The 69,266-nt window shown below is 50.3% G+C and overlaps 2 protein-coding genes across 6 annotated transcripts; both read right to left on the bottom strand.

The window, feature by feature from the left end:
• Positions 1-16,332: 16,332 nt before the first annotated feature.
• On the bottom strand, positions 16,333-34,248 carry TNFAIP2 (TNF alpha induced protein 2). Of its 3 annotated transcripts, none has more exons than XM_013198302.3 (12): positions 33,939-34,248; positions 28,499-28,850; positions 25,739-26,366; positions 24,134-24,248; positions 22,737-22,862; positions 22,160-22,260; positions 21,974-22,072; positions 21,664-21,787; positions 20,172-20,294; positions 19,261-19,416; positions 18,544-18,665; positions 16,333-18,038 (listed from the first exon to the last, which is right to left on the bottom strand). In XM_013198302.3, exons 1-12 carry the CDS (start codon positions 34,218-34,220, stop codon positions 17,897-17,899), a joined length of 2,370 nt encoding a protein of 789 aa, XP_013053756.3. In that variant the 5' UTR covers positions 34,221-34,248; the 3' UTR covers positions 16,333-17,896. The 3 variants fall into 3 exon arrangements, with proteins under 3 accessions (XP_013053756.3, XP_066854491.1, XP_047925839.2); XM_066998390.1 differs by having other exon boundaries at positions 16,333-18,035; XM_048069882.2 differs by having other exon boundaries at positions 28,499-28,809; positions 33,939-34,037.
• A 3,892-nt stretch (positions 34,249-38,140) lies between these two features.
• Positions 38,141-67,968, bottom strand: EXOC3L4 (exocyst complex component 3 like 4). 3 transcript variants are annotated; one of them, XM_066998392.1, is made up of 12 exons: positions 67,641-67,968; positions 65,775-66,176; positions 61,553-62,198; positions 58,994-59,111; positions 57,555-57,680; positions 56,382-56,482; positions 54,698-54,793; positions 52,419-52,533; positions 50,973-51,095; positions 50,197-50,349; positions 49,480-49,601; positions 38,141-38,262 (listed from the first exon to the last, which is right to left on the bottom strand). In XM_066998392.1, exons 2-12 carry the CDS (start codon positions 66,130-66,132, stop codon positions 38,211-38,213), a joined length of 2,010 nt encoding a protein of 669 aa, XP_066854493.1. In that variant the 5' UTR covers positions 66,133-66,176; positions 67,641-67,968; the 3' UTR covers positions 38,141-38,210. The 3 variants fall into 3 exon arrangements, with proteins under 3 accessions (XP_066854493.1, XP_066854492.1, XP_047925818.1); XM_066998391.1 differs by lacking the exon at positions 38,141-38,262 and adding an exon at positions 44,919-45,090; XM_048069861.2 differs by lacking the exon at positions 38,141-38,262 and adding an exon at positions 44,919-47,787 and having other exon boundaries at positions 67,641-67,962.
• Between the last annotated feature and the right edge of the window lie 1,298 nt (positions 67,969-69,266).

The following is a 69,266-nucleotide window of genomic DNA, read 5'->3' as shown; positions in this document are numbered from 1 at the left end:
GAGAGGCTGGAGGCTGCAGATGAGGTGAGGTGTGGGCAGCACGGGGCTGTTTTGGGAATGGGAGCCACCCTGAGCGGGTGAACTTCAGATAAATCCCTTTGGCGGCTGAGCTTTGGGTTGGGAAGTCTGCAGGATGTTCGAGGAGGCTGGTGGCTGGCTTGGCACGCGTGGCCCTGGGAAGAACTGCTGGAGGGCAGCACTACTGCAGCTTCCATCTTACAGCTGTGGCCCTGCTGCTCCCTGCCCTGCCACATCTTGTCCTGCTTGTCCAAGCAGTAGAAAGCTGCAGGGGTGGGGTCTGTGCTGCCTTGCTGTAAGGCCTTGCAGGTAAACCCAAATTGCTGTCTAGCCTGGTCTTCAGTGGAGGCTGAGCTGCCAGACCCATTTGGGCTGAGGTGTGTGCTTAGGGCTTTCCTTCTCCAGCCCCAGCAGAAAGACCGAAGATGGATTTAAGGGCTGCTGGGGCTGGAAGGCTACAGGAAAAGCAGCAATTCTGGGAAACCACGTGGTCCCCTCACGCTTTTGGAAACAATCAACGCTGCCAGCCATGATGCAACCTCAGATTTCTGCATGCTTTAGGGGACCGTGTGAAGGCTGTAGCTACTGCAGAAGGCAGATTATGTCAGAGTCATTTGTTTGGAAAAGACGTGCCCTTCCCCAGGGAGAGCCTCCATCCACGGAGAAATGACAGACAGCTGCCTGGGGGGAACAGCGCTCTGGTTTCACTCAGACACTGCCTGATTTTCCTTCTGTGTAAATGCAGAGATGTTTATGTTAGCCTCTGATGTTTTGCACAATACTGGATTCCTAAGGTTTCAGCATCGCTGAAATTCTCTTTTCAACCCAGAAATGCTTCAGCTGGCTACTTCTTGGCCAGAAGTGAGACTGAGGATGAGCTCCGTGGCTGGCCCAGGTTCCCTGGGGCTGCTACACCTCTGAGCTGCTGAGCTCCTTGTGCTGTGCAGAGGGAATTTCTCACCAAACGAAGCAGCCAGAAGGGATTGCCCAGTCCTTTTCTGTTGTCTGTTTTTGTGTAGCTCAGCTCTCAGCGTTGCAGAAGAAGCTTCATCTCCTGCAGGGCAACCAGTGGTGGCGTGGCTGTGCCTTGCCCTTCAGCATCAGGATCCTCACGTGTGAGCCTGGCAGCCCTTGGAGATCTTCCAGCAGGATTTTCGGCACTTTTTCCAGGTATGGCCACCATGCAGGAGCCACCCACCTTATTCTTCTGCGGAGGAGGCAGCTGGAGAGCAAGCTCACAGCTGGCCTCTTGGCTCGGACAAGGCTGCACATCTGCAGGGTTGACTGAGGAGCAGCTGCAGGCCAAAGCCAGCCCCATGCGTGTGAGTAAGGGGCACAAGCACTTTCGGTCACATGTGGCTTGCCTTGAAGAGCAGCTGTTGTTTGAAGAAGACGGGCTCTGGCTGAGGCTGTGAGAACCTCTGTTTATAACTTTTCCTGTTAGTGAAGAGTCACTGCAGGTCAATGGCAGCAGTCTTCTTCTCCAAGTGTTACAACATCTCCTGCTGCACCATGATGCAGCTCCCTTTTGCTTCTGAGAGGCGAAGGGCTCTCTAAAAACACCCAGAGCAAAGGCTGTCCTCTACCCTGGACTGATGCCTCCAGCATCTCCCCCAGGCTGTGCTGCGAGCTGTCAGGGGGCTTGGAGGCAGGGGCAGCAGCCTGTCCTCTTGGAAAACCACAGCTGCTGGCCAGAAGGATCCCCACCAAAGTCCTTCATGTCTCATTTGCTGACAACATATGCAGGAGAGAATTGTCCCAATAATGAACACATTGCCAGCGAGATGGTCCCGTGGAGGGGTCCGGAGCATATGGCGATGAACAGAGGTTGCAGAAGCTGGGCTTGCTTATCCTGGCAGAGGAGGATAAAGGACAACTTGACAGCAACTTGTGTGGAGAGTGCTTGCAATGGTGACAGAGCTAAACACTCCTCAGTAGCAGCAGGCGGTATACCTAGGGGGAATGGGCACAGGTTAGGTGGAAAGTTCACATTCAACATTAGGGAAAAAAATCTTCCCAAGGAGGTCACGCAGCCCAGAGAGGTGGGGGACTCTCCACTTGGAGGTTTTCAAAGTTTTGCTAGACGAAACCATGGGCTGACCTGAGCTTGTACTGCAGATGGTCCTGCACTAAATGTGAAGGGGGACTGGAAGGCCCCAGAGCTACCTTCCAGTGGTGCCATCATCCTGCAAACTCTTTGGCCAGACAGAGCTCACTTACAGCTTGTCTGAGGGCTGATGTGTAACGTACCATCACTTCTCACCCACCTGGAAAGAAGCGGGAGGGGAAGGCTCTATGGCCTTTGTCTGAAGCGTTGCTTTCCCAAGCATGAAGCAACAGGGGGGTTGATGGAGCTGAGACGGGGTCAAAAACACTCATCCTTCCGTACATTGTAAACATTGACCTATTGCACTAAGAGAAAGGGCAAAGAGAGGGAAAACATAAATAATAGTAGACCAGAGAGGTTTGCAACTCCTCACAGTCACGATTTGGTTTTCTTCACCACACACCATGGTGGGATGGGACCAGAAGGGACAGCCAAAGTCACAGCCAGGGACCAGAGAAGAGCATGATGGAAGGACAGGAATTTCCTTGTGCCACTGGATGGCCCTTCCCGCTCTGAAGCCTGTTGGTGTCAAGGACCCACATTTTTGTATGACTTAGTGGGAAGCGAGGCCTCCCAAGAGCCTGTGGCAAGGGTGGAATTTCCCACAAGGCCCTGGTTTCTGAGGGCATCGAACCAAGAAGAGATGCTTGCTCGGGATGTTTGTTTTTGTTGATAAGGCTGGAGCATAAACACATGTCCTAGCTGCAAACAGGGACATGAGGCAGGGCTCCAGGCTCGCATGAAACCAGAACGCCACAGGCAAAAGATTTGAGTGAGCTATAGTTGACTTGAATGTGTAGAAGTTCCTTTCTTGTAAATATTTTCTATATTTAATATAGTATCAGCCATGTTTTGTTTTTCCACGGGGTGACAAGAAGAAAGAGCACAGGAGATAATTTTTGGGAAGAGCTATGAAGGGACTGATTTACCAATCTGACTTCCCAGACTTCTTTTGAGCTCGCAGCTGAGTGTAATTGAGGTTTGGCAGGGTCTGTATTTAAATAGCGGTGTCTGTATTTAAAAGCACTTGATGTTGTTTTGTTCCTGTTGCTCCCTCTCCATCGCTGTCTGGTTGCTTTCTGAGTATAGCTCAGCTTTTAGCAACCACAGCATCCTACACTGGGGAGCTGCTGCAGTCTAATTACACACTCTGTGAGAAAACACTTCATTTTTTCTGGCTTTGGGTCTTGCGCCTACTACCTTCATCTGATACTTCGTGTGTAGGAAGAGACAGTTTTTCTCTTTCCACCCTCTCTAGTCCTCAGTTATTTTGCAGACCTCCATTCTCATTTGTCCCATTTCTAGCCTAGAGGATCCTGTCCAGAGCTCTGCCATCCCTCTGCTAACCCCACGCCTCTGCTCTGGACCTTTTCCACTTCTGCTGCCACCTCTTTGAGTCAGAGGGACCCAAACTGCACACAGCCCTTGAGCTGGGGCTGCCCTGACTTTGTGTTGTGCCACAATTTCTTGTTCCTGATATGTTCACTTTTTCCTCTGTTAGTAACTCCTACCATTTAATTTAAGGTTTCTGCTCACTTCCTTGCGTTAGGTATCATTTCCACAGAGCTGTCTGCTGAGGATGTCATTCAGCTGCCCTGTTTTGTATGTAAAATAAGGATTTTGCATCCCGTTGCCTGGATCTCCTCTGTCACCTGCCATTTGAACACCTGCTCACTCAGGCTCATAAGGCCACCTGCCAAGATTCAGCTGGTATCACCTGCGGTGCTGTCACCTGCCTGTCCGTCCCGTACAGGTTCCTGCAGAGATCCCAGCACAACCCCAGTGTGAAAATGCTCCTTATTTCCTCTCTTTGCTCTGTTGCTTGTCCCTGTGAGGATCTGCTGCTCCCTACGAAGCAGGGCTGACTTTTCTTGGTGCATCACTGCTATCTCTATGTCCACTATCTCCATCTCTGGTGTTCATTCCCTGGGTGCATGAGCAAGAGCAGAGGAGGCAGCCTGGGACAAAGGCTCCTGCCAGGTGCCAGCACCACCCAAGGGAGAGGACATGGCCCCAGCTGATGTGCATTGACAAGGGCAGTCAGCGTGGGGACAGACAAGGCTCCTGAAACCTCTGGGAGGTCTGTCTGTGCACGTCCCATTCACAAGTCTTCTCATCTCCTTGTTTTTCAGCATGAATGGTATTTCTAGGCCATGACATTCATGTGGCAGAAGTGGTTGGAGGCTGTTCTTCATGTCCGGCGTGTCAGACACTGCAGTCATTGTCCCTCCAGCACCAGCCTCACCAGAGGACACAGGGGGCTTTCTCCATTCCCACACTACACTGGACCATCGGATCTCAGGGTGTGGGGATCCTCCTTGTTTTCTCCAAGGGTATGAGTTTTGCTTCACAAGAAACCAAGGCAGTCAGGAGGCACGTCTGCGGATGGGACACATAAACGGCAACCAAGCAAAAAACTCAGATGCTCTTCTGGAGTTGCTTCATGGTGAAAACTGTTGTTCTGGTTTCTATGGGGAAATGGCCCAACTGTGAGTGGGAGGAGGTGCACGTGGCCGGGGATGCCACTCATATGGCAGTCAGCCTCTGCTGCTGTGCCCCACGTGAGGATGACCTCTGGGAGCTGCTGCTCACAGCACGGCAGAGCCCACAGGCCTGGGGGACCCTGCAGGACAAGGCGTGGTCAGCTTTGGTCCAGGAAAGTGATTTAAAATGTCAGATTGCCTTAAGCCCCTAGAGGCAAAATTGCCCCCAAATGGTAGAGTTTCTTCAGCTGGGTCCCTGGGGCCTGGGTAGATGTGGGGTGCAGCTCGGGCTCTTCCCCTCAGGCTGCCCATCACGACTTGGCTGATGTGTTTTCCTTGGCTGAGGAGACACTGACTTTTTTCTGCCCTTTCCTTGCTATCCAATCCTCAACCACAGTGACCCCTTACTAGAATACACCAAAGTGCTCCAGAAGGAAAATTCTGCCCCGAAACACATTAACTGGCTGATGCCAACTTTCTGAGGAAAAAGAGTGTTTTGAGACCCAATGGCCTACAGACAGAAGCACCTTTTCTGCCTCATCCTCGGGCCAGCTGCCATGACCCTCCAGCCTGGTGGCACAGGGACGCCGGCACCAAAGGCTCTGCTGGGGGAAGACCTTCATGCCGAGCTCCAGAAAGCACCCAAAGGGCCGAAGTGCCAGCTCTTCTCCATTTAGAAGTTACTTTGCACTCTGGCCCATATGGGTTCTCTGGTGTTTGAGCATTTGGGGACCTGGGTATTTGGCGAAGGAGTACTGAATTCTTTCATGGGCTTCCTGGTCTTCTGTGTTTCAGTCTCAAAAGGGAATCAGAGGACAAATCCTCTTTGGTACCTGCTTGTGCATATATGTACCGACAAAGTTTGAAAACCCAGCCCTCAGGAACCTATATTTCTGCAAAATCAGTGAGACTGAGACTCTGGAGAGACAGAACATGCGAGGGGAACCAGTCTGAGCTGAGATGGGTGTGTGTGTTGCAGACATCCTTGCTCAATGTGAGGAGCAAGGGGAAGAACATACATGGCTAGGGAAAATAGGAAACTTGCTGTTAAATGCTGTGATATTAGCTCACTGGTTTTGTTCAAGATTTCAGATAAAGAAGTGAAAAAAGTGAAATGGGTCAAGGCAGAAAATAGGGAAACGCAGATCTGCCATGCAGTCAGTGACAGTGACACAGGGAAAGTACCAGGGAAGTGAGCCATTGCGGCAGAGCTACGGACCCGCTGCAGGAACACGATATTACAAGATCTCTGCGTGCCCTCTGATGTCTGTGTCCCTAGTTTCCATTACTCCCTGGACATGGCTGTTTCCAAAGGTGAAGCATGGCTCTTCAGGAGCCTGCAGGCAGGGAGCCTGCAGGAGGGCCAGGGGTGAAGGGCAGCAAGTGCAGGAGGAGACTGCTGTATGTGGGCCCTTCTGCAAGGCAAGTGGGGTGTAGCTGACCATGCTAGAGCATGGGCTGTGCCTTCAGGTTGGCTCTCCATTTTGCATGCAGACCCCAATACGCATCTGGTCACAGACGATGATAGAGGTGGTGCCACTGGATCCATCCCTGAAGTCTGTGAATAAACAAGTTCGTATCATTCAGGAGGGATCCATTCCGCATGCACACTGATATTTTTGCAGGCAAGTTTTGCAGCAGGTAAAGAAAGAAAAAAAGCCAACCACTGCTGCAAACAAATTTTCCATTTCCAATCCCCCTGCCTTAGCCTGGTTGAAAATCAAGGCTGATCCGGTGGCTGAAATATGCTCAGTGTCCTTTGGGGCTGGGCTCATCACTGTCCTGCTGCAAGCTCACCATGTGTGCCCAGGGACAGGTCACATCTGCTCTGTAAACGGCAGCACAGCTCTTTTCCCTGGCATGCAGAGGGAATAAATACTCAGCACTGGGCTGCGATCCTGGACACAAGGGGCCATCCAAATAGACGTCTGTTCCAAGGAGGAACAAGGCCAAATACCTCTTCCCCCAGTGAAGCATAATGGGATATCTACAGTGGTATTGCTAAGCATCTGGCCTGGCCTGAAAAAAAACACTGCAAACCATTTATTTCTTCAAGAATTTTTTGGCTTGGCTCAATTCCACATACATTTTGAACTGAAGCACACTTTAATGGCTGCAGGGAAGTGCCTTGTGCTGGCGATATAAAGCAGACTCTGTGCTGTAGGAAAGACTTCTAGTCCCAGTCCCATCCAGTTTATCTATATGCTTAAATCCATGCAGAAGAACACAACCCAAAAATCACTTCTACGGTTACAGCTCGGTGTAGGTGTAGCAATGTGGACTGTGTTATTTTGACCGAACTATGCAGGCTGTTCGGGGCTGATTTCTCTCAGCCGCTGTTTGCCCAATGAGACTTGAGATGGCCGAAAGTTCTCTTGCCAATACTTTCCTGTAATGAGGGAGAAATTAAAGCAAACAAACACAAAACAAAGCAAACATAATTCAACTGCGTGGAGGAGGGCCAATAAAAATAACTCCTCATGCCCTTATTTTTTTGCTCAAAGCAGGCTGACCCTGTGGACGCACACTGTGGCTGTGTTAGCGGGACAGTGGCATGGTGAAGTCTGTGTGCACGGCTCTGCTGTGCTGCTGGAGACACTTGCCTGCTCCACTTATACTTGAAAAGTGGGTCTCACTAGGCACCCAGCCAGCCTTGCACACCGTCATCTCTTCCCCAAAGAGTTACAGGCTAAAACCTGTGTTGGACAGGGAAGAGAAGAGAGCAGAGGGCAGAGGAAATATGAGACTGAGGGCACAGGCTATGCACATTCCTGGGCTGATGAAATTGCCATCTGTCTGGCGTCTGTACTGCTGCAGTTTTTATATTGCTGGTGGCAGAGGTGGCTGCAGTCAGCCCTCAGCACCCAGAGACAAAACGCTGGCTTGGTTTCCCATCAAATTCCCGGCACTCCTTCAGGAATAACAGGGCAGTGTCGCACAGCAGCGGCTGGATCTGCTGCAGTGCAGAGGCTTGCGCTGTGGCGGGTTAAGAGCCAAAGGTGTGACCTGGCATACAGCCACAGGGGTTTCCTCCTCTTCACAGCGAGCAGCCACACTGGGGATGTCAAAAGCTCACATGCTGCTGATAAATTACCTGTCCCCTCCAGGTGATAAGCGAGAAAAGACCAGTCTGCTTTCCAGACCTACCACATCCCCTCTGAGCCTGATGCCATTTCCTTGATGCCTGGCTTCAGCAGACAGCTTTGTGCAAATGTCTTCTTCTTGCTAAATGCAAATATCTTCTTTATGTAGCGAGGCCTTCAGCGTCATCTCAAATCTTGGTGAGAAGAACCCTGAGCTCCCCATGGGCAGCTTGCCATGCCCATTTTCTTTTCCTTCCTGGCTCAGCAGGTATTTGCTTGAGGTAAGGGACACAGCTGTGTCCACCAGGGCTGGGTGGGGATAAAAGTAGCTGCCCGTGGCTCCATCAGCTGGTGCTGCACATGCCTGATGGCCAGTCCACGGATCAACGCCCAGCTGGCCCCAGCTCAGCACGTTCCTGGCCTGGTGCAAGTCAGGGGCACTTCTGTCCCTTGGCTCCAGCATTGTGCAATGCGTGTGAGTGCTCTTGTGTTTTGTGGTCAGCTCCCCCTCCTCCCTGCCCTGCCCTTAACTGATCTGTGCGATACTCAGTATTTAGCCTGTCTACAGAAGACAACGAGTGATGTTTGATGACATTCATTAATGGCATTTCTTGAGTTCAGCCGGATGAAGGAGGGACAGTTAAGGGAGAGCAGACACAAGCTAAGCAGCACACTCCTCTGCAAAACAACAGTGCCTCGATCTGGGCAGCTGGCAGCTGAAATCAGGGCTAGGAAAGAGCTCTGGCCATGCAGCTCAGGAAGGGCTTCTGTTTCCTGGAAGCTGTGTCTGAATACAGGGTTGAGTTTAGGACAAGTTGCTGGTGCGTGTGAGACTGGTCTTAGAGATTGGTCAAGGTGCATCTGCAGGGCTGTGGTCCCTGATGCTCTGGGGCAGGAGAGGGCAGGGTACCCCCCCTGCCAGGGTTGCATGGCTGTTTATCTAAATTTTGGTTTGACATAGTCCACTGCTGAAAGCTTCACTCCTGAAGGTGTTTTGGCCTCAGACAGCACCAAATCTTCACAGATTGAGAAAGAAATTATAGCTGGAAAGAGTGCTTTTTTTTTCTCTGTGGTGCTTTTTTTTTTTTTTTTTTTTCTTCCCTCAAGTGGTGGAAATACCGAAACATTCCTTGGCATGCTTGGTACTATACAGTGAAAGGGAAATTATCCATTCTCTGCTCATTTTTTTTTCCCAAGTGAGAAGTGAAACTGCATTAAGAACTGTTGACTATGCGGAAACACGGGAGATTCAGATGGTTGAAGCTCCACAACATATCATTTATCATTGACGGTGCTAATGTTACCTTTGGCAACGGTTGCCCTGCCTACAGATCAATGGAAAATGAGTATTTGCCTCTAGCTAATTGTGTCACTGACGAATACAGAGACAGATGTACAAAGCCAGTCGTCATCTGACCTTGAAGGCTGTGTCTCATGGGCTTTCAGTTGCAGCTGTGATGTCCATCCTGTGTCCAAGTGCTTGCACCAGGCTTGTGCTATGAACTAGAGAGCCCTTGAGGCCACTGGGTCCCTGGAAGATGCCTCTGCTGTCCTTGCCTGTGAGTGCTTGTGGCTGGAATTGTTTGGGGGAGCCCTGTTATGGTGTCTTAGCCCCGGTTTGTGGAATTGCCGTTTTTGGAGGAGGAGTGCTGTGGTCTGTCAGGGTGACCAATTGCTGCCCAGTCACCTCACACAGCAGTTACCCTAGGCCAGGTTAAAGTAAGAGCACAAGCACGATGAAAGATGTGTAAGAGTCTCTGCTTGCACTAACGCAACACCAGCACCGCTCCCTGCCTCTTCCCACTCCTGTGCTCCGTTGGGAGCCTCCAGCAGAGACTCATCTGCAGGAACATTTGAAGAGCTTTGCTTAGAGACCAGGTTGGGGTCCCTCCTTCTGGTGCTGATATCAGACCACCCTCCCCTCCCACAGTACAACTATCGTCCTCTGACATCGTCTCAAGACATGTAGGCAGGTGTCGTCTTCCTCCTGGGAACCACAAGGTAGACCATCCGCTTGACTGCAACAACAAATGTTCCCCATCCTTACATACGAAGGCAAAGATTCACCTCCTGCAGCAACTGCCTGATAGATGGCACAGGGCTGCCAGGAGAGGTGAAACCCTAGTGAAACACCGAAACCCAACAGCTGCATATAGCTTGTCACTGGCCCTGAGACCAACCATAGCAACCCCTGGGGGCTGATGACCACCCTTGTCCTTTTGGGCATACGCCTTGTCTAACAAAAGTTTCAGAATTCAGGGAATTCAGAATTTTGGGACTCCAAAATTCCAGTCCTGAATGGTGGAAATAGAGGTAAGATTGTAAAATTACACTTCATTTTGTGGTTATTAAATTATTTTGTACATTAGGTGAGAATTGCATGACTGAAGTCTCACAAACCTGCAGAAGATTAAGAAGTCCTCCAGATATTATTTGTGTTTGTTTCGTAACATGTCAATGCTCCTACAGCACTATCAACATGAATGGCCTGAAATTTCTGATGTTTTAATTAAATAGAAAGTTACCAGAAGGAACAATGACCAAAACCCGTACTGACACTCATCTAAGCACACGCAGTGGCAGAACATGGAAAGAGGAAGGAGGTTTTACACTTCAGTATGACCAATTCTCAGATCCCGCAAGCTGTGACTTTGCCAAACTAAATACCCTGATTTGGCCCCTTTCCATAGAGAAAAAATGTTGAATTTCCAGAAGACAGTGTGCTTTGAAGGGCTGAAACCATGCAAAAGGCTGGATACCGAGTGTCTGTAAGAACAGCTGTTGTGGTAGTAGCACGTGTGGGGGCACTGTGTGAAGAACCTTTCCTAACCCCCCGCCTGACCCTCCCCTGTCCCAGCTCCATGCCGTTCCCTCGGGTCCTGTCGCTGTCCCCAGAGAGCAGAGCTCAGCACCTGCCCCTCCGCTCCCCTCGTGAGGGAGCTGCAGGCCGCCATGAGGCCTCCCCTCAGCCTGCTCTGCTTGGGGCTGAACAACCGAGGGACCTCAGCCACTCCTCACACATCCTCATCTCCAGACCCTTCACTATCTCTGTAGCCCCCCTTTGGGCAATCTCTAATAGTTTTGTGTCTTATTTTATATTTTGTGGTGCCCCAGACTGCCCACAGTGCTGGAGGTGAGGCCTCACCAGCTCAGAGCAGGCCGATCCCTCCCCTCGCCCGGCCAGCAGTGCCGTGCCTGACGCACCCCAGGGTACAGTTGGCCCTTCTGGCTGCCAGGGCACGCTGCTGGCTCACGTTCAACTTGCTGTCGACCAGAACCCCCAGACCTCTTTTCATGGGGCTGCTCTCCAGCCGCTGGTACCCCTGTCTGTACAGATATCCAGGGGTGCCCCTTTCCAGGTGCAGAATCCAGCACTTGCTTTTGTTAAATATCATATTGTTGGTGATTGCCCAGCCCTCTAATTTTTAAGGTCTCTCTGCCAGGCCTCTGCACCGTTGAGATAGTCAACAGCTCTTCCCAGTTCAGTGTTCATATGAGTTAAGTTGTTCTTATGAGACAGCAGAAACTCACACTGGAAAGAAGAACATCATACCTGGACAGAAATAGTGCTATTTTATACAGAAGTAGTTTCTCTGGACAGAAATAGTGTTACACAGAGAGGTGAGCTATTGCCTGTTGCCCACAGTGGATGTGGACTGTGAGGTTTTGAGGTAGGTGGAAGAAGGGTGGAAAATTTTCTTTATTAAACAGCAGTTTCTACCCAAGAAATGGTGGTTTAAGAGTTTGTTCTGGATGACAGATGAATCTTGTCTGTCTTTAAAAGCTGCTATTGATTTCATGCTCTACATGCTGATCTGACAAAATGTTCCCCAAGTAAATGCAATCTGAGCTCCTCGAGAGAAGCTTTATAGAGAAATCAAATCAAACAAAACCGGGAACATGGGTAGTTCATGCATTCCACACTAATACTTTAGTCTTTATGATATTTTAATGGATCAGAAGGGGATCCTGAGCTGGACAGTTAAACAAAGGCCAACAAAAGACTTTTGAGCACAGCTAGAGGCATGGCAGGTACTTGAAGGCTCCTCTCCCATCTTCACGTTCTCTATTTCTGCAGCCTTGTTTCTCTAGGGCACCACCTATGTTTTCCTTACTGCTATGCAGAAAAGGTTATCTGGATTGCTGCTTGTGCTGGCTGTGTTTTGCCAGCTCCAGGATTAATGGATTTACCCATGAGATCTTTGAAAGCTGCCAAGGTTCCTCCAGGAGCAGGTCTAACCCTCCCAGAATATGCAAGAGTTACCCTAGTTCAGTTCCGCCCTATTTTCAATGACATTTATGCGTCTCTTTGCACCCATGAAATCTCAGGACCAGTCTGTGGGTCCTGCCTGCCTCTCTTGAGTTACCCTGAGCCCTCTGATCCCTTGGAGGTAGAGCGAGATGCCCCTTATTGAGCATCCTGGGCTGCCCAGATCTGTCTCTCTGTCGCTCCCCGCATGTTGAACACAGGGAATGGGAACCTGTAGCCGACCTTTGAGGGTCTGCATATTCCCACAAAGGTTACTGAAGGAGCTGTGTGGCAACACATAACGTTGGGGCTGGGACCTTGTCATGAACAAGAGGTGAGTGAAGGTGACAGTCCCTGTCCCACATTTCAGGGTGCTGTCACTGCTTCTTGTGGTCATGGTGTGGGGTGCCGGGTCCTGCACCTGGGGTGCAACAACCCCTAGCAGAGCTACAGGCTGGGAGATGAGTGGTTGGAAAGCTGCCTGGCAGAGAAGGACCTGGGAGTACTGGTTGATAGTCAGATGAATATGAGCCAGCAGTGTGCTCAGGTGGCCAAGAAGGCCAGCAGCATCCTGGCTTGTATAAGAAGCAGTGTGGCCAGCAGGTCTAGGGAAGTGATTGTGCCCCTGTACTCGGCTCTGGTGAGGCCGCACCTCGAGTACTGTATTCAGTTTCGGGCCCCTCGCTACAAGAAGGACATGGAGGTGCTTGAGAGAGTCCAGAGAAGGGCGACGAATCTGGTGAGGGGTCTGGAGAACAAGTCTTATGAGGAGCGGCTGAGGGAGCTGGGATTATTCAGCCTGGAGAAGAGGAGGCTCAGGGGCAACCTTATTGCTTTCTATAGGTACATTAAAGGAGGCTGTAGAGAGGTGGGGGTTGGTCTATTCTCCCACGTGCCTGGTGACAGGACGAGGGGGAATGGGCTAAAGTTGCGCCAGGGGAGGTTTAGGTTGGATATTAGGAAGAACTTCTTTACTGAAAGGGTTGTTAGGCATTGGAATGGGCTGCCCAGGGAAGTGGTTGAGTCACCATCCCTGGAGGTCTTTAAAAGACGTTTAGATGTAGAGCTTAGCAATATGGTTTAGTGGAGGACTTGTTAGTGTTAGGTCAGAGGTTGGACTAGGTGATCTTGGAGGTCTCTCCCAACCTAGATGATTCTGTGATTCTGTGTAGGGTAGAGGATGGTAACAAACCAAAGGGCAGAAACAACCCTACATTAACTAGGACATTGCACTGTTACCCTTATCCTGACAGTTTATCTAATCTGTACACATGGCTTAACTCTCAGGATGCACTGCCCTTGCCAGGGGGGCTTAGGGGTTGGCCTCCAGCCTTTGGGATAGGACTCAAAAGCTCTTGAAGACTCCAGGACCAATATTGTTGTACCCGAGAGTTTGTTATCACCTCCTCCCTTTCAGAGTTAATCTCTCCCCATCACAGCTGTTCCAACATTAATGAATACTTTTGAGGGCTCAGCTTTTCTGCTAAATTATAACTTTTCCTTTTTTATTAGTCCATTAGGAGAGTTATTACAGTTCAAGTGCTCTGTCCTGTTTGGATGAAAACTACTTAGATAAATAACAATGCATTCCTCCTTCTAAAATGATGGCCTTTCTGGGTGCTGTTACTTGACATGCCCTGCTGGGTCCCAGCTGCTGAATTAAGGGCTGAAATGTTAGGAGGACATGGTACCAGGCAGCATTTGGAAGGGAGCTGGGGTGAACATCTGAAACTCGTGGAGTGGTGAAAGAAGTAAATGAAAACCTCCAAGCGGACAAGACATGGAGCAGAGATGAAAAATGGTTTTGTTGTGAAGGCTTTAAGCTGGTCAGTTCAAAAGGAATTTTTAAACCCGATTTCTAGAGGAGGAAGACCTGGATAGCAAGCAGAAATAGCGTCCAGCAGGTGGGAACACTTTGCAGTAACATATTGCCTTAAAAATCTGCAATTAACCCTCCTCCAGTGAGGTGCACCTGGACAGCCTGATGTATGCAGCTGCTCCAGTGCATTTGCTCTGGTTCTCCTGCAGGTGAGATGTGCTGGTCTCTGAGGCCATGTGGGGTTGCACCTTTGCTAAAGGGGAAATCTGTGGCTGCTGCACTGTTGAGTAATTCATAAAATCCTCCTGACATAAGCTGCTCTCTATTCATGTGGCTATAGGAGAGCTATTTTGTGTTTTTAAGGTATCAGTGTGGGTGGTGTGGCCACATCCTCTTTTAAGTCATGCAGGAAGGCAGCAATTATTCTCATGGATTTCAGCTTACAGCGTGACAGTGCTTTATGCAGGCAGGGTTCTGCTAGTGTCACACCCAGGTTTACCAGCATCCAGCCTGCTCCTCAAATGTCCTTCCTCCTCGGTGCTTTCTGATACTGGTTCTTTCCCATTTGCTCCCCGGTACTAGCTTTCGACCCAAGCTGCATGAAGCAGAGACAGGGCGATGGGCAGCTGTGCTGGGACGTGCTGGAGTCTGCAGCCTATGTGCCCAAATTCACCCAGGGAAGGATGCTTGGCTGCTTACTGCAGCAGCTCCTTGTCTTCAGGAAGCTCTGTGCATTGCCAGCCTCCTCAGTCTATTCCCAGTGGATTGCCATTCCCAGTTTTACTCCAATTAAAGTTCAAACCCGCTAAACTAAACACAAGATTTTTAAATGGAGGTTGACAAATTGCTGCCAGATCCTTTGTAATTGCGCTTACTCCTCCTGTTTTATGGATTACGCTGTTACTCTGGCAATTACCAATTACCATCAGGCACTTGGGTCTAGTGTCTCTCTTCAGACCTGTGGGTCAGTGCATCCTACAGCCTTCAGTCCAGTGCTGTCACCTCTCAGGGGACCCTGGTGAGAAGATCCAGCTCTGACGGGAGGAATCGCAGGCTTTCTGGTTTCTTAACTCTCTCTCCGGGTCTGTAGCCCTCAAAGCTTCTTGGCTGGCTCTAGCAGGAGTTTTCTGCTTTTTTTCACTATGTCAGCACTGCCTGCTTTGTTGCACACTCCCACTCCTCTTTGCTTTCCCTTCGAGAAAGGTCAAGGCTGGCTGATGCCCTAACGGGGTCCCAGACAGCCCCTCAGTGCCAGGCTGGTGCTTGCTGCGGTGGTGGGTGATGCTGAGGGCTGAAGGAAGCTTTCCCCCACCCCATGCCAGAGGGGCAGGAGCTTTTTGGCTGTTTCAGCTTTCCTGCAGGACGGCTGATGGTTTCCCAAGTGCCATCGGGGACCTTGCATACTGCAGATGTAAAGGAGGAGCAATGACTTGGCCCACCCTTTGGTATGCTGTGGGGAGCATCCCTGGGTCTTTAGTGCTGCAAATTGCAAGCCTGCTGCCAGGTGATGGAAGTGCCTGCTGGGATGGAGGGGCAGGGAGCAAGGAGGCAGTGTGTGTCCCTGCCTGCTGCAGGAGCTGCTGCACGCTGCTGTCCTGCATGGCACTGATAACAACCGAGTCACTGAGCTGGGACTGCCGCAGCAACTCTGCCGAGGAACCAGCTGTTGTAGCTGTTTCATAAAGCTGATTTTATTTGTTTCGTCCTGCCTATTTGCTCTGCCTCTAAAGAAGGGCAGAACAACATCAGCAGAGGCTGCATGATAAAATCCAGCCACACTGACCACAGATAATTTTCATTATTCAGTTCACAGGAGTGCTAGTTATCAGTATTAACCTAGCACTGTCATCGGAAGACGTTCCTGCAACCCTCTGAAAGTACCTGGCTATGTGTAATATGCCGCATATGAATAAATGCCATTATAAATGTCGAGTCATACAGGAAGGTAAATAAATTGGCTTCCTGGGCTCATTAGAGCTGAAAGCTAAGGGTTTTGTAGCAGGATGAAGAGAATTGCACAACGTGGTTCCATATGGCTTATGAAATGTGTATGAAAACCGTTTTTCTCCTACCCATCCTAATTATGATATATAAATAGGTTTACTATTTTCCTTTGAGTACTTACTTAGTTGAATTTTTTTTTTAAAGGCCAATGTAATCACTTGTATGATGCGTTTCTCTAGGCCCTCAACAGTTCTCTAAATCAAAATGTAATTATTTATAGCAATAACATGACCTTTCACTAATTGGGAAAGAAAATGTTGCACAATGGGTGACAGTTGTCATGAGTGCTCAGCACTGTTAGAAGTTACTTTGGCATTGGCTTTAAGTTATAGCTGGGATAGGTGTTTAAGTAATGTGTAATAAACTTTGAGATTGTTGTGTACCACAACAGAAGGTCCGACAGCAGACTGAAACCCAAGTGCTGTTTTAAATGATATATAAATAGCAAGTGCTAAGAGAGCAGACGTGGGCCAGCAGTGCCAGCTGGGGCCAAACTCTGTCTTTCCTAAAGTCTCATGCCAACAGGAGGAGAAACAGAAATAGAGGAAGCAGTAAGGACAAGACACATCTCAAATACAAATCGTTTTATTATTCAACGTTGAGACCGTGGCAGCGCCTTAGGGCTGATGTTTTGGACCTTGTTGTACCAGCTACCACAGACGCAGCACATATGGCAGTCCTGGCTCCAGAGAGTAAGGAGAGACAGGCTACGGGACCAACAGGCACCACAGACACAGGGTGCCCCTGCCCTCCCGACCTGGCAGCAGCAGGCTCACTGGGAGCAGTGGAAGAGCTGGCCCTTTGGAGGAGTATGTAGCTCTATATGAGGCAACACGGTAAACAACAGCCAGAGACAGAATAAGTGAGTCACTCTCCTAGCGTATTTGAATACTGTTTAAATATAAACATTGCAAATGCATATCTCTAACTGAGAAAAAAATAAAATTGGTTGCAAAAATACACCAATGGTATACTGTATATGCATATAAATACATTGCATGGTTTGCACAGTCATTATGTGTCTTCCTTCCAGACTGACTTTCTACAGGCTGATACAGAAGTTGAAATAAAGAAAAACAGAAGGGAAAGGTCTTCAATGAAACACACGTTGTTTTGGCAAGTGATTCATTTCCCCCTAAAAAACGGGCTGTAAAAACAGAGCGTAGTTTCACAATAGACACACTTGTGTTTGCACATCTAACCTACCCTACAGCAAGAGGGGAAAGAGCAAGCGAGCACATGGTGATGCAGATGGGGACCTCAAGACATTTTGATGGCATTTGAGTCCAGATCCACCACCCACTCAAAGCTCACAATGTTAACAGGGTCTGGAAAAGTCCTTTCCTCCATAGGGAGGGCTAAAGCAATATCTGAAGTGCCTTGCTAGAAGGTGGGACTCAGCCTACAAGTTCTACTGCAATGCAGTTTGATCCCAAGCCTCTGTTAGGGGGGTGCCACCCCAGCGGAGATGTGCTGGATGGGGCCACTGGGTGGCTGCCAGAGGGTTCAGGTGCTCCCACCTCATGGAGGTGAACGAAGCCCGGGCCAGACTGCTGCTGTGGGGGCAGCTGGGGCTCCTGGGACTGGTTTGGAAACCCCAATGCTGCCAGGTAACACAGCTCCATGGGGCCAACCCAAACCTCTGGGGGTGCTGCAGCATGGTGGGACATCAGGAATCACAGACTGGGGGGAAGTGTGCTCTCTTGGGGCTTTTCCAACATCTCTGCATTTTAGCTTCAAATTTCATTTCCTTCCCTTTCTTTAGCAGACAAGAAGCTACATAGGAGGCGCCTGCTCAGTACGGGAAGTCAGCGACGTGGCCTTCACGGCGCCCGGTGAGGTAGGCAGAGGTCAGAGCACCAGGGCAGCGTCTGGGCAGAGAACGTGGTGACACCAAGGAGACCTCAGAGAATGTCCGTGGCTGGTGCGAGGAGCATCCCTGGTTTTTTTGGGGGCACTTTTCCTTCCATGGCCATGCATGGTGGATGGTGTTTCCCATGGAGACGCTGAGCACCAGACCAGGACAAAGTACTTGCCGTAGGAGAAGGCGGCGCCGTGCAGAGCACTGCTGCAAGGGGAAGTGCCTGACTTTGCCCACAGGTCGGCACACGGGGTGCTGAGGGGTGTCCCTGCCTAGGACAGGTTTATGCTGGAGAAGAGCGGGTTGCTGGGCGGTGTGGACACCGTGCTGTCTGCCAAGTAGCCCAGGATGCTTCTGAGTTCTCCACGTGATAAATTGGCCTTGATATACAGGAAAGCTTCCAGGTGCCTTCTGCTGTGGAAGAGAAACAGGCAGGTGTCATCTCTGCAGCTCTGCACCAGGATGCAGCCCCAGCCCACGGTCGGGCCCCCCTGGATGATGGCAGCTTGGATCCTACATGGGACCCAGCACCACCAGGGAGGTTTGGGAAATCTCCAAGGTAAAGGAGAAAATCACGCCAGAATTTGGAATATATAAATAGGCCTTTTTTAATAGATTACTTTTTTGTCTGATGGCACTGGGGTGGCCACAACCTGGCAGCAGCCTCCCACCCACTCTGCCCTGGGCAAGTTAAGGTTTTTGTAATTTCGGGCAAGGGATATCTAGGGAAAATGCAGTTCAGGCTAGGTTGAAAGGAGATGTATCCAGCTAACCAGGCACCATTTACCTGGATTATTTATCTGATAGGGGTCGATACAACCTGCGGAACATCAGCCTCACCCACGCTAACATTTGGCTGCTTCATGGCTCAATCAAAATTCCATGTGCACATCTGCAAATCTGTTTCAGCTTCTCTTACCGGATATCTGGGTATGCCGTGGCAAGCGTTGCAACTTCAATTTTAATAGCGCCTATATCCTGAAGCCGGATGATTTCAGCCAGTTTGGGGAGTGCCGAATTCAGCCAGGTGGCTTGAGACCCCTGCAGAGAGGGAAGCGGTCAGCAGTGTGTGGCTGATGGCAGACCCCAGCCCAGACCGTCCCACCGTGCCCCCGGTGAGCTGTGAGCAGCCTTGCCTCTAACTCCTCCAGGAACTGCCCAAATCCCTGCAAATGCAGAGATGTGAAAGGAGGGAGGTGACCCCAGAGGACGCAGAAGGGTGTTTCAGCCATGCAGAAATTTGGCTGTGAAAGCCTGAGCATCTCTCGGTGGGAGCCCTTGTGCACCAGACCCCCTGCCAGCCCCCGCCTCACCCGATGGCAGGGGAGTGAGGGAAATCAGACTCCACGCAAGCCGTACTGCAGCCAGAGAATCTCAGTGTTTAGCTCAATCTTTAGACCCTGTTGATATAAGTCTTCAAAAGGAAACCATTGCTTGCAGTACAAAGGAGGGTGAAATCAGCGTTCTCCATCTGGGAAGGGCAGGCTGGCACTTGGAAAGCTCTCCCTGCCTCAGGTCTTTCCAGAACACTAAGCTGCACTGGAAAGGCTGACAAGGGGCCGCAGGAAGGGCATGCTCCTGTTTCTCAGCGTGCCCGTGCTCTGTGCTGGCACAGATGCAGTGAGTGCTCACGTACATTTTTGGTGCAGAAGTCTTCCAGTTCGGCAGCGTTCTTGGAGATGCTCTGGGCCAGGTTTTGCTGTTGCGCTGCACTTTTCAGGCTGACCTTCCTCTTCAGCAGCCTCACGATGTAATCTCTCACCAAGCGGACATGGATCTTCTCAACGACGACCTGTTGGGAAGGAGAGGAGGCATCAGCCATCTGTCTTTTTCTTGGGGACACAACAAACCATGTATGTGGATGGGGGACAAACATTTCAGGTGCTACCAAGCATGCCCCACCACGTGCCTGCTGCTGCTCACACCCGAGGAGCCGTGCTGGCTGCCAACCTCCCCGCAGCCTGCAACGCCACATCCTAGATGCTGAGAATCCATTCGTACTTAAACTAATGAGGTGTGGGAATTTCCAAGTGTTCCTTCCTTCTGGGAAGAGTTCAATGCTTATAAAAGGTCTCTGTGCATTGGAGAAGAGAGAGCAGTGCTACAGAGAAACAGGAATTCACCCTGCTCCTCCTGTTCCTCTCTCGAATAAAAAAAACATCATAATTTTTTTAAACTACTAAAAAGACAAAGGCAGGAAATAAAATATTTTTTTTACATGGTGATGTTTCATATATACTCCAGCAGCACTGAGCACGTGGTTGTGGCTCTCACTTCTTTGGGATCTGCCCCATCTCCTCCAGTTCTCGGGGCGATCAAGGGAGCCAGGAGACAACACCGCGCATCGCAGCAGGGCTGATAAACAAAGCCCACCCATGACCAAAGCCATATTTTGGGTGGTCCCTAGAGCTGGCACTTCCTCCATCAGCCCTGTGCTGCTGATGCTGTGGCAGCTTGCCAGATCATGGCAGGTCAGGGCAGCTTGAATCACAGGCGAAGCCCAGCCTCGGCACCCCAGAACCCCTCTGCTTGTTCTCTTTGACTTACATTGTAAAAAGGGTCCTTCAGGGTCCGTAACTCTGAAATGTGGTTGCTGGCGGTTTTAATGATCTCATTCATAATTTTATTGCTGCAGTCCCACTTGTTTTCTGTAAACTTCTTATAAATTGGCTGAAAAAAAAGAAGGAAAATCTGCTTAGTTTCTATGCACATATATATTTAGCATTCCTATATGTACAGCATCCTATATAGTGACAGTGAGGTGTGTGGTCCTGTTCAGGGAAGTGTACAGATGACCGATGGGGAGAGGGGTGGAGGGGCTCTGTTGGGTCTGTGCCCACTTCTTGGTTCCTCATGATGAAGGAGACAGAGGGCTTGAGGGGCTTGCATCAAAGATGCTTTTTTTGTTTCCATATTTTCAGTGTATTGTCCATCACATCTTGGCTGATGAGAGAATGACGGCATCATCAGGGAAGGAAAGATGAATTGTTATGAGATGTTTTCAATCACATGTTGGCCAGAGTAAATCAATATGAAAATAGAGGCTCTGTCAGATAGCTTTCAAAAAGCAGGAGAGATTGTGGCTGACATTCCTGGCTGTTGTGCCTTCCCCTCCACCACACTTGCTTAATTTACAAAGCAGAACAGAACAGAAAAAAGAACAGAAAAGAACAGAAGAGGAAAGGAAAGGAAAAAAGGGAAAAAGAAAGAGAGAAAAGAGAAAAGGGAAAAAAAAGAGAGAAAAGAGAAAAGGGAAAAAGAAAGAGAGAAAAGAGAAAAGAGAGAAAAAAGAGAGAAAAGAGAAAAGAGAGAAAAAAGAGAGAAAAGAGAAAAGAGAGAAAAAAGAGAGAAAAGAGAAAAGAGAGAAAAAAGAGAGAAAAGAGAAAAGAGAGAAAAAAGAGAGAAAAGAGAAAAGAGAGAAAAAAGAGAGAGAAAAGAGAGAAAAGAGAGAAAAAAGAAAAGAGAAAAGAGAAAAGAGAGAAAAAAGAAAAGAAAAAGAGAAAAGAGAAAAGAGAAAAGAGAAAAGAGAAAAGAGAAAAGAGAGAAAAGAGAAAAGAGAAAAGAGAAAAAGAAAAGAGAAAAGAGAAAAGAGAAAAGAGAAAAGAGAAAAGAGAAAAGAGAAAAGAGAAAAGAGAAAAGAGAAAAGAGAAAAGAAACCAAAAGTGCTTTTCAGGACACCTTTATGGAGAAGCCAAAAGCTGTGCAATTGCAGTTCATGTCACCATTTGTGCTTGCTTCCTACCGCCTGCAGTGTAAACACGTGCAGGTTCAGACTCCCCCCTCTGCAGCACTTATCTCGGATGTGGTCAGCACTTTTCGTTTCCCTGCGCCCAGGCATGCCTGCGTGCTTTGCCTCGAGGACCCGCTCGTGGAGAGGTCACGATGGGTTTTCTGGCAGCAGCCCAAGTCAGGAGTGACGCTGAGGTGTGACCTGGCCCAGAGCCCTTCTGAACTTCACTGTGTCTGAGTCACAAATTCAGATGGCACAGGGACATGTCGCTGTTTCCCACCCAGTGAAACCAACCCGCTGGTGCCGTACCTTCAGCTGGACAAACAGCTGCTGAAGCAGGACGTCATAGCCGCTGGTCTCGATGTCCCCGAGGGTGCTCAGGATCCTGTCTTTGTTGTCGTCCTTTTCTGCCATGTTTTTCTCTGCGTAGTCTCTGAAAGGAAACATCGTCAAGGTCAGAACTTGTCCCCAAAAGAGAGAGGGGGAGAAGTTTGGAGGTCCCCAAGCCTTCCCCTGATGGCAGACAGACCTTCCTCTTTGGGGAAGACCTGACGTGTCTCACTATAGACCCTTACTATAGACCCTATTGCCCGCTGCTGGCAGAGGAAGGAACCCTTACCTGAAATTCCCGCAGTTGTTAATGTTTGCAATCAGAATCGGCCTGTAGTGTCTGTGCTTCTTGCCTTTCTCCTTAAAGTCTTCAAAAGCATCCTTGTAGCTGGAGGGGAGATGGGAAGAGAGGCAGATGAGTGGCTGCAGCAGGCTGCCCTGGAAGCATGTGCTGCCCGCCAGAGCCTTACCGCACCTTCTCAGGAGGGCAGCCAGCTCCCTCGACAGGCGAAGCGACAGCTCGTCACCCAGCGCCGCGCTGATCTCCTTGGCTCGCTTATGGCCATTATAGATGCTCTAGTAAAAAGAAAAAAAAAAAAAAGCAAAAAAAAACCTGGTTTTAAGCGCTGCTTGATCCAAAAAGGCCAGGTTCTCTGGTTAAAAAGCCAGCAACTCCTTCTTTGTGTTCTTTTGATTTTTGTTCGGTCAAAAGAATAAAGTGGCCACCTCTCCACTTTCAGATGAGGTGGAGAAGAAAGGAGCATTATAGACACAGCAAGCCTATAAAGTTGCTGAGAAAGTGGGAAAAGACTTTTTTTCTTGCCTTTTTTTTTTCCCCTTTTTTTGCTGAATGTGAGCAGGATTGTCCTCAGCACCTGCTGGACCACGACCACACCAGAGCATGGGTTTTGGCTCCCTTGTGCCACCCGCTTCTGCTACAGCCCTACACATGGGACTTGGCCTTTTGGCTTCCTGAACTAACTATAGCTGGTCTCAAGTCTTAAATATATGAAGGATGCTATTGTTTATTTTTAAACATGTATCTGCAGTACCTGGATTACAAATATTGCTAGTAGTTCACTCTGAAAATGCCCATTTAGTTTCTCTGGCTCTTTGTCTTCTTTCCATCTTTCGATTTCCTTTTCTAAACATTTGTTCAGCGAATTTTTGATGGTCGCCTGTAGGAAACAAAGAGCAACAGCATTCACCACAAAGCGTCTGTAACGTCTGCTGCCTTCCGCTGGTGCAGCTCTCCTCACCCACCTAGCCTTTGTCTGGCTCGGCAGACTTTGTCCTCTTCCCTGGCTGAGAAATAAAGGCTCTTTGTTACGAGACACCTCACACACCACTTCACAGCAGCAAGGACAACTCCCTCACAGCATCCACCTATTCAGTAGGGAGTGGAATATTCCAGGGAAGGAACTGGAGGCGCCAAGATCAGGACCCACCACCTCGATACGCCAGCAGTGACGTCTGGGGCGGGGGGACGGTAGCGGGGTGTAGGGAGGTCACAGGCACCTCCACACGCTGGAGCCCCGAGTCCCTGAGCCACGTGTTGTTGGCGTGTAACACTCAGTACCACCCGCGCTAGGGCCGTTTTGCAATCCTTTGTCATAAGCACTTCTGACGTCTTATGAGCTCTGGCGTGAATCAGGACGTTCCCAGCTTTTCCCTGCCCCGACCCCCCTCGGTGCGCGCTGTGCAGCAAGGCGTTTGAGATGGTCGGCACAGGGGCTGGCGTACGTCTCTGCTCTCTGCCCTCTTCGTGCACCTCACGGCCCATCTGCAAGCCATCACGGACTGCAGCTAAACCTGGAACTTATCTACTCATTTTCCAGGAACTCCAGCCCAAAGTGCCAAAAGCACTGAGCTATGGGAGGGCTGTGAAAGTTGCTGCTTGTGTCTGTTAAGGCAAGAGTCATCCAAAAATCAGAGCAACTGTAATTTCCCGCAGATCACATGGTTCTCCGTCAAAGAGGCAGGCTTTTCAAGACCAGACCTGTGTGCTTTGTGCTCACCCAAGGTCTGGCACTGCTGCAGGGACCAGACTAAGGCTGAAAGCATCACCTGCGAGTGGGAGCATAAGCTCCTCCTTCTGGGGATTTAACACGCAACTGGAAAGTTACCCGTTAAGATCTGTAGTTGGACTTTTTCCCACCTTCCTTACACCAGTTTTGCAAGAGCAGAGTGGTAATTTTGTGCTGGCTCCCAGGGCAGAGGGCTGGGCTAACCAGAAGGCAGCAGGAAGTTTGCTCTGCATGTCCCAACCAGCAGCAGGCCCACCTGTCCTACAAGGAGCGAAAAAAGCTTTCCTGCTTTTGTGTCTCTCTTGAAGGATGTGTGGCTTACATGGATGGCTGGGAAGGGAGCATTCAGGACAAGTCAGGGCTCCTCCAAGGAGTCATGCTGGAGCGGTACAGGGCTGAGGACGGACTGAGCAGATTCTCACCTCTTCACTCTCAAGGTATTTCCTTTCAAGCTCTTTGCTCAGGCTTGATGGCAAAAGGCTTCCAAGCTTAACTTTTTCCAGCTCCTCTGCTAAAACAGGATCTTTCCTCATATCTCTGGAATGAAAAAGCCAAACAATCACATTTTGCAAGGTCAGTGTAATTCAAGACAGCTGTTGATGCAAATCACTAACACTCCTTGAGGCCATCAGTCGGAAACCAGATGTAGATGTGCACAACCCTTAGTGCAGGCCGCTGCGCTGATGGGGATGGGGTCCCAAAGCTGCAGGAGGGACTAGCCCTGGCATACGGCCTCTTGCCATCGATACAGCAAGGCGATCTGACGAAGAGCTGGTGTTTCATGGCTGGTTTGTGGGAGCGGAGCAGGATGTTCAATGCCTCCTGTTATTTCCCTGCCACGTACCGGCTGAGCCAGGTGATGCTGAGCAGCTCCGGAGGGACACGGTGGCACGGAGCCACCCGGCAGGGACCTGCCAGCCTGGGGGCCTGCTGCAGAGCTCGACGGTGAGCATCGCCTGGTTCCCACATTAGCGTTAGGCCCAACTCCACGTGAGTATGTTGCTGTGCTTCCCACACGAGGGCTGCTTACGATATGATGCTGGAACCTCAGACCTGTTTTTTATGCAGCCAGGCCCTTCCCTTTTTCTCCCTGTTCCCTGTGCTCCTGCTCATGAAGAGAACACCCTGCCAAGCGGCTGCTGCCCTGGCCAGCACCATCCCCACCGCCCGGCTGCACTGCTTTTGCTGGGTCCTGCTCCTCACAGCTGCTGATTTCCAAACATGCAGTAGTTCAGGCTGCATGTCCTGACCTAGAGCACAGCAGCAGCTGTGGAAAGCTTCCAGGATCAACAGTGACTCATTATATTCCGTCAAGAGGAGAACCAAGAAAAGAGGTGAAGGTGGAATAGTTTTAGTCTAGCAGAAGAAACACTGCTTGAAAATTTCCTGTTTTTCACCTAAGAAATGAGAACCCTCAATTCCCTACCCAGTACAATAAGCCACAAGAGGGAATATTTTCAGTTTTATAACATACAGGGCTTGTGAGGCTGAAGAGTGACCCTTGGCTCATGATGTGCTCTCACAGGGGTTCACCCTTTGGTCTCCTAACTCAGAGGAGATCACAGACTGTGGGCAATGCCTAGGCAACACCCCCCATGCCCAGGATAATTGCATCCCAGGCTGTTCCATTTACTGGCTGCCCTCTGCTCCAGCAGGCCAGAAGGCTGGAGTTCCCAAATTTTCCAAGAATTAGTTCAAGCCTGCAACTGGAGTAGAGAACAGGGCAACGGGCCTGCCCAGTTTATGCCTCAAGTGAAGTCCTAAATATCTGTGTAGACGTGTTGCCTAGAGGCCTGTGGGGCATAATGAGACTGGTTACAGACCAGCAGCCCTGTGGAATTGCCTTCAGGCTGTCCTGGCCAGGTGGTGTAAATCAGCACAATGCTAGCAACACCAAAACCTAGCCATGGATCAGACTGCAGTCATAGTGACAACAATACATATATCCAGCAAATCTCTGGTTTGGCAGCCAGGGAGCCTGGTGGTCTCCAGTACTAAACACGTGTAAAAGCAAAAGCGTCACTTACTTTGGGTAAATGTTGTGCACCCATGAGAGGAGAAGGTAGACATCCTTGTCTTCCAGCTGGGACTCAGCAGCTTTCTTTGCCTCGGAGGCAAAATGGTGGTGATAGAGTTCTGCATATGTACCGAACACATTAAACTCAGGGGGATAAAGCTGTCTAATGCATTTTGCAACTACTGTCAAATCTTCTTTCATCGTCTTCCCCATGTGCAGGAGGTTTTGGCCAACTGAAGAGAGGTTCTCAGTTCTGGGAGTATGACTTGTGTCTTTCATTCGAGTCTCTACTGACTCCTTCACTGTAGCCATCCAAAGCTCTTTCCATTTTCTGGGTCTAAATTGCACATTTTGGTCAGGCGAATTCTCCGACAGGCAATTCCGATCTTCTTTCTCCTGTTCTTTCAGTACCTCTACTGCTTGCTGCAGCAGTTCTGGGTTTGTTCTTGCTAGAAGTACAGAGTCTTTCAAGATGCTGAAGACTTTGTGTTTCAGGATTTCGCTGATGGACTCGATGTCTTGTTGCCTGGTGCTTAGTCCCTCCTCGCTTTTGCTAGATATGCTCTTCTCCAGGGCAATCAGAAGTAGGGCAGCATCACAAAGCTTGTGCTTTTCAAGGAGATCCATGATTTGTTTGACTAAGGAAAAAGAACACCCTTCCTTTACCCAATGGCAAAAAATTAAATTTCTACTTTGTACAAAAAGATGGCTCTGGAACACTATTTTTAAAACAGTTTTATTTCTATAATTCTAGCTCTTAGGTTCCTTTACCACAGAGAAAATCTATTTATTTAAAGATCAGATTATTCTATTCTGCCACTGAATGTTATAATGCTAATTCCTGTGCTAACGATGATTTTTTCCAAATTTAGAATTGTGGGGTTTTTTTTGTTTGTTTTTATCTGTTTGTGTTTGTTATCCCTTTGCTTGGGTTGCCAAGCAAGGCTCTGAGAGTCTTTTGAGTTTTTTTAATAGCCCTGAAGATATTTTACAGGTTTCCCAAGAAAGAATAAGAAATGGGGAGAACAAGATGTATATATGTAAATATATAATTGTTCCTTGGAGAGGAGCTGATGGAGAGGAAGAGTCTCAAAGGAACACGACCTGGCATTAGAGATGCTACCTGCATTTTTTCCTTTTCTGCACAACACGGTTGGTCAGCACATGGACTGGATGTGTAGACCAAGGGACTGTTATGGTCTGGGACCAAAGCAAGGAAATCAGGGCAAAACAGCTACAAGGACTGGCATATGGGTGTCTAATCCTGAAAGGAAAGTCAAATTCCTTAGGGTTTTCTAAGTGCAATTTTGCCACAGAAGTCTGTTTTGTTGGGTTATAAGTGGAGAAATAGCTGGTTAGCACTGACAAACTCTGCAGTGTAATGTTGCAGTTGTGAGCACAGATTAAAAATTAGCCTTATCTTCTTTAGTTATATTCCTGACATCCACCCAGTTCCTCCCCTTAATCAATATGACTTTAAGTAAGGAGCATGGCTTTAGAAAAAATGTAGATGGAAAGACGTAGCTAAATAAGAAGTGCTAGAGGAAATACCACGTGGGTTTTCCAGAAATAGGCTGGCACGATCTGACCTGTGAAATTTTTTGGATGACATATTTAGTGGGCAAAATAAGCACAATTGAGATATCCTATCTGAGCTACAGCCACTTACTTGATGTGGTGCAATCTGGGAAATTATTAAACTGAGGAAGTTGTATCCCAAAATAAGTTCTGTTAGGTGTGTAAGGTTTGTATTAAAAACTTTGGGTGGAGAAAGCTTACATTATTCATGAATCTCATTTCAATTAGAGCACAAAAGCTGGGAGTGCCCTACTGACATCTGCTGATTGCACAAAGGTCAGAGACATTACTGAAACTGAGGGCTTGGTGCATGATACAGGAACAACGGGATAACTTCAGCAGTGAATGGGCTGAAGCTTAATAGCACAAGGTTTAAGATACAAATCTAATAGAACAAAAGTTACTTAGCAACAAATAGGATTTTCTGCTGCAAGCTGCATGTGCATCAGCTTGAAATGGAGGAGGAAGAGAGTTGCCTGAAGAATTTAAGTAAATTGCTGCTATGAGATAATGGTGAAATGTCAGACCCGATCCCAGGATGTATCTGGTGAGGATTTTCCATAAAGGATGGAAAAATGGGAATGTGTTGTACCAAGCATTGGTCAGCTGGAGCATTTTCTGCAATTCTGAATGATTTATTTCAAAAGAAATTGGAAATGGGGCAGTGCAGAGCTAAGACCAAAGCTATGAAGGGCCTGTTTCCAGTAAGCTATGCTCATTTAGCTGAACGAGTTCGAGGCTGAGAAGGAAAACCACCAGTTATGGAAAACAGCTGACACATGAAGAAATAGATATGAATTAACATGGAAAAGGTTTGCCTAGATATGAGGTAATTTGCTCTAAAACAGTGAGACTTTGGAAGAACCCCTCCAGTAAAGGAGGTAGGACTAAAACATTGACTTCAATGACTCATTTTAAGGTGCAGGTGGCTCAGTTTATGGAGCAGGTAATGTGACACATCACCTGAGCTAGCAGGTGAGGTTGGAAGTGCCAAGTTCTTTGCTGTCCTGGGTTTCTCTGAGCAGGTATTTCCTGACTCTCTAACCACCCTGCAGGGCTGGAGCTTGGGCCTGGGGGACTTGCACGCTCAGATACCACCCCGGGAAGACCCACAGCAGCTGCTCGCTGCTGTCCTGGGGAAAAAGAGATTTCACAGGGTGGTTGGTGGTGGGGAGGCAGGGTGAGCACTTACTGCTGGGTGTCCTGGTCTTTATCATCTTCTTAAATGCAGTTGTAAACATTCCCTTGATTCCTTTCTTCCCCTTCTCCAGACTGTCCCCAGCGGAGGTGCAGCTCCCGGTGCTCGTGATGGAAGATGCCCGCGAAGTTCTGCCGGCTGCCTCTGGCCTTTCACTCATCTTCTCCTGGTTCCTGGACCAGATCTCGTCTCCAGAGGGTCCAGGACAGGCAGGGACTTGCTCAGCTACTGATGTTGCAGGGTTTTCCAGCTGCCCATTTACCTTGATGCAACCTGCTGATCCATTGCGTATTCCAATGGGACCACTTTGGAAAAAAGGTAACATTTTCATCATTTTCCTTCTAGCCTGCAAATTTCAGAAAGAACTGGTCAGATTATAACAGTTTGCATAAAAAACTACCATGTCAAGATGTATTCCCATCAAGAGAAAAGATTTTCTGTGTGGTGGAACGGGACCCGTGTCTTGTGCTTGTTCGAAGCAACTCAACCCCCTCTTACATTTATAAAGGAATGGGATCAATTTCAGCCTTTCTCAGGGCCTGTTTGTGCTGGTCCCTGCTCATCTGGCTGCAGGTCTGTTTGTGGAAGCCCCCATGTAGCTACTTGCACACGGAGTTTGCAAGTACAGCATGAAAATGAGATGAAGCCTACCAAGCGTGGTACACAGCTGCCTTTGCTGGGGAATTAGTCCTCCTGTGCCAAACTTCTGCTGGTTTAACACTTTTTCCACTTAAGTAAGTAAGAAAATTCTTAGCTTTCCTGAGAAGCCTTTTCCCTGAGAAGCTGTCCAAGAGTTCAGAAGTGTCGGGGTCATGAAAAAACACAGGATGTGAAAAAACATGGGAAGAACAACAGCAAGGTGAAAGTAAAGTAATGCCTCCTGGTATGAGCATAACTAGGATTATTATTGTAAGCCCCAAAATCCCAGCCAGAAGTATGGTTTCAACACTCCGCCTGCCGCCCCCAGCCCTACAGCGACAGATGCAAGCTCAGGGATGCATCCAGGCCCTTCAAACCCGCTCTCTGTCTGTGTGATCTCATACTCAGAATGCTCTCGGGGTGACTACAGCATCCCAAAACGGTGCAACTTCAGCACAACTTGTTGGGTTTCTCCAGACGCCTGGGAGCAATTCTGTCCCATCTGTTATGTGGAAGCGTGGAGGTGCAGCACGAGCCGTGGCTTGTGCGGAAAGAAATTGTGGTGGCGGTCAGTTTCTGACACTAGGGACTAATGAGTTTGGACTTTTTCCACAGCTGTTACATGAAGCTAGTGCCAGTGAAATGAAAGACCAGAGCAGCCCTCTCCCAGCTGAGGGGGAAGAGGAACGTGACACAGGGTCGGGGTGGCTGAGCCTGGTGTAAGCACGCTCTCCTGCCACAGTCCTGCTCCAGCACCAAGATCCTGGGTGCTCCTGCACTGCAAATAATTTAGCGACAGATGCATCTGTTATTGTAACAGTGTCTTCTAAATACTTATATTTCATTGCTTTTTTTACCTCTAACATTTAGTATGCTGCTCTAGATTTGTTTACATCACGGTTAAATTATAACAAGATTTATTATTATTAGCATTGATTATGAATAAATACAGTGACTGAGAGTCTCCAGCCCACATTCCAACAACGCTTTTTCTAAGTGGCTTTCTGAGAAACCAGAGCAATTCTGCATGAAGAAACGTCAGGCAAATTTTGGCTTACACTTACTGAGTAATGGCAGAGGAATTGGGATGTAAATATGGGGAAAAAAAGTGACTTCAGTTTTAAGGCCACAATGGGGTGATCTTAAAATTCTCTCACGGTCACAGGGATTCTATTTAAGTGTTTGGGACTTTTCTAATTCTTGTAAGGCTATTTTCCTAGCCTGCGTTTCCCAATACCACGCTGTGTTTAGATTCATCCTGCCAAATTCCTTCCTTCCTGTTTGTGCAAGCACAAAAATCAACTGAGCCCTTATTATTCCGGACAAAGCACTTTTTGTTTTTCTAAACAAATGAAGTACCTCTCCCTTTCGTATAGCAGAAGGTGACATTCAGGGAGCAGTCACTTCTGCCTTTTGTTTTGATGAATGATGATCATAAAGATGGATTTCAGGATGGTTTTGCTGCTTCTTGGATACAAAGAGGAATGCCATTTGTCTTAGAAAACCACATAAATGAGAGTACACATAAAAGAGTCTTTGGGAGGAAGGATCAAGCTTGTTAAGAGCTTGGTTTTTAATGGCCAGCAGAACTTTGTCCCATTAGGGCTCTGCAGGGGCTGGGCACGGGGACGTGGTGATGCTCGGAGCGAGGCGGGTGGCTCGGTGCGTGCCGTGGTGGCACATTGCTGCTCCCAGTCCCACAGCCGAATTAGGAAAAAGATAAAACAGCTCCAGTGTGTTCAGCCAGGGGCTGCGCATTGGCACCGAGAGAACTGCTGGCAATATTTGCATCTCAGGGTGTGCTTTTTCCACTTGGGCTAATGAATGCTGAAGTAGCTAAGCATCTGAGGAAGGCTGTAAATGCAATAGCACTAAGATTTGTCCATCTCGAGTGCTCGTCGAGAGTTTATCAGTTTGCTGCTGCTGCTGTTTTACACATCCTTCTATCTGTTGCTCCTTGCACCCCTCCAGCAGCATCCTCCCTGGGCCACCACAGCAGACCACACCGTGGGCTCGGCCGTGGCTCAGGTGGCCGAGGCTGCTCTTGCACCCTTACATTCTGCTCGCAAACCAAAGCCTGGCAAAACCGCAGCCGTCTCCTAATCATTTCAGCAGCTAGTACTTTGGGAAGTGCTGAATCATTTTCTAGGCACAATGCTCATAATTGTGTCTTGGGAAATTTAATGGTTTAAGATCCTGTCTCTACATAGATCCCAACTCGTCATTACTGTTAATTTACTATTAATAGATTTTATCATCATCATCATCATTATTGTTCTGTAGCACTATGGTTTGAGGCAGGAGAGTTTCCAGCACCAATTATCTCTGACACAGCGTATTCAGCTTTACAATTCCTAACCAGAAGATCAGCACAGCCTGCGCAGCATCCTGTGCTACCCCAGGTCAAGGGTGGGCAGCAAGGGCCAGCGAGATGAGCAGGTGCCAAGGCAGCACCCGGAGCAGTGCTACGAAGCACAAGGACAAAATCTGGACTCTGGGCACAACGGGTTCCCATTTTCTCATTTCCATCCTCAAACTAAACAGCCTCTGCAGAAGCCCTGCACTTTGGATGAGTTCACTGGCGAGGGGCGGCTCACGGCAGGCCAGCAGAGATCTGCTAATTAACGCCATTCCAAAATCTTTGCTGATCTCTTTCTCAACTGCTTTTTTCCTGAGCTGCTGCCATATGAACAGGCATCTGTTTGGATTTTTAGTCCTTTCCTGTCTGCTGACGTTCTCGGTCAGAGGGATTTATGTCTGGTTTCAGTGGAAAGCCCCACTCTCCCGCAGCCTCTCCAAAGTTATTTAGCAGAGTTTGTTCTGTGTTTCCATCAGCCGATCCTTCCCTCCCCTGCTCCCCCTGGAAGTGGGATCGCTGCTGCCTACACAAGAAAGTCGCAGCAGACCAGACCTTCCCTTGCAGTGTGGCAGCTGGGTGGCTGCTGGGGTGTACTCAGACTGTGCAGTGACACCTAAACAAGCTGCCAAAAAATCAAAGCAAAGAGTCTACTGAGTCGCCAGCCCCAGTCTTTGCAAACTGGGAGGACTTCATAGCAATTTTTTTTCTACCCATTTTTGTTGGCTGTATTGATACTGAACAGAGACACTGTGAAGCTGGGGGCTTCCACTTGGTTTTGCCTGGGAAATCACCACCTGTAGGTGAGCCAGGACACCAATGTCCCCGGGGAGCTGGGGGTGACAAGGGACCCAGGAAACTAGAGGTACAGCAGTGGCAGACCAGACAGAGGGTTGCAGGGCATCAAACCTGGCGTGAGGTGCCTTAAACTGCCTTTAAACCATCGCCTGTCCTGGGAGCAGCACAGGGAGAGCCACACGGAGCTACTCAGGCACTTCTAAAGGAGGGTTTGGGTTCCAGAAAGTGTAATCTGCTCCTTTTACTTCTCACTTCAAATGCCAGCAGTATAATTTTAAACTGCTGCGGCTGAAAGACAAACCAGCTGCTGCTGTCCAGGATTTTGTTTTCATATTGCTATTCCTGAAGCCAAATCCTGCACCCACGCTTGGATCTTGCCAGGTTTGCTGGTAGAGATAAACAGACCAAGAGGACACACAAAGTCTCCAGGGCCAGACCGAAAGCTCCTGGAACACCCCCTGTTACCATCATTTTCAAACTCTTTGGCTTTCCAGACCTCTTTTTACAGAAAGAGCCACTGAAGCATCAGCAAAACTCAAACCCAGTTTCTCCAAAGGGCTCTGCCTGTTTCATTCCCTGCATCAGAAGTGGCAAACCCCAAAGTCCCTTGGCTGGGGCAGGCAGTTGGATACTTTGGAGAACAACTGTTTCTTCATGTTTTTGGCTCTGAACTTGGGTGTGATGGCAAGGGACCATGCCTTCTAGTTCAGCCACATGCTCCAGTCACAGAAAGCCTCGTCCTCACTTCGCAGCAGCCAGAGGAAGTCCTACACTAAGTGCGCCGAGAATCCTAGCCCTGAGGTTGAACCCAGCCTTCACCTCGGGGCTGGGGCAGTGATGTGGGGCGGCTGCCCAAGGAAAAAAGGGAATTTCAGGCTGGCTCTTCAGTGCCCAGGGGAAAGGTGGGTCCTAAGGGCACTGGCACTTCCCTCACTTGCACTTCTAGTCCCAAAGCTGCGAGCACAGCCATGCAGAAGTGTGCCAACTTGGCACATCACCCCAGCAGGGAGCAGGGCATGAGGGCTGCCTGCGACCAAACACAGTCCAGACACCAAAAAGGATTTTTTTCCAGTGTGGTTGGGGCGAATAAATCATAATCCAATCGTTTTCCTGTGATATGGGAGGAAACCACATCCTTCTAAAAAGAAAGGAACGCAGGAGGGGTGGGAAGTCCCTCGCTGAATATGGAGCCTGGTGCCTGATCGGGGTTGAGGATGCTTTGGTGCCCAAGATCCATGTCTGGATTTTGGGGAGAGGAGGTTAAAAGGAGTCACTGCTCGCTGCCTGCGTTCACCTCCTGAAGTCTGGAGATGAGCAACAGAAATCGGACCCAGCTGTCAGGACGCAATCACCAGACACGCAGTCCTGCGCTCCCCAGCCCCGGGATGCATCTGGAGCTGCCGCCCTCGCTGGGACAGCGGCGTGACTTTATCCCCGTTCTGGCCATCACGAGATGGGGCCGAAACCTGTAACCTCGTCGAGGAACCCCCCCCCCTTCAGCACCTTCCACTCACCTCTCCCCCTGCCCCAGGCACAAACCAGAGCCCGCGCGCCCGCCAACCCCGCACGGAGCGAGGCAGGAGGGGGGGAGCGGGGGCGGCCCCGCGGGGGAAGGAGGCACGGGGGGCCCCGAGGACTTACTCTGCTGCGGCTCCCGGGCACCACGGCGAGGACGACGAGGGCGGCGGTGGCGCTGGCTGCGGAGCCCCGGGGCAGCCCGGCTATAAGGGGAGGGCGCGGAGGCGGAGACCCGGCCTCGCAGGGAGCCCCGAGCCGGGGAAACTCCGCCCGCAGCCTCCGCTCCCCAAGCGGGCTCGGGCCAAAGGGAAACGAGAAATCCCCTCGGCTGGGGAAGAAGTCCCCGCCGGGGGAGCCGGCCGGCCGGCCAGGAAAGGCGGTCGGTGGTGATGGCACCTGTCCCATGTCGGGACCGTGTAACGTCGCACCCCGACGGAACGGGGCACCGGGGCTGTAAATGTGTCGTGGCTGGTCCCCAGCTCAGCGTTAGGAATGGAGCAGGCAGGTTACTCCGAAATCCCTGCTCCCGCAGCAGGGCATCGCCCTGGGTGGGCTGGCAGGATGAGGTGCTCAGGGGAGCGCACAGCTGGGCACATCGGGACCTGCATCACGCGCACGGCAAAGTGCCTCCTGCCCGGGACACCAACTCCTGAGATCCTTCGGTGTGGTGGGGCAAGTCCCTGCAGGGACAGGGTAGGTTTAGATTAGATATAAGGAAGGAATTCTTCACTCAGAGGGTGAAGGCACAGGCTGCCCAGAGAAGCTGTGGATGCCCCATCCCTGGAGGTGTTCAAGGCCAGGCTGGACGGGGCTTTGGGCAACCTGGGCTGGTGGGAGGTGTCCCTGCCCATGGCAGGGGGGTGTAATCAGATGATCTTTCAGGTCCCTTCCAACCCAAACCATTCTATGATTCTATGAATGGGAGACGTGGACCTCCTTCCACACCCCGCCTGTATCTGCTGCTTGCAGAAGAGACATCTGCTTTCCTGGTTTTTCTTCCTGATTTCATAGGAGCCCACATCCCTGGCCATGGAGGTGTGGTGAGCCTGTTGCTCTGGGAAAACGTGTATGCTGCCATAGCTGGGGGGTGGCTGTGGGGAGTCACTGCAGATGATCCAGAAAGTCCATGCTGTCCCCCACCTCAACATGGAGCATCTTCTACATCCACTTAGGGGAGATCTTGGCTGAAGCAGCTGCCCTGCAGGTAGCAAATCAAAATATAGGCCTCTTGCAGAGGCTGATCTCACTGCTGGATTACTGATGTCACCTCCCTCCTCTCCTGGGAAGCTGCTGTGGGGCAGCCAGCAGACTCAGCACCTGGTTACTGCACCTGGGATGATTTCTGGTTTATGTACAGCTGTGGTCTAATGCAAAGTGCCAAAAACGGTACAGAGACTTAAAGCTGAGTGTGAGCCATGAGCTTGCATGGTGTTGCTGGAGCTCTCCCCTCAGTCCCAGCAGCCTGGCTGCTGACACCCACACTCAGTTTAAGGGGGGTAAAGGGGGGACAACTACGGAAACCCAGTGTGGGGGCATACCCTGGTGGAAGATGTAGCTGAGGACTGATGTTTGTGCTGGAAGGAAGCTCTGGGCTGAGCGGGCATGGTGTCAAACAACAGATGCTTCTCCTGGTCTGTGCCACTTTGGCAGCCCACCCTCTGGGGCTGCTGCCTTCATCTCTGGGATTGCCTCCCCTAAACAAGCACAGCAACAGGGAAAGAAAATCCACCCCCACGATATCCACCAAAACAGGAAGCAGAAGCAGGGGGCACACTCAGACCCATGATCTCCGGTCACTGGGAAACACTGATTCATCTCAGGGCAGCCTGTGGGCTGCGCTGGCCAGAGGGATCGATCCCCTCTGAGGGGAACTGCCTGAGCCTGGGTTACCTGCCTGACAGTCTGTGGCATTGCCATGGGACCAAAACATAGGCTTGCATGTCAGATTGAAAATCGTGGGAAAGATGAAACGGTGCAAAATTTGGTCCTGAAGAGCAGTGACTTTGCGTGTGTGATGGCAATGTGCTGTTACAGCTGGTTTTCAGGGCAGCACGGTGCAGCTGGAGGCAAGCTTGGTGCTGCATCTGCTGACCTTTTTGTGCAGGAGGCCAGAGGATGTGGTTCCTGAGGGTTGCACACACCCCTGGCTCGGGGCACGGCCGTGCAGGTGGTGCTCCTGGCTGTCTGCATGCAGAGGATGCTCTTCTGGACACAGCAGAACCCCAGGGCTGCATTGCTTTCCCTGCCCTTGATTGTGTGATCTTTGCAGGACACATAGGTGTCTGTACCCAGTTACGCAGCAGATTTGCAGTGGAGACTCAGTGACACGTCTCAGGCCTGCTAAAACCTCTCTTTAAATATTCGGGGGCGTCCTTCTGGCTCAGAAGCTTCACTACTGGCTTCTGAGACCTGTGTCTCACCCCCAGCTTAACACAGGAGACTCCTGCAGCGAGCAACACGGGACAGACCAAGGGAGTCTGATGCTCAGCTTGCGTTAGCAAATGTAGCTGCTGCAAATCTGCAGGCACCCTTGGTTTTCTTGGATAAATGTCTGTACAGAACAATTTATGTGAGCTACAAAGTAGATTCACATCATGGGGTCTGTTGCTGGGCCTCATCTTTCGCTACTGTAAATTAACTTCAGTGGGGCCAGGGTAATTCTGCCAGCATGCAGGGGAACGGGAAGCATCTTGTAATTGGGCCTTAAATTAACCACTCAGAGCTTAGGTGTCATCCTTCAGATGCTGCATTTACCCGAAACAAATCTATCGCTTCAAACCCCTGCTGATCAGCAGGATCATTGCATTGCTTGTCTGTGTAGTCTGCTTCCCGAGACAGGCATCTTGTATTGATGTATATGAAGTTGTCTAATGGCTAACCAAGTTATACCAGGCTGCACATATTTTGGTACTGCATGGAAATTTTTATGTGTTCTGTAACTACTACTCAGAATGCATTGCATAGGGCTACACTTTCTGTATTTATAGTTTATGCTGTTGAAGAAGTTATCTTAAGTCTGTGGTTTTGAGAATTCCTGGCTTTTGCAGTCTCTTCATTAATATGCATGACAAATTTCTCAGCTGTAACCTATTCTTAAAAGCAAGAGGTGCTTCAGAGATTTGTAATTTCATTTTCCAGTTGCTTCCACAAGTTTGAACACTGAACTCACATGGGATCATTCACCTCTTCCCTGTTGAGCATTAAAGCCTTTCTTACTAGCAATCATAACACCCAAATTTAGATGGGCAGAAGACTGCAAAAGGGATGTCTCTACCAAAAAAAAATAAAAAATGCTGTGAATCCTTTGCACTAGAGAATGAATAATTTGTTCTGCCTATGAAAATGAAGAGAATATAAACAAGAAGTACTGATAAGGACATTATTCTGAAGAGAAATTTGAATTTCCTCTTTCTGCATGCTGGAAAGCCAATATCCTTCTGTGCCAGCTAAAGGTGTGTCAAGAAGCAGATCATTACAAGGGTAATAGTTTTCTTACTGGAACATGTTAATTCAATGCACTTAGACAATGAATGGTATTGGAGAGTTTTGTTCAAGCTTGTTTTAATTACTTTTATTACCATACAGGGAAACTATTAATTTCCCTTTGGGATTTCCCATCAGCTGAGCTAATTTGTCCCAAGTAAATCCAGCTGTGCACACTTCAATATTAAGGTAGCAAGAGGGCTGGATATGGGTGGGTGGCAGTGGTTCTGTGGGTGAATAGGCATCACCTGGGTGAGTCAGAAATACCTCTTCTGGTTCTGCTCCCTCTGGGATACTTTGATAGAAGTGGTGCATGTGCAGATGGGATTAACAGGAGAGAATTTGCGATGCTTGTTAAACTGTGGTGTGAAAGGCCAAGAGATCACACTGGCCGTATCTATCCAGCTCAGTTCAGGAGTTCATATGGCTTGGGATCAGCAAAGGGCTGAAAGTCTGAATTCTGAAGACTTGCTTAGATCTGGAGCCCCAGCTCCTTGCCCTGAGTGGAGGGACATGGGGGGTCAGCAAGCTCTGGAGGTGCTTTTTGGCTCCAAAGGCGGCGTCTGGTCAACATCTGAGGCAAAGCAGCTGGTAAGCAGAGGGAGGTCTGGAGGAGATTGTTCCAGCTCTGAAGGCTGATGCGTATTTTAACTTAGACCACTCAGATCATAAAAGGATTGTTTGGATGATGTGCTCACCAAAATATGTTGCTTCTGATTGATTGGAGTGCCTTTCTCTCCAGTACTGATGACTGCAAGTAACGGAAACGAGCTCTTTTTCTCCATCAGCAACCAAGCTCAGAAGATCTGTAGTGATATGCCCAAATACCACTTGGAGCACAGGGATGGTGAGATTGCGAGGGTAGGAAAAGAACAAAGGAACTGAGAGGTGAGGGTAACAAAGCAGGTTGTCTCAAGCTACTAACTGCTGTGAGAAAATGTTCTGTGGTAGGCGATGACGCTTCCTGTGAAAGACATAAGCATTGGTAAGCAAAGACAGTGGGCCCAGGACTTTTCCTCCCAGACAAATACATGAGGTCACTGGGATGAAGCTTTCCTTCCTCTTGTGCTTCCTCTGTGTGTCAGTGAACTGAGATCCTCCTTGGCTGCAGTATCTGGACATCTAGATGTCCCAGGGGCCAGCTTCCGTGAGTGGAGAGTACCTCCAGGTGGGGAGAGTCCTGCTTCAGCACCAGCCCAAAGACTTTCAGGCTGACAAGACTGGTGTTTCCAGCCAGTTTGGGACACTGTCTAACCGTGGCAGCTGTGGGAAAGGGTTTTGCACAGCGAGCAGAAGTCAGCAGTAAGTTCACTTCAGTATTCAGAGGAACATCTAGCTTTGGGATTGAGCTCAAAATTGATATTTTTTGATAATTAAGTATAACACTCCTCTTTCAAAATTATCACAGAAACACACTAAGGGGTGGACTCCTGCTACCTTTGAAGCTTGCTTGTGGCCTTCTCTGAAGAACTCCTTGTGGGGGTTATATTTTGCGGTAGGCAAGAAGCAGACTCTTCCCTTACAGCTCTAATAGCTCGGTCTGAACTTAAAGGAGACTGTCAAGTTGGCTAATTCCAGTAAAAACATCTTACTGTTAGAAGGTAACACCTGAATGTTAAAAAAATAAATAAAAGTAGTTCTGAAGTATTGAAGGACTATGATTTGGCAGCTACAGAGGTGTGACCCCCTTTTGAGAACTTTGTTACCGCTGACACAAGCCTCACAAGTTGGTAGTTCTGCCATCTCCAGCCACGTTTGAATTGAACCAGCTGTACAGAGCTTTCCTGATTTTGGTTTCTACTGGCACCAAAAATCCTACATGTCTGAGTCATGGGCCAGGAATTCAAATCTGACAGGAATGCCCTAAATCTTTGTTGAAGGAGGGGCTTACATGCGGTGTGGTCTGCATCCCCACCCTGATATTTCTGCTCGAGGAGCGGTCTGTAGCTGAGGCCGATGACACCTTGGCCGTGATATTTCTGGCAGGGGAGGCATCTGCGTCTGAGGCTGCCCCGGGACCTTCCCCAATGTCTGTGGGGGGCAGGTGTGCATTTCTGGGGTTGTCCTGCCTCCCTGCCCTGACTGGGGGCTGCAGGAGGGGTCCGTGCCTGAGGTTTCAGGGCCCAGCTGTCCCTGACATGCTCACAGCACACAGCAGTGTGCTGGAGCAGGGCCTGCTCGCCGTGACATCCCTGCCAGCCGCACATTCCCTGTCCGCTGTCCGTGTCCCCTCGGCCTGGGACAAATGCAAATCCCCGTGCAAGGAGCCGCTCTCAGACCGGCTGGCACCCTTAACGCACGCGCTGTGGTGACCTGGTGAGCAGCAGCGGGCAGGGAGGAAGGGTGTAGCTCCTTCCCTTCACCGGCGTGAAGGCTGAAGGAAACTGGAAGTGCCTTTCCCTGTTGTGGAAGCCCAGTCATCTCCGCACAGAAAGGGAACACGTGTTTCCTGCTGCCCAGCGCCACTCAGGGGATGCATGGCACGCTGTGGGGCACAGCCGCAGGTTCATGTCTGCGATGGGCTCAGCGAGGCGCTTGCAGGAGCCCAGGGTCACCTCTGCTGGTACCACCGACAAGGTGGGACACACCGCTGCTTTGGGGAAGCCTCAGGTCCTCTGAGAGAAAAGCACTGTGTTTTTTTATCACCCCATTTTTAATGTACTCCAGCACTTCCTACCCCACAGTTCTTTATTTTTACCTAGCTCGCACTTCCTCCTTTATGTCACACTGCTTCTCTATCGACACCTTCCGAATGCCCACGGTGAACACGGGCAGCAACATAACACACAGCGATCTCTGTAGATGGTGTGTGTGCTTGCAAGATGCACGTTGTTTTTCTCACCAGCAGTGCCAAAACCCCTCTGCAGCAGCCAGAGCTCCTTCAGCCATGCCAGCGGAGCTGCTCGAGTACCTGCTGCCGGCGGCTGTGGGGGAAATGCTTCCACTCGTGTTGAAATTTGTCCTCACAAGCACTCAGCCCCTTGCTCTTCCCCGGATGCTGAGGGCTGTGCCTAATTTTAGGTTGGAGACTGGACACTGATCCCAAAGGTCACTGGGTGGCACCGCATCCTGCCTGGCCGTTCCGGTGGTGGCAGCGCCGTGTCTGGGCCTGGTAGGACTGAGCAGGGTGTCCCCAGCCCAGCTGCCTGTCCTCCCCATCGCTTGCTGCCTTGCGTCCTCTTTTTGCACAAAGTCACCCCGAGGGGGAAAGTACAGGGGGGGAAACACGTGAGAAACTGCAACAGCAGTACCTCTTTTTGAGGTCTCGAAGGGAAGACACCAAGGAGTTCTTCTGTTTTAAGCTTCCTGTTGTGTCCCCAGAGCTTGCCAGTTTCTATTCCCAGGCGCTCTCCTGCTGGGATCTCCTCTCATGTCCAAGCCAATTCAGGCTTGGCCAGTGGCACAGAGGGAAGTTTCCGGGGGAAATCCAAATGGCTGTGAGGACTCAGCAGCTGGCATTTCAAACCCTCTGAGTCAGTGAGGAATAAATCCTGCACTGTTGAAATCGGCAGTTTTTGCTATCCAGTTTACTGGCAGAAAGGCTCTTCATCTCTTCATAAATACAGGCATATTCCTGAGTGAGGTCTGCACATCTCCTGAGGACTGAAATTCCCAACGACTTTTCAAAAAATACTCCTGTTTCCTCAGCAAACATCTGAAGAACACTGCTAGATCTTCAGATTGGTAATGGTTTTCTTCACCCCCACGTGCCCGGAGGAGCCCGTGCTGCTGCGGTGGGTAGGGTGCTTTGTGCATATTTGCTCTCGTGGGAGTTGTCCCAGCAGTGCAGAGGCCAGACCTGGATCTTTCCTAAACCACCTTGGCACTGGCTGGGGTTGTCATAGTACTTCTAACACTCCCCAGTGCAATAAAATTAGCAAATATTGGAGAAGGATAAGGAAAATAATATTCCAATGCCTATGCAAGAGCAGTATTTTGGATGCAATATTGAAGTGTATCCTCCATGTGTGCACTTCTAACTCTTTCAGGCTTCTGTCTGCACTCTGAAGAAGCAGCTTCACTTATGGGAGCTTAATAGGGCTGTTACTTATAGTGTTAAAGAAACATTTTTTTTTTAATTTTATTTTATTTTTACTATGGAAAAGAATATTCCTTAGAGGATTCTGCTCAGTACCTCCCATGCAAGCATTTTCCCAGAAACAGAGCTGTAAAAGCAACAATGCAGTTCATTTTTTCGTGTCATGACTAAAACAATGGATTTTGAATCTATATACTGTGGCCCAAGGCTAACTGATTGTGGTGAAATAGCAGCTGTCATTTGTAATGGGTTGCAAATAACTCTGGCAAACTGAATGAAATTGCTGTGAGTTTTTCTGCCTATCTGTAAACGGTTTTGTTAACTCAAGATTTTCTCCTGCTATAGTTTAATAAAGCAAAACTAGGCACCTATTCAAGTATTCTGGCCCTGTTGTGAGCAAAACAAGTTTTTTTGTTTTTTGTTTTTGTTTAATTACTCTGCTCAAGAAACACAACCTTGAGTTGTTTCAGTATTTAATCATTCATAAAAGGCATTTACATGGAAATCAGGAACACCAGAACTGAGGGTCAGGGCCAAAAGCTGAGAGTTCAGATTCAAGGCGGGGAGGCAAGCAGCAGCCCCCTTCCCCTGAAACACCATGGTAGGACTGCGCAGTGTGGGCTGCTGGGTGGGGGCTATGTCACCACGGTAGTGAATAAATGAGAAAAAGTAACTTGGTTTTAAAAAAAAAAAAAAAAAAGATTTCTTTTTCCCAAGTGAAACAGAGCTGCAGGGATGTAATGCCACCAGGCTGTGCATCCAGTTGTAGGACCGGGGTAGCCACAGGCTTCCAAATCTGTAGGAGCTGTTGCTACTTGATGGAGCTTGCTGGGAAAAAAAAAAAACTTCTTATTGCAGACAAATCGAGCCTGGCCCTTGGACTGTTCCTGCTCCCCGTGCGTCTCGCTGAAGGCAGCACACACATCATCCCGGGGACGGTCTTTGTTTCGCAGGGTGACTAACGGCTGCTTAGCAAGAGCACCGCGTGGATTCAGCCTTGAGATCACCAAGGGAAGGAGGCATCGAGGGCTTTTGCTCGTGCTTTGAAGGGCCCAAGGCCTGTTGGTTTGAAGGGCTCTCCAGATGAAAGCACGTGTAAGGTGTTCTTGCACTGTACTCAGGGAAGCGGATGGTCTATTCGTGTAAGTGACGTGCTTTTGGAGACAAAAGCCACTTTTTTTTTTTGGCCTTGCTCCTCCTAATGATGATTAATTCCATGATTTATCTACTCAGGCGCCTTCTGTTCACAGCACAGCTCCTTCGGGAAGTATTTTTTCCCAGGTTTCAGAAAAAGTATTATAAAAATCATGAGCTTCCTCCCTCCGGAGATGATCCCCATCATTTTGTCCCTTGCTCAGGACACCAGACTGTTCTGGCAACTTTGTTTTTCCTTAGATTACCCGTGATGAACTTCAGCAGAAAAAACTGCTTGATGCATGCATGCGAGAGAAACTCCCCTACCTTGCTTTTGCTCACCGTGTGCTACGACCGACGATGAAGCCGCATCTCGAGTATTGGGTTCAGGTTTGGGCCCTCACTACAAGAAGGACATCGAGGCCCTGGAACGTGCCCAGAGCAGGGCTACGAAGCTGGTGAAGGGCCTGGACCACAAGTCTTGTGGGGAGCGGCTGAGGGAAACCGGGGTTGTTTGGTCTGGAGGAGGCTCAGGGCAGACCTTACTGTACTTTACAGTTGCCTTAAAGGAGGCTATAGCAAGGTGGGGACTGGGCTCTTCCCTCAGACACCTGCCTCGATGGCTGCTAAGTGCCACCAATTCCAGTGATGCCACGCTGGCCTCAGCCTCTCAGCAGCGCTTGTGGCGCCTCTAACCTGGATCTCCTCTGCTGTAGCAGAAAGTCCTTTCCCCATGTCTGATCCCCACAGAAAATGGAGGCAGCTTCTTCCTTCCCTTTTGCGGTCATTTTTTAACTGGTTGGAAGATTGCTGTGTTTGTCCTCTCTGCCTTCCCTGGAAACACTTTTTTAGTCCATAGACTGATAAAAGTTGAAGTCCCCTGCTCTACAAGTGTAAAGCAACCCTGTGTTTCTTTGCAGATGCAGTTTTCTTGGCTTTCTGCTCATGATCAGCATCTTTCTCCCAGCCTAAGCCCTTCCAGGGGCTGCGAGCAGCCGGGGGGTGGCTCGGCGTGTCACATAAATACCCTTTTCTGCCTTCAGGCTTGGTTTGCTCTATCTGTAATTGTGTAATGCTGTTCACACAAAGGCAGTTTTTTCTCACTCCACGCCAGTCTCCCTGCAGTCCTGGGAACCCAGGCATGACCCGTCATCGTGTGATGGAGCTCATGGCAGCTCCCCACTCCCAGAGAATTGCCATGTATCCAGCTGGCAAAAATACTACACCAGATTTTTGTTTATTTTTTATTTTTCTGGGCGTTTCCTGCTTTTTTTTCTTTAAATTCATTTTCTGGGATAACACATTTGAATGAATTCACATGAATTTATGAATATAAACATCTGGTACTGCACTGGAAGCCTATCAGAGGGTATTTGCAGTGCTCTCTTCAACAGAGTTTAATATAGGGAGTCAAAGCTCACGTTTTTTCAGTATCCTTCGGCAAGTAGTCACAGTCATGTGGCCATGGGATTAGAGGATTTTTTTCTTTATGACTTGTTGTCATTATTCCTTAAAACGTAACTCATTTTTACCACACATTGGTTTACATCAGCCTTGACTTTTTCCCAATACTGTCTCGTAATTGTTAAAGTAAATACTTTAAATGCTACAGCAATCTGACTGATCTCTGGCACTTTTGGGGGGAGAGGTGTGCCAGTCCCAGCGCTAATTTTGTGTCGTCATTAGCAGCCTTGCCTGAAAATGTCCCGAGGGATGGAAGCGCACAGTGGTGCTGAGCAGGGTGCTGCTGAGCCTGCCCAGACTGTGTTGTTCAGTCACACCAGCACACAGGGAACCCAGGTGACTGGCTTAGCAGCAGTGAATCCATCCATGACAAGGTTTCCTGGAGAAATTTACAAAACGCACAGGATAAATATTTGCCGAACACCAGCGCTTTGGTGAACTGAGATACAGAATTTCCAAAGTCATTAAGTCTAAAACTAATACAACTTTGCTTTTCAGTTACCCCTGATATAATAATGCTTTCTTCCCGGTCATGCTTGCTGGGTGGTGTTGGGTTCCATTTCCCTGCGTATGAAGTGGGTGTGATATGGCAATCCACCCCCCGATGCTCATCCTCAATACGTTAACCCGGCTGAGCTCCTTGCCAAAAGGCACCACCACACTGCGGGGAGCCAAACATCATGGTGCTGCTGCGCTGAAGGGCATTGCTGGAATATGTTGAGGCGTTACCTTTCACCGTGTTATCTTGGTTTATTCCCTCCTTGCTTGGCAGGAGCCGGATTTTCCCAGCCTGGCCTCACGGAGGCTGGCCTGTGATAAACCACAGCCTGATGGCCACCCCGGCTGCTGGCTCTGGTGCCTGGGACAGAGAGGACTGAAGGTACCTCTTTTCATCCCAAACCAGAAACAAACAGTATTACAAAAGAGCAAAGAGCTCCCAAACAAAAATATTTGTCACCACCCACACAGGGCTGTGAGTGTGCCAGATCTCTGCCTGAAATGCTGCATTAGATCCTGAGAAGCTAAACCTGGACAGAGATTGTCTCTTCTGATGCTTTTGAGGAAGTCTTGTTCACCTTTGGCACATGCAGGGCTGGAGTGAGCTGTGTCTCCCCAGGGCAGGGAATGCAGCTGCCTACTGGGGTGAGGAGAGGACTGACGGGGAAAACACAGGGCAACCACAGAGGGATTTAGCAGGGTAACAACTGAGCTCCTTGGCATTTTCGTACAAGAGCAGTGTATTTCCCAATAAAAGCTCCAGGAGGCCTTTCTTCTGTTTTATTGGAATGTGAAATATGGTCCTAATGAAAAAGGGATGCTTTGCAGAACAGGGCTGGATAGCAGCAGCTTATTTCAGAAAGCGTAGACCAGACCGAGCATACTTCTGCCTGGATATCCCCCCCCCCCCCCCCCCGTCCGCCCAGCAGCTCCCTCTCCTCTTGGGGACAGGGCAGAACCAAACCATACCAAACCATGGGCTCGCCCCAACAACATTTAGCCTTTGGCAGGTTTAATGCATGGAGGAAGCAGGCTGTGCTCCTGCGGCTTGCTCATCAGAAGCGTCCCGGGAGAGGCAGTGACAAAGTGCAGGTCACAGTGCCTGGCTTTTCTCTGAGACTTTAGGGTTGCAACTTGCCTTTATTAGAAAATGAGAGACGAGTTCCTGAGCTAATCCCAGGGCCAGCAGCTGGATTCTGAGAAAGGCAACAGCTTTGTGGCAAGACCTCCAGCAAAATAAGAAGGTTGAAAATCTTGTATACACTCAACGCCCTTGAGAAAGTTTCTGTGCCACAGCTGCCTTGCCCAAGGTGCTTGGACCAGAGAGGCACACAGGGCAGAGGGAAACTTCTGGTGGACAAAACCTCTCTAGATGTCCTCTGCAAAGGGCTTTCTTCCCTGGCTCTCCCTTGTGACCCACACGCAGAGGGCTCAGTCAAGCCTCTTTCTCTCCAAGGAGATGCTTACTGAACTGTAGCTTTCCTACTGGGCAAGTAAATGTGCAAATAAAGGAAGATATTTTCTCTGAAGCTATGGACAGCTGACACTCGCCCACAGAAGAGCTCTGCACATCTTCCAGGATATGATATATCGCTTCTACAAATGATGTATCACCTCTACAAATGATATATCGGTTCTCTTCCATAGCAAACACAGAGAGTCCCAAAGCTGAGGATTTGCAGGAATTGTCATGAGCTATGTAAAAAAATGATGAAGGGCAGAAACTTCCTCCCAGGATTACCTGCCTCAGACTCACAATTTCTACCCAATTTTCAAAGCCGTCTTAAGAAAAACACCTCATCTTTCCTGCAAAGTTAGCAAGTCTGCCTTGGATTTTTTTTTTTCAAGTGATGACTGCAATTAAAGGTGCACTCTGAATCTCTTATCCATCAAAGCACATCCCTTGGCCTGTTATCAGGCCCGCTGCTCGCATGGGCTGAAGTTGATTCAGGTGAAAACAGGAGCAAGGGAAAAGAAAGAGGCTCAGTGCTGGTGATCTAATCTCCCAGTGTCTGCAGCAGACAAATTAGCGCTCAAGGCTATGCCCTGTCCACATTTATCACATTAATTGATAGATCATAAACATGTCTCCGTACAGAGTCTTGGATTAAGTCCTGCAGAAGGCAACCTAAAGGACAAATTGGATTAAATAAAATCAGATTTGTATGGCTGTAGGCTTCTGGCTGTCTCTTTCATTCTGCCCTGCAGACGCTGTGTGTAATGCTTTGAGTCCTTCGCAGAATAAATCGGTGTCGGTGCACCCTGCTCAGAGGGGTGATGTTGGTCCATGCCAGGAAGGATCCCGTCTGTAGCACTATTCCTGTCCACCTCACGTGAAGCTCATACCGCAGTCAGATTGTACCAGATTTGATAAAATACATTTGTACATGCAAGAAAACAGACTACAGGCAGGGTGGCCCTTTTTACCCTGGGGAAAGGAGGACACACAGCCTCGCTCCACGTGGCATGTTTGACCGGGCACGTGCCCACACAGAGAGGGAGTGATGGCATGAACATGTCTTGGGTCCGACACGAGATTTGCAGTGAGGAGACTCTGCCGAAACACCAGAAGGGACAAGGGACACGGGGCCCATCCTGGAGCGCAGTGCTCCACGCACTGTGTGTGTCGGCAGCGGGGTCTGGTCACCCTCCAAGGCTGTGCTCCTCAGGCAGGTGGTGGTGTGTGGTGTCAGGTCACAACGTCACCCAGCTCGCGTCACGCTAGCGTGGGCAGCTTGTTCACGGGGCAGGATGTAAGGTTTGGGTGCTACCACATCCCTGCCCAAGCTCTGCTCCCGGCTTGCTCAGGGACACTAATTACAAAGGAGGCTGTTGTTCTCGTGCCGCTGTGTAATTAGGCGTCACACAGGCCAAGCCTTAATATAGCCCTGCGTGAACTCCTTTTGGTTCTCTCCTCTTCTCCAAAAAGAGACCCAAGCTTGGACCAAACAAGCCTCCTAGCAGTAAAATCCGTATATTGAGTGCGGGGTGGACAGTGCTGCCAGGGGCCCTTGCAGGAGGTCAGGCTCTTGGAGCATCCATGGCTTTTGGTTTCGGAACCCAGGGCCCTTTTCCCACAGCGGTTCAAACGTTGTGTTTGCGGAGCCAGGAGGGGTAGCAGCTTTGGGATCACACTGGAGAGGCAGCGTAGGAGGAGGGAGGATGCTAGCTGCTGTGCTGGTCATGTTTCAGAAGCAGCTGATGACTGCCGACACATCGATTTCATCGAAGAGCGTGTTTTCACCCCTGCCGTTGGGGCACTCAGGCGCGCGGTGAAAGCTCTGCCGAAAAATCGCCGCTCTCCTGGTGTACCCCATGCCCCGCAGCATGAGGATGGCCAGGATGTGCTCCTTCCTGCAGAAATCAAGCAAAGCCTCTCAGCCCTAAGGACCAAAGCCACCTCAGAGGTCAGTGACCACCGTGCCACGGCAAAGCGCCGGGGAGGTGTCCCCTCGCCGTGCTGGGGGACCGAGCATGGTGCCACCAGGACCCCCAGGATGAGGTCTGCATCCTCTGGTGCTCAGGGGAATTTCCCCCTCTGTCTCCTCCCACACGTGACGTCTTTTGAAAGCATTCCCAGGAGGCTGCAGACCTTTTATTTAATCATTATTTTGAGTTAAGCAATAGAAGTGCTAATATTTAGGAAGCTGACAAGCATTAATTAGATTACAGCTAGGAAAGTGAGTCTGGAAACATACCCTGTTCCAGTAAGCTCAGTATACACGGAATCAGAAACCTTTTCAAGAGCTCAGGGGAAGAATTAACAAAGGCACAAACAGGAAGATCTGGCTGGTTCTGCCCATTTTTCCAAATTTCATTGTTACAAATAATATTGCTCAATAATGGAAAGCCAGGAAATAAATCGACCAAAAGGACGAGCCTTAAAACCTGTCAGGGCTCTAAAGCTAATGATGAAAAAGTACCACAAATCACAAGCCTGTAAATGGCTTTTCTATCTGGAAAATTATTTTCAAATAGCTAATTCTGACCAGCCCTCATTTACCTTCCCATCCTTCCCAGAACAGGCACTGCCTGCTTTGTCAGCATACTCTGTCCACTGGCATTAAGGCATCTCTTTGCAGAACAGGTGTGTTCACCACGGAAATTACTTAGGAACAGGTTTCTGTTTCAAGTCCTCTCCCTGAATATCCCCACTCAGATAAGCTCCAGGCATACCTGATCCATTCAGGTCGAATCTATCTATGAAAAATGTTGACCCTCAGTTTTGGGGAGAGTGAAATAAACGTAATGTCATTTTTTTTTCTGAATATTTGAGGGCCCACTTCAGTGTTTTGAGCAATCTGTTAAATTTATGGTTTAAACTGATTGCGTAAACATTATCCAGCAGGAACAGTGTAACCCAGTACAAGCACTTTGGCTCTTTTTCTGAAATGACTCTGTTGAAATGGATTTTCTTTCTAGCTGTAACAATCCTTCTCAACGGCTGCTAAAAGAGCTGTGGAAGAGGAGGTAACTTCTGATATGCCGCTGCCCATCCATGCACAATGCTAGTGAGTTTGTTATCTTTTCCAGAAGTATTAAATTTTGCAGATGCTGCTTTGGAACAGCAAATGGAAAGTACAAAAGAAAGAATTTGCGGTTTGTTCCAAAACTTAGTGGTTGCGTTGAGCCCCTTTCAGGACCTGCAGATGAACTGTGTCAATGTCTAGATCACTTGGAGGTCTGGGAATAGGAGACAAACCGTTTGCAGCAAATTGGCGAGCTGCACAAATGCTGCCAAAAGCAACCTGGAGATTTGGAGTGCAACAAGATTCGCTTGGGGCGGTAAAATGAAAAGACGTTGAGGGAACTTGTGTGTATTATAAGATCTATCTGACAGGGGAAAGAAGAGAAGGGATACAGCCACCAGAAAGAAGAATAATGTGTGACTCTCCCTTTTGCTGGCAGCTTGGTTTCTAATTAGTTCTACAGCAGGAGAGAGATGCTGAGGAGCTTTGCCAAGGTGTGGGGTGAGCAGCCACTATTTGGGATGGAGCCCAGCTCTTGGCTGCTGTGTGCAGCTCTGGCTGCTACCATTTCTCCTACCTGATGTCCGGGTAATCCTGACTCAGTTCCTTGACGTACTCCTTGATCCTGTCTTTTTTCTTCTCCCCAACGATATCGGCGATGTGATGTATGGCAGGAAGGAGCCAATCGGAGTCAGAGCCCTGTAAGTAAGGAGGTGCAAGGCGACATTGGTGGGAACGTCTTTGTCACCACTGAGAGGGACCTGCCTTGGCCAGGAAACCACCCCAGTGGGATTTAACAGCCCCAGACACCCGACTTTCTGCAGAACCCGATGAATTCAACTTTGGTTTCCCTGAAAATCCCAGCCTGATGTTGCCTAGCCACAAACCTTGCAAAGAGCCACGAATTTCTCCCCATCACTCTCCTGTATGCAGGCTGTGCTGGGATGGACTCTCGCTGGTGTCACCCCCAATGAGCTACCCAAGTGGCACCCCATGGCTAAGGGAACACGAACAAGGTGCCACAGGATGAGTGTGGTCCTACAGCACGAGAACCTGCCTGTGCCAAGCTTTGAGATCTGAGAGATAAGCTCAGAGTCACCTCCAGGATGGAAGCCCACGGTGCTGACCTGCAGCGACCACCTTGTTTGCTCTGGTTTAAGCTCTTTTATGTTTCGTGGGGCTTGCCCTCCATGAGAGCCTGATGTCTTGGTGTCTTGGTCCCCTGGGGGCAAGCAGGGACATGGTGCCTCTGGGAAATGGGCAGGCAGGGGATGCCAGGAGAGAGCTGACGTACCTGGTCGACGAGCACGTTATTAAGGATTTTGGCCTCCTGGTTCATCCTTTCGCTTACGTGCTGCCGTGTCTCCCTGTTCATCTTCCTCCTGGGTTTGATCACCTGAACAATGTATTCCCTCACCATGTACTTATGAACATGACGTAGAAGCTCCTGTTTAAAAAAAATGCAAACCTCATGTTTTTTCCGTGGTTCCTGTGCAAGGCAATGAGAGAAGGCAGGGGAACCCCTGGGTCTTCAGCAGCAGCTGAGGGGATACAGAAGATGCTCACAGCCCTGCCCTTGGCTGAAAGCTAAGGCAGTGCCCATGGGAATGCCATGGAAATACTCTTCACTCTGAAATGACCATGGTCATATGTTGGCAATTTGGCTCCTCTGTAGCAATGGGAGCTATTTAGGATTGTTTTAAAAGTAGTTTTGGATGATGCTTGCAGATTTTAAATGTAGAGCTGTTGTTACATTTATTTCACAACTGCACAGATGTGAAAGGGACATATGAAGGCATATAAGCCATGGAGTTACAGTGGTCAGTGCTAATATTCACCAATGTTTTTTGTTCCTCTTTAAAGAAATCAGTTCCCATATTTAAACCATAGAAAGGAAAGATATCGCACATTCTCACAGGAATGTTGATCGCCAAGGTGCCCCGTATCAGCAGTTCCCACAGCTCTAAGCAGCCCCCGCTGCTGGGAAAAAGGCTGCAGGTCGGACTACAGCCTGCAAGAGAAAGCAGGACTCCCCAGCATTGCTGTGCCCAGTGTGGGATGAGCCAGTACCTGCCCCAGGGGCTGCCTTGTGTGCTGCAGGTGCTTGGAGAACTGCGAGACCGCTGCAGCCAGTGAGTCCGGCTTTTCCGTTGCCAAAATCCAGTCCTTGGTCAGGATTTTCTTGAGGAGTGGCTGAAAGAAAACCAGCTCGCTGATGTCACCAGGAATATGCAGACTGGCTGATGCATGATGATGCTCTTGCCCTAGAGTTAACGTGCCTCCACAGTGAGCCATGGCTGCTAGTGGCTTCTGGTGGTACCCATAAAGTCCCCAATGGGCCAAGTTCAAATACCCCTTCCCTGGCACGTCCCCTTTGTGCTTTTCTCCACTTAGCTCTCAGGATCTCTGTCTTCAGACTTCCTGCTGGCAATCTTCTTCCCAATTATTTCCTGACTCGTGCCCTCCTGCTGTGCTCCCAGCGTGCTGAAAGGCTGCTCAGAAGTGCTGTGCCCTGGCACTCTCAGTTCTCACGGCATTTGCTCTCTTTTGAGAGAGCAAATTTGAGCTCTCATTTGAGCTCTCTTGCACAATGCCTTGGCTTGTCTCCTTCCTCGCCTGTCCCTAAGGCTCCGACATAAACCCTGCAGTCACTGGAAAGTCCCCTTGGCCAGACAGGCTTATCTTCAGTCAGAGGAGGGCTCTTGGTGTGTGACTGCCTTGGTTTCTGAAAGTTACACTTGGTGATTCGGAAAGTGAATTAAGATGAGTGGGAAGTGGTGGCACTAAAGGCTTGATTTCCCCAATCTCTCTTGTTATTCCAGCCAGAGCCAGTGGACCCCCAACTAGCTGAGAGCAGAAAGCCCCATCTACAGCAGCCAGGAAGCACAAACTGCATCGCAGCACCTTGCTTTTTAGGCCTCTTAACACAAGTTAGCCCAGAGCAGCAGAAACCAGAGCTCCATCATCTTCATGATGAAAGAATCATTTTTTTCTTCACCATGGAAACAGACTGGAAAAATCACGCCAACCAGAAAATATCCTGTCCTGTCTGAAGGGGCTGTGATACATCTTTTAGGCAGAGGTTGATAACAGACCACGATAACAGATCTATGAATAAGTAAGTGTAAGACAAAGTCCTGACAAATTCTGATGTCCTGATAGAAGGAAAAATGCCCTGTTGGTGTTGCCCAGCTGACTTCCCCGGTGCTTCACTATGGGTAAAGTTCCCACTCTGCTTTGCCCCAAAAGCCGAAAGCCACTAAACACCCTTTTCTTTTGGTTGCTCTTGTACTGAACAAATATATACAGTCATAGTCAAAAGCTTCCAGGATACTGGAAGGGTTGCTCTGGGTAAAGGAGGATTTGTACAAGTCAGGCATGACACACTTTGGAGAGACCGTAGCATCGTTTGCTGCACAATGAGGTCCAGTTGGACAAACAATGAAAGGGCAAAGGCCCTCAGCTTCTGCACATACTCTTTATGTAGGGGGAATAGTGTGGCCGAGATCCTCTTACCTGTGTTTTTGTTCTCAATTTATTTAGAAACATGTTTCGGAAGTTCCTTGTCAGAGACACCAAAATCTTTTGCAGTTCTTCAGTGTTGACTTTAAACACTGTTTCCAAGCCTGACCTAAAAAGAATGTGAAACACCAGGGCTTTAATGTTAAAGTATAACCCATTACATTGCCTTCAGCCTTTTAGTCAGATCAGCATCTTCGGCATTTTTTTAACTTTCGTAACTCCTGCACTTCCTCTTGGAAACACTTCATGGGTCAGAATAATGGATCTTTTTGCACAATCTGAAAATTAATTACAAACGGATAACTGTACTCGAAAATCACCTATTTCCTCATCAGATGAGAGCTGTTCAAACATGCGGAGCCATCGCTCGGGCCTTTTCCTTTTCACTTGAGCAATGCTTCTGATAAATGATCTCCAGCTACCTGAGCGAGCGCCGAGGGTCCCGGTGGAAGAGCGGCCGAGCTCCCCGTGCGGGGCCAGGCTGACTCACCCCACACAGGGACTGGGACGGGGAATTACAGGGGGCGAAACCTGCGGAGGTTTCGAGGGAAAGTGTGTCATTTTGGGAGGCTTCACGCTGTCTGATGAGGAAGAAGGCACAAGTTCTGCGAGGTAAATGAGATCTTCAATGATATGTGTTGGCTCCGGGGGCATGGTGAGCCCCTGCCTTTCTCCTCGCTTTACATCGTTGCCCTGCTGTGACGCTCTCTATGGGAACTGAGGCGGCCCTGAAAAACTGCTTGTGATCCCCTGCATTGGATCATGAGTTTGCATGAAAAACCAGCCGAATTGAGGGGATGGGAGCCCCCTTCTCTGAGGACCCAGTGACTGAGCATTTGTGCCCCTGGTTCTTGCTGTGCTGGGGCCCAGGCGGCCCGGGCTGGAGCTTGTGCTTCCAGGGGTCCTTCCCGGCGGTACTCCCACTAATGCTGCTCCATGAAGCTTTGGGGTTTCAGAAACAGATATAGAAGGGCTTTATTGGGAAACCCCTACCCTGTATCACCTTTCCTGAGGAAAAGGAAAAGTTGACGATGAGAGAGCATTTCCCTGGGAAGCACCGTGCAGACGAGGGGTGTTTGCACACTCACGTCTGTTCCCACCCTGCAGAGAAATGGCCTGGCCCTCTCCCAGCTGAAAAGTCGACTACAAAAGACTTAACAGCAAACCCCTCTCCCCAAGCCGGGGGCTCAGTTCCGTAACTAAAGCTAAGTGCCTGAATTTTATATCCTCCCTACAGCCAAGCTCTGCCCGGTGTCTCCTCATCGGCACTGCCCCTGATGCAGGCATGAAGCCAGCCCGTCACCTGCCGGCCCCGAACCCCACATCTCCCATCCCATCCCATCCCATCCCATCCCATCCCATCCCATCCCATCCCATCCCATCCCATCCCATCCCATCCCATCCCATCCCACCCCATCCCACCCCATCCCACATCCCATCCCATCCCATCCCACCCCATCCCGTCCCATCCCATCCCATCCCATCCCATCCCATCCCATCCCATCCCATCCCATCCCATCCCATCCCACCCCACCCCATCCCACCCCATCCCATCCCATCCCATCCCACCCCATCCCATCCCACCCCATCCCACCCCATCCCACCCCATCCCACCCCATCCCATCCCATCCCATCCCACCCCATCCCACCCCATCCCATCCCACCCCATCCCATCCCATCCCACCCTTCCCAGCCCGGGGGAGGCAGGGCCGAGGGCTGGGCGCCGCCTGGAGCCGGCCGGCCGTACTGCGGGCTGCCAGGGGGGTTCCTCCAGCCTCAGGGCGCCTTGCTGGGGTTAGGCTGCTTAACGCAAGAATTAAAACAAAATCAAAGCCAGCCTCCTCCCCGCCATCCTCCTCCGAGGATAAAATGCTGAAAATGAGCCGAACAGGCAAGCGTCGGGTATCCCTGCTCTGCCTCTCCTGCCCGAAGGAGCTGTGCCTGCATCTCTTAGGGAACATCCCCCCCGTGAGGTGAAGGAAGGGCGAGAGGCACCGCACCCCGTGCTGGTGGGGCTGGCCAGCGAGGTCATAGAGCTGGAGCACCCCGGCGCACCCCGGCTGCATGAGGGCTGACAAAGGAGCTCTGCCCTGCTCTTAGCCAAGGCGCGGGCACGTCCCCCTGATCCACCTGCACCCCTGCCGTAGCTCCAGCCTGACCCTGCAATACCCAAGGACACCCTTTTTTGCTGACCCCATCCCTTGGGGGGCACCGCTTGGTCCTTCGCCACCCTGTGATGCCCTGGCTACATGGTGGGGGGACGGAGGACTTACACCAGGTGGTGGAAGCTGTTGATGTAGGCAGCGAAGTAGGGCACGAACACGGGGCTGTCGCGGGCTGCGTTCCACTCCATGAACTCCTCCCCGAACCTGCAGGAGAAACGCAAGGGATGCTATCCTCGGTGGGATCGGGGCTGAGCCAGGCGAGGAGTACGCGTGCTGGGTGTGCACAGGGTGTCAACACACGCTCCTTGCTGGCCCCATCTCTTTCCTCTGCGTATGCGGACATTTTTTTGTTCAGTTGTCTTAACATGCAAGTGCGTGACAGGGGAATACATAGCAGATAATTACTGGTTTGGGGTGCGCTTGCCTGAATGCGTAAGCAGTGCAGATTTGGAGCGATTCCAAGGATCTCTGCACATGAGAGCTCCTGGGTGCAATTCCTGACTTTTCCTTCTGAAGGATTCTCTGCAGCTGGGATATGCAGGTCGATCTGCCCCATCCTTTCTCCGTCCTTTGGGGCAGTGTAAATCATGCTTAGGAAGCACCCTTTCCAACAGGAGCTGAACATGAACGAGGCAGCACACCTGCATTGCCCCCCTTTACTCTCAGCATGCTGTGCTGGGGGTCTGTTTTCTGCACCCCGCAGCTCTTAGGGCTTTGGCAGCCTGTCCGCAGCCAGGTCCCCATAATATGCAAGGGGCTGGGGCAGGATTCGTGTGGGCTCTCCACGTCTCCATTTCTTTGGCAGTCCAAAGCAACCTGCTCGGAGCAGCCTCAGCACTTGCTGCTTGCATTTGTTTAAGGAAAAGCTTCAGTTTTAGTGACCCTTTCATCTGGGAGCCTTTGCTGCCCCAGCTTGCACTTTACATCAATTTTGTTAAAAAGAAAAAAAATAAAGTAAAAAGAAAGGAACATCAGTAAGCACTACATTTCTTCTAAAAAAGCAGGCAGACTTCAAAGGCAAACAGCTGGTTTGAACTGCCCTGCTCACTCAAGGTACCAGAGACAAGTTGAGGTGGCTGGGAGATGAGGGTTTAAAAGGGAAAGCCTTGCCTTTAGCATATTTTGAAAGCTTGCCATGCCCCAGGTTCACGATTGAAGCAGGCAGCGCTTGGTCTCCCCCACACGCGCTCCGGCAAAGCGTCTATTAGCAAACTACCCACTCAGCGCCTGCTGGAGGTGTGAAACTCCAAAGGTTAATGCAAAATTATTTTTAGGCTCGCTTGGAGTTGATTCATGCTGAACGTCCTTTCTTCCCTGCTCCGGTGAGTGGCTGCAGCCCCCCCAAAACACCCCTCCCTCCCCCAGTGCAGAGGGGCAAGCATAGCTGTGCCAAGGGGATGGGGTGGCTTCATCTGCCAGCAAAAACCTTCCCTGGGAGCATCCCCAGGACCATAACTTGGGGACTACACTCATGTCTAATGTGGCAAGGGTCCTGGGTAGGTGGGACCACGCTCCCTTTCCAGGCTGAAGCTCTGGCCTCGGATTTTGGGACTCACAAGAGTCCCATCTTGGTCTGTTTATGACTCCCCTCCCAGTTGTTTTGCAGCTTGCTCATTACTGGGCTTATTGTGATCTCTATTTCTCCTAGGAACAGGCCCGTGCCTGCTCTGTGCCAGCATTTGGCCCAGTGCATGGACCTTTTTTTTTTATTATTTTTATTTTTATTATTTTATTTTTTTTTACCAATCTGGTACTCATTTGGAAGGAATGCACTGCCCAGAGTGGTGATGACCTTGGTATGAATTCGTGCAATTCAGCCAGGCACAGCTCAAGTGTTTTTGCTCTCAGGCTTTTGCTGATGGCTCCAGAAATCTTCATGTGCTCCCCAATGATCTAGAAAAGGGCAAGAAGAAGTTCCAGTGAATGGCACAGGCACGGAAGGGACGTCCTTTGCAAGGATCTCATGCAGCTTTGGTTAATAAAAATGTTAACAGCTAGCCTAACAGAGGGGAAAGCAGCCGACTTGGTGCCAGGCAGTCTTCATTATCCCCTGGCAGTTTCAGAAATAATAATCCATAACGGGCCGAGAGGCACAAACCGGTTTTTGTGTGCGGGCTGCAGCTCCCTGGTGCCACCTGGATCCTTTAGGGGGGGTTGCAGCAGGGACCAAAGCCCAGCACAGCACCCAGGGGAGCCAGGCCGTGCCCACTCGCTGCTCCAGCCCTTCCTAATTCCCACTGCGCCGGCTTCGCCTGCCTCGCTGGAGCTGGGCTGTGGCCCTGCTCGGGTGCTTTCTGATCATTTTTCCCCCTCTGATCCAGCTCAGAGCTGCCTTCCCGGTGACCGAACAGCGTGCAGCAGTCTGCCATGGAAATGAGTCACAGCAGCAGGCAAAAGTCTTTCATTCTCTTGCTGGCTTTCGTTCTCTCTCTTTCACTCTCTCTTTATTTTAAGGTGTTATTTAATTGAAATGACTCAACCCTTTGAAAAGCAGGGAGAATGAATCCCAGCCCCTCCTGGATTTATTACCCCGTGGTCCCTAACGCTAGCAGGAGCTTTTGTTTTCTCGTGCTGTTTAAATTGGAGTGGCTGTCACTGCCTATGGCCCCTGCGCGGCTGCCGCAGCCCCGGGACAAAGTCGCCCTTTCAGTGCAGGGGCTTTTCTACCAACCCTTTTCTTTCCACCTTTCTTTGCCCCCTCTTTCTTCTTTCCAATCAAAGAGGTTTAAGAACTTTCAAATCAGCTGCCTATTATGCCGCTGACACAATTGACAGCGGGTTTAATTTGCAGCTAGGAGGCAAGCCGTAGAGCTAAAAGTTGTAATAAGCGGCGTTTTCGGCTGCAATGCGTTCTGCGGGCGCGTGACTCGCACACGTTACGGCAGGAGGCAGTGCCGGGGGGCACTGGCTCCGCTCCCTCGGGAGCCCCGGAGCACCCAGCGCCCTGCCCGAGCTCGCCAAGTACCGTTTGTATGTCGAAGGAGAGCGAGGAGTGGTACAGGTTGTCCTCCACCTCTGGGTGAACCTCCTTCTCCCACTTCTCCGTCACCTCCAGTCTCAGGATGTTTCCGAAATAGCTCTTGATTTTCCCCTAAATGTTAAACGTAGGAAGGAAGCACGCAGCTCAGGGGATAAAGGCAAGCACGGGTGAAGCAGCCGGTGGGGATGTGGGGATGGGCAGAGCTGGGGGCTCACAGGACCTCGTCCCCCACCAGGGCACTGGTGACGGAGGGGATTGACGTAGTGCAAGGCTGTCCCAAGCCCTGTGCTCCCCCAGGGCTTCTCCCTCCCTCTGGGCTCCCCCCATGACTGCTTTTGCAGGAGGCAAATGAGGGCTCCCAGCACCTTTTCTCACCCAAAGCTGCAAACGCAGAGCTGGCATAATGACGTTTTGCTTAATTGGCACACGTGAGATGCACATGTGCAGGGCAAAAAGATAAGGGGACTCAAAGGTCTTGCTCCAGATCCTGTCAATGTGCTCTGGTAAAACTGGGAAGAAAAACCCCGGGCACAGGGTACTTCCAAACTGAGGGGCAACAGCTCCCCTGGCAGGGAAATGCGTGCTGTTCCTCTGCAGGAAAGGTATGTGATCCTCCAGATCATTTACTTAGGGCAGCGGTATTTTCTTGACCAAACACAGACTGCCTGCCATAGCCGCAGCTCAGTCAGCTGTTTTACAGCTCGTTGCAAAGTCCTCCTCCAGCATGTGCTGTGCACAAGGTCAGGATGAACGACCAGACCGGTCCTTTCTGGCTGCACAGCACTTGTGTAAGTGGTCAGCCCTGGCTGATAACTCAGGGTTGCTGCTGGTGAAACAAAACAGCCCTTGCCAGCACGGTGGAACAATATTGATCTTATCTATCTGGGTACCTTGAGCTCACCTGGAGAAATTTCTGGAATGAAAAACGTTTTAAAAATGGTTTGCAAGAAGATGTCTGAGCCCACCAAGGAGCTTCCTAGAAGGTGCTGGACCACAGGGACCTCTCCTGGTGGCAACGTGCCCAGAGTTGCCTGTAGCACCCCTTGTGTTTCAGCGGTGCTGGGGGAACTCACATGCTGTAAAAGCAGCAGCGGACATTTCTGTACGTCTGGCTTGGCAATGCTTTTCATCTGATGAAGCACAGCCACGAATTTGCGGTGTGCCCCCACCATGCTCTGTGGGTCTGGTACCATCACGCTGGACCTATGTGCCTGCCATCATCCAGGCTCTGCCCTAACGTTTAGGTGGCTTGCTTTGGTCCCGGCATTGGTCTTAAGGACTTTTTTGCTTTTTATTAAAAGGTTTTTCTGTGTGGTGCTGAGGGGACACCACACCATCATACAGCAAGGAGAAACATCTGCCTGGGAGGCCGGAGTCCCCATTCCCTCCTGAGAGGCCCATGAGGACAAGGTCTCAAATCCTACCTTCACAGAAGTGATGTAGTCATTTTTCAGTCTGTCCCAATCCGCCGGCGTGAGCAGCAGGGACAGGTTTTCTGTCTTAACTTCTGGCTTGAGATCAGGGTGACCAAGAAAGAGTTCACTGGAAAGATTAAATGAACAAATGACGCTGCTTCAGAGCATGAGTAAACCAATGGAATATTCATGGGGCATGAGCTGCGTAGTTATTAAGCCATGAGAAATATACTTAGAGCTTAAATTGTGATGCTTGTTTTCAAGCTTTAACAAGAAAATCTTTCCTCACTATTCAAAATCCTAATTATTCAAAATCAAAATGATCTAAGGTTCCAGCCCACCTTAGAAATCATGAGACTTCTGAGTTATTTGGACACGAACAGTGCTATGAGAATTTACTTTTTTTAAAATAAACAACATGAAGCTGATTCATTTGACTATGAGCTTGTGCAGTGCCTTTTGGGGTGATTCCTGCAGCAGCCCGCTGTGTGCTGCAGCTGATGTCCCCGGCGTCCCATCACAGCAGATGCCAGCCTGTCATTTTTCCCCGTATGTGACCAAAACCAAGGGGAGGTGGCAGAGCAGGGCTGGCGGCAAAGGGCAGCCTCTGGAAAGCCCTCGCATGCCCAGGATGTGGGCAATCTCAGTACCATGTGTCTTCCGCATAAGGCGGTGGTGGGTGGACATTGAGCTATGGTTTCTGAGTCCAAAGTGTGCCCAGCTGGCACGTGGCTTGGCCGCTCGCTTTCATCTGGATTGGCATCAGCAGGGCCAGCTGATGAGCGGGAGGCAGCGCCTGCCTTCCTGCCTGCATGGCAAGAAGCCTGCTATGAGCCCCTACAGCTGAATGTGCTGCCCCTGCGACCTGCCAGCAGACCACAGAGGCTTTGCATCTTTCACCGTGATGAATGTGGGGAGAAGGAAGAAAATATTCAGGAACTCGATTAATGTGGGGCATAAATTGCAAGCAGTCACCCGTTTAACAAATAAGAGAGGTGCAAAGGCAGCGCCCTATACACTGCCTGTTACTTGCTTGACCACCAGAAAGGGTTCCCATAGCCTTCTTTCTTTTTTTCCATTTATTTGAACTGTAGCAACAATAATGAGCTTGGGCCAGGCAATTTCTCCTGTTTTGGGATGGACCCCAAAAGAGGATGGAGTTCCTTTAGAATGAGAAAGTAAATGGGAACCATCCAACACAGCAAAGGGACTGCAAGCAGTGCCCAAACCTTCCGCAAGCTCTCAACAAGCCTTTTCACAGCAAGATGGAAAAATATGAGGAGGGCACTTTTCTGGGGTGCAGAACCTGGCTGCTGATGCTCTTTTCTTCCCCCACTCCTGCAAGCGTCGTTCCCATAGTGATCCTGCCATAGTGCTGCTCAGCCAGTGCCCTGCTGCTGAAGGGGTCACACGTCATAAATGGGGTTTTAGGAGCAAATGGGAAAGTTCAGAAAAGAAATCTGCTGAGGGCTATTCAAAGCAAAGACCACCTGCGGTGCAAATATTCCTGAGACAAAACCTCCTGTAGGGTAGGGGTGCTCTGGCTAAGTGCCACTGCTGCTTGCCCTGCTCCACCTCTCTTCCCTCACTGTCCGGTTTTGTTCACTGACACAAAAAGGCAGGGGTCCTGCCTTTACTCCCCTTTTCATTTGTTTGAGGTGTGCCCATTGGTTTGTGCTTATCCCACCCCCAGGCACCTGGTTAGGGCCATTCCTGATGACCAGCTGGAAGCAGACACTGGGGTGTCGGTGACTCTCTGAGCCTGGGCTGATGGGCTGTGGTCTGGGCCAGTGAACAACTGAGGACATGCAATGCCGTGAACTTCTGTGGGTACCTGTCCTAGATATCTCCTCCGGCTTTAAAAGGAGGCAATGTCCAACAGCACAGCTTTTACTGCTCTTGTAAAGAATTCCTGCCTTTACCCCACAAACCCAGGGTGCCCTAAGGACTGTGTTTGATATGTCTATGCAGCTCCCAGAATATTTTAGTCACCACTGAAGTACAGGGACCTTTAAGAAGTTCCCAAATCATGGGCCTCCCATCCAACTAGTGGACACATCTGAGCCACAGCCTTTGTTTGAATGTGTCTAATTCCACACAGTGATATCTTGGCACCTCCTCAAGATGAACATGACCCCAGAGCATAGGGGTGAGGTGGAGTGCTTCCAAATGCATCACGGTTTTAATTAAACAGGAAGAAGGCCGAGCTCCCCCGCAGGTCCCTCCCTGTGCCTGGAAAAGTCACCGAGCAGCTGCTGGACGTGGCAAAACATTTCCAGAAAGGGAGGAGGTTTATCAGAGCTGCAAGGGGGAGCTTCCTGCTCTGTGAGACCAGCGACTTGGAGAGGGAGGGGGAAGCAGGGAAACAGAGCTCTGCGAAAAGCAGCGAGCGTTTTATCCACAAACCTTTGTCCCCGTCTTTGGTAGATCACATATCTGGTTCTACTGTACAAGCAATTATCTCTCTGCTTGCTCAGGAAACTGAAAACAGCTATGTGGTTTTGAAGCAGCCCCGCTGCCCTGCTGCTCTCCGGGGAGGCTGAGGCAGGGGTGATGGCAGCAGCTTACCTGCGGTAGGTGTTGGCCACCCAGTCGAGCAAGGAGTAGAGCTCGTTGAACTCCAGCACCTGCTGGGAGAGATCCTGCAAGTGCGAGGCAATGGCCTTGTGGAAAGCCTCCACGTAGATGTCACACACCTGGTACTCCTCTGGGTAGCACTTTTTTACTGACAACTTGATCTTCAGCAAGTCTTCGCTCAGGTGTTTCTGGAGGAAACACAAGTGGAGGTCAAGCCAGGAGCTCTCTTCTTCCTTAGAGGCCATGGGTACCCTCAGGACTCTCTTTCTGGCGCTCTCGTTGATAGCTTCCCTCCACTCCTCCCTCCACCTTCTGGGGGAGCCGAGCAAGTCCAACCCAGGAGCACTGCCCGCGTTGGGGTGAGCTGCCTCTTCACGGGCAATTAAAGTCACCAGGGAGGCCAGCGTGGCCTCCTCGACAGTGGGATGCTCCAGCGTTCCCACCACGATGGACTGGATCCTGCTCTTGATGGAGTTGTAAAGCAAATCCACATCCTTGGTTTTCCTCACAAACTCCTGGGGGTTGTCCTTGTATTTGTCCGCATCCCGCTCGGCTATCGTCTCGTCTTCCATGTACTTGATGCTTGCAAATGCTTCCAGAAGCTTCTGATTCTGAATAAGCTCGTTTATCTCCATTACTGCAGAAAGAAGGGGGGAAGGGTTCAGGATGAAGCAGGTGTTAGGCGACGGACAGGCGACTAGCAAAATGGGATATCCCAGAGGAAGACGAGCAGGACTGCTCTGGGGAACCAGATCCCAGCGGTGCACGTGGGACTGCTCCCTCCTCAAGAGGAAAGAATCACTTCACAGCGATTGCAAAGTCAGTCAAATATCTCTAAACCACTGGTTTCAGACATGGGAAATGCCAAAAAACCTCATCATAGCCCTGCAGGAGAACCGCAAGCAGTGGCTAACGAGGCTGCACAGGGGGCACTGCGATCTCAGGGTGTATAAGACCACCTCAGGCTCTGCCCCTCTGCTGATTTGGAGCCAAAGTGGGACTGGCAGTGGGGACATTTCTTGATACACCCTCCCAGCAATCCTGCTAGCAGAGGCACTCTTGTTTCCCAGCATATCAAGACCCTGTCCTGGGGGAAGCTCCTGATATTTTGGGAATATCTCAGTTAAGATGTAACCTTGGGCTAACCCCGGCCTCCCCTCCTGTCCTGATTTTGTGTCTTCCACAATATCTAGGTTTTCCTGAGAGACAACCCTGACTGACATCATGGCTAAACTGCCTCCTGCGTTTCTGAGAGCTGAGCGAAATGCTAACACATCCTGCAGAGCTTGTCGCTCGTGATTTGCATTGCGAGGACTCCTTGAGACACAGGGACTGAGGGAACAATCCAGAGACCGGCCCATCTGCGGCTCGCTGACTTTTCCAGCCTGTGCATTACACAGCAGATGGCTTCTGAGAGATGCCCCTTACCCTTTCCAGACTTCTAGATATTCTGTCAATACCTGTGGTCTTCAGCCACTCAAAATAAAATGGGATCAGAGGGCCAGAAGCCGCAATCTCAGCTGTATGTTTTTTGCAATCTGCCATAACCCTCTGAGCAGGGAGACGGAGAAGGGTCGCTGGGATGGTGCCCAGGCACCTCCTTGCAACAGTGAGCATGGCATAAAGGGGCCATGGGAGGGCTTGGGAAGGAGGAAGAGGTGGGAACAGAACGGCAGCCTGTGCCCCAGGAAGCCCGAGGAGTGGCAGGAATGCAGCTCCAGGGGAGCCAGCAGGAGGAGATGAGAAACAGCAGAGTATGCCTGGTATGCAGAGGTTGCCCTCCTGGAGCAGTGCAGGGGGGGACCTGGCCAGGGATAGATCTCCTCTGCCTCCCACCAGCAGCGTTTGTTTCCCTGGAGGTGAGCACTGCTGTCCCTGGGTGGCCTGGGGAGGCTGTGTGCTTTGAGAGGGGCATCCCAGCGTGTGGGTGCGTCCTCCTGCAGCTCAGGCTGTTCCACATCTCCGTGGCTTTGGAAGCTGCTACCAGTGCTGGCTGGTGTTGGCTGAGGCTGGAGGAAAAACATCAAATACTGGTTGCCCCAAAGTGCCTGAGGGCTTTTGGGTTTTCCATTTATTTTTGAAAAGCTTACCTGAGCAAGGGCCACGACCCATCTGCCAGCAACGCAAGAGGTGCTGGCCGTGGGCTGGGGAGATCCAAGAGCACTGCGGAGAGGCCATGGGAAGCCCCCACCGCCTCCAACATCATAACAGGTGCTCTGCACGGGAGATCCCACCGAGATACTGGGCACAAGGCAAATTTGAGAGAGGAGGAGGGAAATGCTTTTATTTAGGCATGTGCGGCCACTGCTTTTGCTGTGCGCACGTATAAAGTGAGATGGAGAAATTGAAGAGCACTCAAAGAAGAGATGAAGGACTGGCTCATAATCCATAATTTACACCCCAGGGCCTTTCTGCACACAGATTTTATACCAAATGCACCAAATAACCCGCACAGTGTGGAGCTATCTGCATGAAGACAGAACACACCGAATAACCCAACTGCTGCTTACAGTACATGGAGCTCTGAGTGCCTGTATGGAGCTGCTGCTGCTTCTGGACTCAGAAGGAAGATTGTGCCAATTAACTTAGCTTCTTCTATATAAATTAATATAAAACCTGTGTTTGCACAAGTTCTTGCAGAGAGAGACTAGAGGAATACATTTTGTTCTGTTTATCAAAGTGAGAAAACACCATTTAATCACCATCTAGGATAATTATTCAGGGAGGTGATGTTGGGTGCTAAATGGATCTTTAATTTAGCAATACAAGATCAGCCAGCTGGTAATTGGAGGAAGACAATTGAAAGGCAATTAACCATTATGCAGCTTAATGGTGCACATGGTGGAGTCTCCATCACTTTCCATATTTATCTCAGGATGGGATGCGTTTCTGACAGAGCTGCTCTAGTCCAGGCCAGTCACGAGTTATTGGGCACAGGACAGGTCTTATTTGTGCAGTTCCTCAACGTGTGGATTGCAGGACTTGAAAGGGTTTTTGCAGGGTAACATTTCCTGTAACACCTCCTCTGTGACCCTTCGGGAACAGACTGGCACAGCTTATGAGATGGGCCCGGATCCAGCTCACCAGCCTCACCATGTATCAGAGCAAAGCAGTAAATAACTCCATGGCACTGCAGAGCACGCTATAGCAGTGAGACAACTGCAGCCCTTCTGTCTGATACCCGTGGTATCTGATGTGGTAGGACAAGAATTTATTTCTAGAAATTTAGGCTGAGGAAAGGTCAACCTGTGTTGACCCACCTCAGTCTATCTTCTGGATGTACTGATGTATCTCTGCCTTGGAAATGTGGAAGAGAACAGTGCAAAAGATAAAAGTCATTGCAGTCTATCCACGCTCGGGGAATCAAAATTTGACCAAGACCTGTCTATGTAATGCTGACAAAATGCATAAGAGAAACCAGCCTGGGGAAAACAAACCAAGCACACGCTTGCAGCACCACAGTTGTGAGAATAGATGGAAAGTCAGCATAAGGGAGCAAAAACCTCTGTGAAAGTCCCTTTGCAAAGCTGTAAGATTGAGAACCAAGGTGGAGGTGCCAGCCCAGACCACATCCAAACCATCTTTTTTCCCACCACAGAGGAAGGAGCCTTTCCTCCCAGCCCCAACTGGACTAACCAACAACACTTATTGCTGAAGTGCTCTGCATTCAGCGAGAGTGGAAAATCTGGGGTCTGCGAATGTGGCTGACTCACTGCATTTCTCATGGCCAGCCACATGTGCCTCTCATCCAAATATTTTATTTTAGGACTTTACTTAATGGGACTATTTATCAAAGCCTTGCAGTAACCAATCGAGTGCAGGCTGGGGATCATCAGTCTGAGAGCTGACGAGCAGAAATTATCCAAAAGTGCAACGCAGGCAACAGTGTAGGAAGAGCCCACACTGTGCTTGTAGATGCTGTCAGACAAGCAGTTCCCAAACCGTGCTCGGCAGATTGGTGACTGATATGTGTGGTGTGTGCTACGGCCACTGACCCGTGAACCAACGGGTTGGTGCACTGATCCTACAAAAGTGGTTGGTAAGGTTATCACAGCACAGTGGAGGCTGCAGGTGACCTGTCCCGATGAGTTTGTACAAGGGGCAATGGTTATCCCTACCCCATAATGGGGTACCTCTTTCTTTAGCATCTCTGTAGGGCCCAAGACCTGCAAAGTGTAAGTTGCTTGAAGGTTACATATATTTTGCTTCTTACCTGAAAGAGGCTTTCCTTCAATGGGCTCCGTTTCTATTGTATCAACGACCTCCTCCAAATCGTTAGGGACTGTGGTTTTTTTCTCTTCATAGCTCTTGGAGGACAGAAAAGAAAGTCTTTTTTTCCTCAAAGTGCCAGTGCCTTCCTGTTCTTTCTCTTTCTTCAGGTTTTGTTTGGATTTCCGGATGCTTAGCATTGTTTTAAGACCTCTTTCAAAGAGTCCTATGTTCTCCTCGTGCAAAGTCGGGCTGCCCAGTTCTGGAGCGACCTCCATCTCCTTCCCTTCACTCTTTGTTGGAGAGGCTGGTTCAGAACCAGCTGATTCTGTTGTTGGACTCAATTTCATTTTTATACTCATCCTGTCTTTCAACAACAGGTTTTCCAAAAAGTAGGGAGTATTCACTGAAATACACAAAACCACAGAGTGAGATGAGAGGATCCTAGTGGCCTAGCGGCCTAGTGATGTTTCCGACGTTTGTCCTGGACTGGAAAATCTGGTCCATACCTGATTCAAGGACATGGAAAGTGGTTCTAGCCTGTCACCACCAAAACAGTCTCTCTACCCACATTGTGCGCGTGCTGGCCTGCTTGTAGCCCTGCAAGGCTCCAGCTAACTCCTTAGATCAGGCACGTGGCAGCTATTCCTTCAGCACCAAGCAATCGCTGAATGCCAAGGATGCCGAAAGCTGCTAGGCATACCATTTCAGCTGGTAACAAGGCATGTTTTCACTTCCCCTCTTCCAGGTGGATTTCCAGCCCCGTAGGCTGTGTCTCAGTGGGGTATTCCCACTTTCCGACGTGGATGTGGCAAGTGTGGGCCGTGCAGCTGCTCCTGCCCTGCTGGAGCCCCAGCTGGCTGCTGCTGGGGGTGCCCAGGGCGACGCGCTGCCCTGGGGAAGGGGGCTGAGTGGATCGCCCCTCTCTGCTCCTGCCCCTTCCATCCCAACCACCGCAAGCTCGCCTCCCCAGATCGTCATGGTTACAGCACAGGAGGCTGTACGATGCCCTGAAGGTTCACATCACTCATCTGCCTCGCGTGGTGCTGAGGCTGGGTATCTCAGCCGAGCTCCTGCTTGAGCTGAGGGGGGTGATCTGGGGTGCTGTGCCTCCTGGAGCCCAGGGCACCCAGATCTCAGCAGAAATACCCCTGCAAGTGCTCCTGGGCAGCAGTGGCACCCCTGCACTTGCTTGGCTCCCACCCTGCAGCAGACAGACCAGCTCCTCTCTGCCCGCTGAGGGCTGCCTGGGAAGGGGTGGTGGGGGAGGCTGTGTCCTCCTTTCCATCCCCGTCTGCCACCAGGTCACCAGCCAGCACGGCCAGGCCACGGGGACGTTGTGCACTGCAGGTCTGAGGATGGGAAATGCCACGTTCCCCCGGAGCAGACTCAAGCAATCAGTTTAAATCATCAGAAGCAGCTATGCTTTGAGGTCACCTTGGCCTGTCTCAGGTCTGTCAAGCTCACAGGAGCCAGAGATTGAAATACGATTACAGAGAACAGACCTGCTGGGACTCTGAAAATACTTCTCAGCCCTTCCTGATCCTAGCCTGGCCAGATTTCCACTCCCTTGTGCGCAATTATTGCCCAGGTTATGAGCTGCAAGGTCTGCATCTTCCCGCGGGCGGGCTGAGCTCCTGGCACAGCGGGGCTTGGACCCTGCCTTGATCCTCCTTCGGAGGAAATGTTTGGTCAGGGGAGGGAAGAAGGGAGGGAGGGGGTGTACCCCGTTCCCAGGGGTTCAGCGGGAAAGGAACTGAATTCCTGGCTCACACCCTGCGTCGTGGACCAGCAGCAGTGGAAGGGGCAGGGAGACAGGGCAGCGGGACCTAGAGCAAACCCATGGGCAAGGGAAGGGAGGGATACACACCCCGGCACCGATCCTCTCCGCTGGGACAACCTGGATGCAGTCCACGGCTCCGTGCAGGGGACGTGGGGAAGGACGGGCTGGCTGTCAGGGCGGGCTCATCTGCCTCCACCTGCCTGCGTGGCCGGGGAGCTCCCTGCGGGCACGGCGCCTCTCTCCATCGGGCTCTGCCCTCTGCAGAAGGGCTCCTGGAGGTGGTAGGAAGTCCTGGCCCCTCCTGCCCAGAGCCTCCGTCAGCTTCACCTGCTTGCTCCCCGGGAGAGACTCAGGCTTTCACTGTTTCACTTTCATTTGATGGGAATTAAAAAGAAAAGGAAAGGAAGGGGCAGAAATCCTCCATGGTTAATATTTACCCTAGGGGTGGGGAGGGCAAGGCAGCCTCTGTGCTGAAGGTGAAACAGGGATTGAACGGGGCAGGGGGGGAGCAGGAATCCGGCCCCTGGCCCTGCCCTCAGCGGGGCGAAACCCCGTGGGGTTGGGGTGCGAGGGCTCAAAAGCTGGTGCGTGGGCACGGCTGCCCATTTCGCCTTGTTCTGCCCCATTTCTGGAGGTCACAGTCGGCCCCAAGTAATGATTGACAGGCGTGGGTGAGGGCCCGGGAGTGCTGTGACCCTTGGTTATATATTTCTAGGTTCGCCCCCTGCTCCTGCCTTGCCGTGGGCCCTTATTTCCATGGGGATGCTGGCACTGGTTCTTCCTTCCCGGCAGCATTTGGGCACGTCAGAGGGAGCTCAACATGACGCGACAAGGACGTGAGGGTGTCTGGGGTTTTCAGCTGCATTAAACAGCCTCGGGGCTTGCCACTGAGCGGTGGAGGTGAACTCCTAACCTCATCCGCACAGCCCAGCACTGAGCTTTTCGTCCTCAGCCCCTTCGAAGCCCCGTGTAAGCAGGAGGTGGTCCTGCTGTGCTGGGGAAAGCTGCGAGGGGCGACACTTCTGCTCTGGCACGGTGACCATGGGGACAAAGGGAGGCAGCTGTTTGAACAGCGCATGCCCAAGTGTGGAAAGCCCCTTCTGACACAGAGTCCACACATCTTTTCATCCAGGTTGGTGATTTCTTACCCTGCCAGGCTCTTACAGGGTGCCGCTTTGCACAGGCAGGTTTGCTCCTACCAGCGTGTAGTCCCTGCTTGTGGGGCAGGACCTCCCCAGGAGCTGCCAGCTACCCCAAAACACATCCAGCAGCAGGACCTGCAGGGCTGCTGATGAACCCAGCCCTGGGGAGATCAGCAGCCTTGTTTTAGGTCAGCCTGCTCCCCACGGCTCTCTGCGATGCTCTGACCGCTGCTGGCTGCTCCTGGGCATGCCCTCAGGGCAGCACTGACTCCAAGTCTGCCCCAGAAGCTCGTGAGATTTTAAAAATTTACAGTGTTATGGATTTGTTTGCCATTTTCCTTCGATTTTGCTGAAGGGTAATAACCCTCAAGCTATCTGTGAGGGGTCATTTTCTTTAAAAAGGAAATCTCAAGGTCTTCCTGTGCCAGGAAGGGGCTTCAAAGAACAAAAGTGCTCATTGTCATGAAGTTTGATGAAATGGTGAAGCTGGGTAGTGCTGTAATACATGTAACCCTTCCTACTCTCCCTAGCCCCTGGGGAGTGAAGTCTTCAAGAAGTCCTGCTCCCTTAC

The sequence above is a fragment of the Anser cygnoides genome, chromosome 5 (genome assembly GCF_040182565.1).
Source record: "Anser cygnoides isolate HZ-2024a breed goose chromosome 5, Taihu_goose_T2T_genome, whole genome shotgun sequence".
NCBI classification, from domain to species: Eukaryota; Metazoa; Chordata; class Aves; order Anseriformes; family Anatidae; genus Anser; species Anser cygnoides.
Note: the sequence above shows the minus strand (reverse complement) of the source record. Positions and strands in the feature narration are given on the sequence as shown.

What these genes read in the sequence shown, in the direction of transcription:
- TNFAIP2 (XM_013198302.3), bottom strand. Translation starts at nt 34,220, where the DNA reads ATGGGACAGGTGCCATCACCACCGACCGCCTTTCCTGGCCGGCCGGCC. An exon ending in AAAGACCAGGACACCCAGCA is followed by an intron (nt 26,367 to 28,498) that starts GTAAGTGCTCAC and finishes CTTTTTCCTTAG; the next exon opens with TCAAACAAATCATGGATCTC. An exon ending in AATACCTTGAGAGTGAAGAG is followed by an intron (nt 22,863 to 24,133) that starts GTGAGAATCTGC and finishes TGTTTCCTACAG; the next exon opens with GCGACCATCAAAAATTCGCT.
- EXOC3L4 (XM_048069861.2), bottom strand. Translation starts at nt 66,132, where the DNA reads ATGAGTATAAAAATGAAATTGAGTCCAACAACAGAATCAGCTGGTTCT. An exon ending in ACTACATCACTTCTGTGAAG is followed by an intron (nt 57,681 to 58,993) that starts GTAGGATTTGAG and finishes TTTAACATTTAG; the next exon opens with GGGAAAATCAAGAGCTATTT. An exon ending in CAGGATTACCCGGACATCAG is followed by an intron (nt 47,788 to 49,479) that starts GTAGGAGAAATG and finishes TGATTTCTGCAG; the next exon opens with GAAGGAGCACATCCTGGCCA.